This window comes from Cupressus sempervirens, chromosome 6, assembly GCF_028749045.1.
Source record: "Cupressus sempervirens isolate cs-2001-9-10 chromosome 6, ASM2874904v1, whole genome shotgun sequence".
NCBI classification, from domain to species: Eukaryota; Viridiplantae; Streptophyta; class Pinopsida; order Cupressales; family Cupressaceae; genus Cupressus; species Cupressus sempervirens.
The window spans coordinates 403,269,006-403,341,094 of NC_143123.1; the positions used below are offsets into that span (position 1 = coordinate 403,269,006).

At 34.9% G+C, this 72,089-nt stretch overlaps 1 protein-coding gene across 8 annotated transcripts; it reads right to left on the minus strand.

Moving 5' to 3' along the window:
* Window positions 1–21,432: 21,432 nt before the first annotated feature.
* On the minus strand, window positions 21,433–47,039 carry LOC149552762 (Nucleotide-diphospho-sugar transferases superfamily protein). 8 transcript variants are annotated; one of them, XM_089788307.1, is made up of 7 exons: window positions 46,878–47,017; window positions 45,938–46,655; window positions 44,471–44,731; window positions 42,450–42,621; window positions 24,856–24,982; window positions 21,717–21,798; window positions 21,433–21,615 (listed from the first exon to the last, which is right to left on the minus strand). In XM_089788307.1, exons 2-5 carry the CDS (start codon window positions 46,606–46,608, stop codon window positions 24,974–24,976), a joined length of 1,113 nt encoding a protein of 370 aa, XP_089644433.1. In that variant the 5' UTR covers window positions 46,609–46,655; window positions 46,878–47,017; the 3' UTR covers window positions 21,433–21,615; window positions 21,717–21,798; window positions 24,856–24,973. The 8 variants fall into 8 exon arrangements, with proteins under 8 accessions (XP_089644433.1, XP_089644434.1, XP_089644429.1 ...); XM_089788308.1 differs by having other exon boundaries at window positions 21,433–21,638; XM_089788303.1 differs by lacking the exons at window positions 21,433–21,615; window positions 21,717–21,798 and adding an exon at window positions 24,215–24,472 and having other exon boundaries at window positions 46,878–47,039.
* Window positions 47,040–72,089: the final 25,050 nt, after the last annotated feature.

Consider the following 72,089-nt stretch of genomic DNA (forward strand, 5'->3'; position numbering starts at 1 on the left):
GTATTTTTTATAGTATCACTTGGAGAATCTCAGATAAATCTCTTGAGGTGACATAGTTGAAGTGCATGCTTTCTATTAGGGTTTTCTAGTTTGATATTTTAATGTGCACCTTGTCATGTCCTAGATTATTTTTGTTTGCAACATTTACAATGTGTTATGCATTATGCTCTTTTATAAATCTCTTCAGTTTGTTGTATCGCATATGTGCTCGATGAATGACTTTTTTAAATTGTAATCTCAGTAGTGGTTCAAAGTGACCAACAATAGGATTTGTATCATGAAAGAGGATTGAGTATGCCTCTTCTTATATTGATTCATTGAAGTGCAGGTACTTTTTTCCTGTTCTTGTTGACCAAATGCATATTTGTATGTTTAACCACTTGGATAACCAATGACTGCAGAATATATCTCCCCATAGTCTGACTTCTCCATTGTGTATATTTTTCTTTGCAAAAAGTTGCATTCTACGCAAATATGTTTCTGGATCATGTACTTGGTGCAGTTCGTATAGAGTTTGTGGATGAAGTTTTGTACTAGACAAATGCAATGCTTCTGATTCACCTTCTTGTTTGCATTGTAAGAATTAATCAATGGTCCCATTTCTTAGCTCAAGTGATGTATATCTATAATTTAGTAGGAATTCCAAGGAGTCAAATAAGCAGTCTCCTATATTGTACTTGAATGTTGGTACTCTGCATAGTCCTTCATTCTCTAGTACAATGTCAATACTGCAAGATCTATCTTGACCTATTGGCTTGTAATGCTCTAGGTCTATGATTTCTATTTCATTTTGTATCATTTTATGTTTCAGGAAGGACTAGTACCACCTTAATTTTTTTGTCACTTGTATACTTGTGCAATGTTTCTTTTCTACATGCGGATATTTCTTTCATGCATGACAAGATAAATATTTTCAGTATACTATTTTTAGTTATCTTGAATTATTTACTTTGATTTTTCTATTCTTTAAAATTACACGTCATAAGAAACTATACTATACATTACAATATTTAGTGTCATTTATTCACAAGTATTTAGTATGACATAATTCAACTTTCATAGAATGATTTAGATTCAGACTATGGTCATCATGACAAGAAAAGTGTACTTCCACATTGATATTTTTATAGAGAAATAATTGCATACACTATTTCACAATGATAAATGTTAACCTAAAGACATGTAGGTAGTACAAAAACTTATACTTCTTATCTCTTCTACTATCGCATATTAGAAAAAGATAGATTATGATACTAGACTAAAAAACACATAACATGTCACATCATTAGAATTCATTGATGAAATATTCAAAAAACAAAATGCGAAAACACAAGTAGAAAATACAAAAATTGATACTCCTATTGTTCTTTGGTCATGTCTCCATGTTATCTTTATGTTTTTTTCACCTTTCCTCTTCACATCACCACCACAATATAAAACCATCATCGATGAAATATTCAAAAAATAAAAATGATAATACAAAACACAAGTAGTGAATACAAAAATTGCTACTATTCTTTTCTTTGATCATGTCTCCATGTTATCTTTATGCTTTTTTCACCTTCTCTTCACATCTCCACATCAAATATGATACATTGACTATGTCATCAAGCAATAGAAATAATGTTGAGAATGCTCTATGTCTGTACCATTTGAATCATAAATTCAATGGTGAAGCTCAATGACATTATTATCACTTAGAACATGAAATTTAGGGCCTATATATTCTGATCTCACATGGAAACTAGAGAAGTCAAATGTGTCATGGTTAACACCATACATGTCTATATTGTTAGGATTGGTAGCAAGAATGTTTACAAATGAAGGAATATTTTCATTGGGAACATTACTAGCATATTTTTCTATAATTGAATCCATGTTCAAAACTACAACTTTCCATTTTTCATGAGACAAGTGCATGGGGGAAACATCTTGTTGCAATAGTTGCAATGGGCATGAGTTTACCAAATTTGAGGGATGTATATTTTGATAACTCATTTTAAAAGGTAGTCTAGTTGCACTAGGATAAGTTGATTCAAATAATGGATAGTGAAATTTTGTGTCACTTTCTAAAGAATACATGTTATCTATGCTAGCAGCATATATGGAATTGATATGTTCTTTTGATGAAAGATCTTGTATTAGATTTCTATGAAAACTTGCAAGGATGTTAGGTTTCATGTGCATCATAGTTAGAAAGTGTTGGTTCTCAGTGATAGGTATTGTATAACCAAAATGATCATTTGTATAGACCATTGACAATGAACCATTTCTTTATGTTTCTATTGGACATCGGTCAACTGGAAGGATCAATCCAAGTTGATCTTTCTCTGAGTGAGAGATACTTTTTGTTTCATGTATCACTATATTTGGACACACAATATTTGTAATGGCTTTGTATCCTTTGAAGGAAATTATAGCCATATCATATGTGATAGCGACTTCCTTTTTTGTATCAAATTTTCCTAGCCATTTTTGCTTTTGTTGTATAGGATTCCACACTTGTGCAACATAACAACCACTTGAACATTTTTGAACACCGTGATATTACTTTTCTTTTGGATAGATTTTAGATCCATTACAAAGTGACATATATCCTTTGCTTTCTTCAATTTTTTCAATACGTTCTTGCAATTCAGACAACTTCATGAATTTAATTTTCTTCTTGTTTGATCTCATTACAGTTGAGATCTAAGTGCTCTGCACATTGCAAGGTTGATTATGAGGTGTACAACTGACATTGCAAAAGTTGGTGTATGCATTACTGCCTCTCATTGACATGTTGGCCATGTCATATGCAAAGGCTGTTTGTTCTACTGTGTCAAATGTTCCTAGCCATTTTTGTCTTCATAGCTTGGGGAATGTTATCTCTGCTGAAAATCAACCAGATGCTTTCTTGTGAACACCCCTATATGTCTTATCCATTTCTTCTTTTGTGTTTCCATATCATAATTAAACTTTTGTTAAGATATGTTGCTATATGCACATACTTACATTACATTACAAATGACCAATCCTCTCAAATAACAATTTCAATTATAAAGAAATGAAAACTATATGCAATTCCAGAAAATGGTAACTAAAAAATGATTGTTGTCATATTCTTCATAATCATCTTTTGTCAATAGTTACGTGTAGCTTATCTCCATTACAAACATTATTTCCATACTATGATCAATCACAACACTACTAGCCAATAAATACTAAATGTCATTACTATTGTCATGACTAGTGACACTACTATCATTGTATGTTGCTTGGTTACATACCAAATGCATACAATATGACTACCATACTCACTACAATTAATGTTACAAACCACAGAGTATTCTCCACTGTGAAGAATAGTGTATAATCTACCAATACTATCAAGATTAGTGTCATCCATGTCTTTGTTACAAGTTCATCATAGGTAGGCACATGCTTAGTTTTGTTCTCAGCCAACTTAGTCATCATGTTATGTTCTATGGATATGCTCCATTCACTGTAAGGGGGTCACCAATCCAGAGACATGGTTCAAAAAGTGGAAAACAAATTCTTAGATTGTGGGTGGTCTCAACCTACAAATGTATATATGCATTCTAACCTATTCTATGAGGTTCTGATTGTAGATTTTGTAAGCTTGTCAAGAAGACAATACAATTAGTAAGTTTGCATCTCTAAGACCTATTCAAGGACACCATTTCTTTGATTTTTTTTCTTAGCAATAATTACTTTGAACACATAAACTTATGCCAGTAGAGATCTTATGAAATGCTAACATGGATCTTAAGGAAATAATACACAAGGAAACAAGTAGATTTTGGAAACTTGTAACTTAGAAATTTCTAGATTCTAATCAAATGTATAAGTTTACTTACTATTTTGTTCATCACTCAATTGCCAAGCTTATGTATTTGATAATTGTTGAGCTTGTGTATTTGAACCTTGTTGATTTTCCTAGTTTGCAATCAAAGTATAGTATTAAGAAAAGCATAATCAAACCCTCACAACATTAGATGTAATTAATTAGGTCACTAGTTCTTATTCTGCATATGCCAAAATAATCTATTTTGTAGCATTATCATTGTGCACACATTAAACATAGTAGATCAAACTATTACTAATTCTTAGCAAACTTTGCAAAAACATGATTAGCTAAACAAAGCTATCTGCACGTTTGCAAAACTCAAAGTTAAAAAAAAATTCTAATATATTATAAAGTGAGATGGAGATTACTAGATACATATTGTAATATATTTGTTGAAGCCTAAAGGGATACTTCACTAAGAAACAAATGACATAGAAATGACCAAATAAATATTATACTATGTCATAGTGGAAAATATTATAGCTTTTACATGCAAGTTGTGAACTCTCATTCACAATAAGCATGAGCTTATACATCATCACTATATTCTTGTGGTGGTTGTGATCTTGTAATCATTAGTTCATTAGTAAAGAAGGCGCCATCTCCCAATATTCGCTACAAGATGAATGCCAAGTGGCGTGAAATTATTCTCAAATACAAACAAAAAATGACATGAGTAATGGTGATTTATGGTCTTAGCTGCTAAGGCTCATGTATCATTGCCATACCATTGCCCAAGAATCTCTATGTTGTCATGTCTTATAATCCATTCGAGTGAAAAGGTTAGATATGTTTTAGATTAAGGTAAAAAAAAGTTTTGAGGGGACCCAAAACCCCTTTACATCATAGACCCAAAAGATATTCAAAGAAAGGCCAAACATCCCAAAGGGATCGAAACAAAGGTTATACAGGGACCAGAAACCCAAAGTAAGATCTAAAAACTAGAAGCATGCTACAATAGAAAAACATTATATATCTAGCAGCACCAACAAAAAAATCCAGAAAAGAAACCAATAAGAACTCTTAACCAGCCAACCAGCAAGGGGGCTAAGAATTCCCTTTCACTCCCTTTTTGTGCGAGCGTAAATTCATGTCAAATTGAGGAAGGGCCTTTTTAGATCCTTTCATAGTTACAAGAATCCACCCCTCCTCCACCATCATAGCCTTAGACTACCAAATTTGAGAATCCAAAATAGAGGGAAACTCGTCCATCTTTTGACAAGGATCGATTGTCATCACTTCTTCCATAAGATTGGAACTAATACCAATAGTTTGATTACCAATTCCAACAGCAACAAAAGTACAATCACCAAAGCCAAAAGTGTTAATACCAGAACCAGAAGAATAAATATTACCAAAGCCAAAACATATACAATGACCAAATCCAACAATTGTAGCACAAGGTAACTTACCTTGTCCAGAATTAGCGGTCTCAACACCAAAACCACTAGATTTACCTCAACCAGAGTTTGCACCAAAACACCAGATTTAACACCTTGACCAAAAACAATAGTCTCAACCTCCTTCTGAAAGGATCCAAGACTACCAGCAAACAAAGGACCAACCCCATATGAAACTTGAGCATCCATTTTGGAATCAGAAGCACTTACCATCTCAGAAGGACCAGAAGGAATAACTTCCAATATAGAGGATGGAGCCCCCAATTCTACAGATCTAGAAACCTCATCCATCGGAGCAGATATTTTGACTACTAAATAATGTTGTTCCAATGCACCCTTCCACCAAGACGAGGGTCGTATATTTCTAGATTTTCTAATCTCACACTTATCACCATATGTCCAGTATTGAAACATATTTTACACCTAAAAGGGAGGCCCTCATAATCAAGCGTCTGAGTCCAAGAACCCTTTGAATAACTTAAAATAATCTCAGTTGGGAGACCCTTTGAAATATCAACATCCACTAGAATCCTAGCATAAGTAGAATGGAAATGCTTAAAAGATTGGGAGTCAACCATACGAAAATCCTGTAAAGCCTTGCCAATTTTCATTAAAAAAGAATTCACCCAAAAATGAAGAGGAAGATTAGGAAGCCTAACCCAAGTTGGATTTTGAGGAAAGACTCAGTTTGAGGGTTAAAATTTGGATGAAATGGTTTAACCATTAAAGCAAAGCGATTCTCCCAAGAAAAGAACTGATCACAAAGGATGGCTTTCCTATCCTTAGAATTGATGAAAGTAACAATGAAGAAACCTTTGACCAAAGGGAAGATCTCAATAGTAGCCATAATAAATGGATCCCAATGCTTTGAAATCCATGCATGGAGCTATGAGAGAGTGGACCAAAAACCCTTAAAGCGACAAATAGAATCCTTGGAAAGATCCCTAGTACGTTCCTTAATTTCTAAAAGTGACTCATTACCCAAATTAAGCGATATTGGCTTACAAGTGGGGATTGGAGGAGAGACAAAAGGTTTAGTGACCTTTTCCAAACCCTCGCCCTTGCACAAGGACTAGGCATATAAAAACCCTTTCTTAACATCTATTGCACTGGCAGCTACCATATCATTACCATAAACCTTAGCACCAACACTAGCAGCCTTGCCAGATTCAGAAGCCACAGAACCAAACCTAGTGCCCAACACATCATTACTAGAAACCTTGGCACAAACACCAACACCCTTCCTAGATTTAAAAGCCAACACACTAGTCTTGATCACACTACCAGAACTAGCAACTTCCACACCAATGCCAAAAACCCTAGCACCAGCACAAGTATCCTTGCCAAATTCTGAACCAAAATCGGCAACCACCACACCAAAACTAGTGTCAGAAGCCACCTCACCATTACCAGAAACCTTGGCACCAAAACCAATGCCCTTGACAGATACAGAAGCCACAGTACCAAAGCCAGCACCCAACACACCATTTCCAGAAACCCTAGCACCATCACCAATGCCCTTGCCAATTTCAAAAACCATCACACCAGTCCTGATTACACCACCAGAGTCAATTACCACCACACCATTGCTAGAAACCCTAACATCATTATTACTGCTTCCGCAACCAGCACCCTTACTAGATTTAGAAGCCATCACACCAGTCTTAATCACACCACCAAATCTAGCAACCAGCTCACCATTGCCACAAGCCCTAGCACCATTTTTACTTCTTTTGCAACCAATGCCCTTGCCATCTTTAGAAGCCATCACACCTCCAGAACTGAAACCACTACACCATTGCCAAAAGCCCTAGCACAAAATTTTTAAAATGAATAAAAGGTTGGATATGTTTTTGATTAAGGAAAACATGTTTTGAAGGGTGCCTAAAACCCTATACACCGCTATAGATATCCAATGATCACATAAACAAAACTATGGCTAACCAAAGAGGAACAAGTCTCCCCCCAAAAGGGTAAGACCGAGGTGACAGAGAAACCTATCACCAGCCAGAACCAAGAAAGGAAGCAAAGATCCGAAGAAAGGACCTACTTCCAAAAAGGCCAAGCCCATTAAGGGGGCTCAAGATACTCCCTTTGATTTTGAGTCTCCCTTGCTAGACCGAAGATACATATCAAAAGGCGGAATGGAGGGCTTAGTATTTTTTTCTTTTTACCTCGATCCACCCATCCTCCACCCTAGCCGCTGCACCAATCCAATCCCCAAAAAAAAGGTTGGATATGTTACCACAAGGTTTATTATGGATAGAAGTGTTTCATCTTCAACAATTGTGCTAAATGGTGATAGTTCACAAAATAATGTCTTGCATGTTGGATTGAAAATGGCTGTCAATTCTTCTGCAGTGTGATTTCCAGGAGGGAAATGTCTTATGATATCTTAACAATGAAATATGATATGAGCTTCCTTGTATTCCCGCACCAAATGTTTTAGGTAAATTAATTCACCTTTAGTCATGAATGGGGTTAGAACACAAATTTGATTGGTGTTTGGTATTCGTTGAATGTCTCCCCATCCATCATATATGAACATGACAACATACTTATCATAAAAATATCTTTCCAATATTTTTCTTTGGCATTTGTTTGGAAGTTCTAGAATTTTTTCAAGAATACTAGATTTTGGACTTTCAGAGAGGTGATCTCTATTGCAATCTAACAAAACAAATGCATCAAGAAATCCATACTTGTGTAATGTGGACATGAAAAACGTGTTTGTAATGAGGAACATTTCTTAGAATTTATTGAGCATCAATTTGTTCTAAGATATATCATCAACATAGTGTCATTCTTTCATCGATATTCTTTTTATGGCAATAATCATACAAATATCATTAATATAAATGTTCCATACATACTATTCAATAAATGCACAATGGATGACTATCATTTACAATGTTTAATTTTGCATCAATGCATTTCTGAAATGATAATGCATTCCACTATTCATTGCATGTTAATAGTATAATTAGTATTCAAGTTCTAAAGTTCTCTATAGTAATTATAGTATACTAAGTTTACAACCAATTAGATTCATAGCAAAGCTAGAAGAGGCATTACTTTCATAATCTTTTTATTCATATATCTATACAATACTCATATTACTTGTACATACTTGTTCATTGATAGCATAAAGTGTCTAGATAGAGCACCTAGTCTCCGTAGTATTCTCCATACTTTGTAGATACATGTAACAATAGGCAAAGGACAATAGTCTCTGTGCTATTTTTGACACTTCATACATACATATAATCATAGGAAAAGGACGATGTGATAATTGAACTAGGACATTAGTACTTTCAATTTATGAGCAAAAGTCAATTTATAGTACTACTAGAAAATCAAATAGTTCATGAAGAGCTTGTAGTTGAAGGAGTTGGAGCAATCAAATTTGTAGTTGGAGCAGTCAGATCTGCTTCAGTTGGGAGTTGTTTCTCGCTTGGATGCTTCTGTTCACATGGAAACACTAGTTCCCTTGGGTAGATCTGTGTACAAAAACATGAATGCATTGTACACATTTGTCACTCTTGTCACAAGACATTCACCCAAGTGAGCAGTGTGTGCATTTAATGCATGAACTAGAATAAGATCACATTCATTAGTAATAGCTAGATGCACAGCACTATAAACACATGATACAACCTCACACTCTTCAAGTGCTTTATGGGAAAAGAGGCCACCAGCAATAGATGCACGTTGAGTTCCTCGATGTGCACAAATTGCTTCACGGTCTCCTATCGGTGGCACAAAGTACTCTTGTACATAAGCATTTGCTAGTTTCTCAACGATTGTTGCTTCTTGTACCAAGTCCATACAATTCAACAAGAATCGTGAAACAATATCAGCATAGAAGATTGTTCTTAAAGCATTTTTCAGAAAGTCTTTCCCTATCAACGTCCTTAGAGATTGCTCGACACATGAACAGTCAAATATGAAGACATGTCGCATTGTACTTGATTCAATTGGTCCTATAATGGGACAGTCCCACTGTGACCTTGGAATACATACATGCTTATCCATTTTCAAGTTGTAAAGTTTGTTATCAACTTTCCAATTGACAGATTCTACAGTTTGGAATTTATAAAGCTAGTTAAATATTAGTCACTAATTTAATTCTCCTAGTAGAGGGAGTAATTTCTCAAGATTTTGAAGGAAAATAACATTTAGGATGCAATACATATCATCATTAACATGAAAATATGGGCTTGTAGGTTTACTTTTAAAAAAATAATAGTCGGCATTGAAATTTTTTTTTTTTTTTTTTTTAAAGAAATTTTGTCAAAATTTGTGTTAATAAATAAATAAATAAAAATTTACCAATGAGATATTCTAATTAATATAATCAAAAAAGTTCTTAAGGGAGAAATGTTCTTTTATTGATACGGTAGCAGAATTGATTCTTACTAAAAATGCTTGGATGTCAAATGGATACAACTTTACATGGGGTATGAATTAAAGTTTGAATGAGTATCTAAGAAAAATAATAGGAAATCAAGGGTTGAATGGGTAGTCTAAGACTAGAAGGGGGATGTAATTTGTTTGGTATTAAAAGGTTCAAAGCAAGCACTAATAAGATGTGAAGTGACTTGCTTCTAATGCTAACACTACATAAAAAAACATGGCCAATAATTAGCCACGTTGAATATAAACACAATTCTGACTTCATCGATCATCACAAGCCTCCAGTACTCTTATGCTTAAATAGGACTCCAGCTCATGACTAAACATACAAATGTAAAGATATGTGTGTGCATTCAATTTTTAATGGACAATGTATGCTTCAGTGTTTGGGTAAGATCTTAAAAAGGATTTTTCTATGGTTTTGAACTTGTGAAGCTTAACTATTACCTGGATCCATGCAACAAAACTTGAGTTTGAAGCACAAATTGGAAGAAATTCTCGACCAAATAAGACAACACCTTGTGTAAACTCAAGATTACACCATGTGTGCGGAAAATAATTACTCTAGCACTCTGGTAAAAACCCAATAGTCCCACCTCTATATCACCAAGAAGGGTTTCTCAATGACACATTGAATCGAGGCACTATGTAATGGAAGGTTGGACATCAACTCAAAATTTGGAGGAGCAAAACACTTTTCTTAATATAACAATAATGTTTTCTTAATTCTTTTTTTATGGGAAACACCTAAGTCCAGCTGTTGGGCAAAACTCTGAAATGTGAATTACACGAACAAAAACAAATGCTCAAACTTTTCCCTAGGCATTGCATAAATAATTTTTTTTGCAAGAGATCTTTAAATGGCAAGAATAATGTATAATATCATGATCCCATGGTAGTATTCTAGAGCAATATGTTGTCTCAGACAGTTGTCGATTCAATCCATTTCTTTGTAAAACAAAATATCAGCTTTATTTTTTTAGAGACGTTATAAATAAATGAAATTAGGGGAAGAGTTTGATTTTGTTTGCTCAATTAATTCATGGCAAATTAGTCCTGAATTTGTAGCTGCAACTTATGGAAGCTTTTTCTTCTCTGTGACTTCAGATTAAGAGGACTTTTTGTTCGTAACTCTGAAAATGTGTTGGACAATAATTCACAAAAGGAAAAAATTCTCCAAAGGATGTAAGTCAAGTGAAAAAGATACAAAGATAAATATCATTTTCATGTTTAATATTTCATAGTAAAAACGTTAGAATGTGATAGTCACAACAACTTGTGTCACAGTTGCATTCAAAACTATAATGTCACCGTGTGACGATTAAAATGGTCTATACATATTTAGCTCTATTTTTCACAAAATTCCTGAAAACCCATTATTGACGGCAATGTGTTGAGCCATTGATCTTTAGAATGGCTTTCAATGCTTTTCCTAAAAAAATTATTATAAATATCAAATGAGAATTTTAATACTAAGTTAAAATTTAGGACAGGCAAAACTTTTTCACGATGGATTGGATAGGACTGTAGAAAGTAGTTGTAGGCCTATTATGTCTTTGCATGAACCGTGTTCTGGAACTTGAAGAGTATTTATCATGCAAATGAATACGAAAAACTATTCAGTGAGTATGAATGATTTGAAATGTATGATAAAATCGATCTAAAGAATTGATTTGACGAGTAGAAAATATTATTGGATCGTGCCATGTTATCCCGTGGGCAGAAACTGCAACATGTTTCTTCGTTGGAGTTGGAGGCTTCATTTCACTGAATAACCCCTTGTATTGTGATGAACCTCACAAGGCAAAATTTAGTGTAATCCCAAAAGAGGATATAATCCAAATCCTCTAATTGATTCCTTACTAGTTGTAAGTTAAGAATGTTTGTTACTATACTATTTGGTTCTAGATTAATGCACTTTCATAGTCTTTGAAACAATGCTCTACGGCTTTGCTATCAATGTTTTTACATTCTAACTTTTCCTTATATGTTTGCAGAGAAAAGCATGACTGAGTTTCTCATTCATAAGTTAAATCTCAATTCTGTGGAAGGTGTGGTTAAAGTTGGAATATGGGGGATCGGTGGCATTGGAAAGACCACAGTTGCGAAGGTCGTGTTCAATAAAGTTTGTGGTGATTTCAATGCTGCCTGCTTTCTATTTCGTGTCCATGCCACTGCTGCAGATGTCCTAGGCTTTACAAAATTGCAGAGAAAAATTCTTAAAGATGTAGCTAAATATGGCGAAGAAGTGGAAAAAAAAGATCAAATTACATAAGAAAAGAAAATTGATTATAGCTAGATGCAAGAGGAGCAGATGAAGTTGCCAGTGTTTTGATTCCTTTAGAAGGTTTGACCTTCTCTTGCTAATTTTGGGTATTTGATTTCAATCTGGGCAGAAACCTATTGGAGGTCTATTACACAAACGATGGAGTTTCTGGGGAAGGCCAATATTGATGCTACTCTTGCAATCAGTAAGCGTCATCGCTAGGACGAGACACCCACATCGGGTAGGCTTGTCAATGCTATGAAACCCTATCAAATTTTGAAGCAAGAAACAAATCCACAATTATATTTTAAGAATAAAATAGATTTTGTCCTTCAGATTTGAATTTCAAACCAATTATCCATAATCTAAAATATATGCATAGATCTCAAATTTGACAGATTTTAAAAACATACTAGAAATACTACGAAACCCTATCAAATTTTGAAGTGAGAAACAAACACATAAATATATTGTAAGAATAAAATAGTTGAGAAATTTGAAAAACATAATAACAATACTATGAAACCCTATCGAATTTTGAAACAAGAACAAAATCAACAATTATATTTTCAGAATAAAATAGATTTCGACCCTCAATCTAAATTTCAAACCAATTATCCATGCACAAACTTATTTTAATCTAAAATATATGCATAGATCTAAACTTTGACAGATATGGAAAGCATAATAGAAATACTACGAAACCCTATCGAATTTTGAAACAAGAAACAAACCCACAATTATATATTCAAAATAAAATAGATTTCTCAAATATAAATTTGAAAAGAAGCTTATGATTACAAATATATATATATATATTTGATAAAAATAAAAGTATTCAATATTGACATACCTTCTAGTACTGAAGGCAGAGAGAAAGCGCTCAAGAGATTCAATTAAAAAATTGCCACACAATGCTATAAATAGAAAATAGATAATAGATGTCTACAAGAATTCATAATTAATACTTACATAGGACAAATGTTGCCTAAATTTGTGCCACAATTATATCAAAAAAATCTCACTGAATTGGATTTCATATAATAAGATATATAGTAATGAAAAACCAAGTCCCCACAGCACTCCAATAATGTGAAATGGTCTATATTTCTTTAATTGCTTGTCTTTTTCATTTGCATTATTTTTTCTTTCTTTTTTTTTTGTTATGGGAATATTTTTATATCCCTATAATTTGGGTGAAAATAAATGTCTTTTAAAAACTATATATGTATATAATTTAATTTGATTCCATGCAATATGACAAGCATACAAGACAAGCAAAGTCACCACCTGCACTCAATAATGTCTTGCTTGTTTTGCTTGTTTTGCTTGTTTTTTATGTGCTTGTTATGGAAATGTTTTTTATAGCTCTATAGTTTAGGGGAAAATAATATTTTTATTTTTTTATGTACGATACAACTTAGAGAAATAAAGTAAATGAATTCATTTTGTATACAACAAAACAAAAAATAAAACCACCAAACTCATGACTGTAGCAACCAGCCACCAATAAAATGCGAAAAATACTTTATATGAAATTGGAGAAAAATGTCATCACAAATAATGACTATAGTAGAAAAATTGTGCAAATAGATTAAAGCCTCTAATTGGACAAATAAATAAACTCATTCGCTTTTCATGAATGCGATAGTTTCCTGCCATGACAAGAACTAAAATTTGAGAGATTCAACGATAAAAATAATTTAGTTTTTCAAAATAATGAAAGATTCACCAATAATTTATATTTTTTTCTAGAGGGGGGTTTCTTAAAGTTTACCCTGCATTCTTATTTGCAGATACTTGGAAGGCAACCAAAGGTTCCATGGTTATTGCCAAAGGCAATAAAGTAAATAGTTTATATGTTTTTGAGAGTCCTATTGAAGTGGGAGCTATTATGACTATCGTGGGAAGCGATATGACGTTTGGGCATCAAAGGCTAGGCCACATGAGTAAGAAAGGACTTGAGGTTATGCTCAAACAGGAATAACTATCGGGCCTTCAATCAACAAATTTGGAGTTTTGTGAATATTATCTTTATGGCAAACAAATACGAGTCAACTTCTTGAAGGATGGGCATGACAAGAAGAGAACACCGTTGGAACTAGTACACTCAAATGTCTTTGGCCCTACAGAGGTTACTTCTCTAAGAAGTACAAGCTACTTTATTACTTTCCTTGATTATTGTACTAGGAAAGTTTGGATATATATGATTTCTAGAAAATGTGCAAAAAGAGGGGTAAAAATTTATTAAGACAGAAAGGAATACAACAAGGAGAGCTCAACAAGGAGCTCGATCCTGAGTAACAAGATCATCAAATTCTTGCACCATCTCAAAGGACAGTTGCCTCCTATCCCTAATATTCCAACCCAGATCATGACTAGATGCCCATTTGGCTAAACAATCAGCAGTTATATTCCATTCACGAGGAATATACGTGAACCTAATGAACTGAAAAGAGGAAGAGAAGAAAAGAATCTGCTTAACAACAGTGGCTAGCTGCCAACTAACATCCTCAAGCTCTTGCGAAGAAAGCATGTTCACCACCACCTGGGAATCAGACTCACAAATAATCTTACTCCATCCCCGCAAGCAACACTGTTCCACAGCATATAAAATAGCCTGAGCTTCCATGAGATTGTTAGTATAATCACCCTTATGAATTGAGAAGAAAAATTTAACATCCCCAGAACTACAATGAGCCACTCCGCCAATACCAGCCGGACCAGGATTCCCACGGGAAGAACCATCAGTGTTAATTTTCAGAACTCCACAGGGAGGAGGAGTCCAGTGCCCATCCCGGTTAACCCGACCCTTCCTCTGATGGTGAAGCTGCCTGGACATAGAAGGAAACCTATGAGTTGCAGCCCCATCCTGTAGATGAAAATTGAGGCGATTACAGATAGCAAGATCAACCGGATCCATACCCCCATCAAGTTCACACTTTACAAGAATAGTTTCCTGAAGAGAATGTGATATTTTCCACCAAAGATGCAAAACACCAAGCCGAACATCTTGGAATATGCGACGATTCCTCTCCAACCAGATATGCCAAAGCATGAAAGATGGGCCAGCAATCCAAGCAACATGGAGAAAAGAAGACTTGGAGGGAGCAGAACCCAAGCGGGCCCAGAACTCAGGCAAAGAGGAAGCATGCCGACAAGCGCAATCCCAAGCGCGCCACCAAAGGTGCCATATCTGAGTAGAATAGGAGCAATGGAAGAACAGATGGGAGACAGACTCCTGTCCATTACCACACAAAACACAATAAGAGGGGCCCTAAAATCCACGTTTACAAAGATTATCCTAGGTAAGACAACGGTTGTGAGCCACTAGCCACATGAAAAAATTGCACTTGGACCAAGAAACTTTATTCCAAACTTGCTTCTAGAAAATTTGAAGTGTTCTCAAAGTTCACAATTTTTTTAGCACTTGTTGAAGATCAAAATGGACACAAAATCAAATGTTTAAAAATGGATAATGGAGATGAATTTTGTTCCTTGGAGTTTGACAATTTTTGTGTAGATAATGGCATTCAATGGCTTAAAGTAGTTCCCTTTGCCCCTCAATAGAACGATTCTTGAGAAAGCTAGATGTATGCTTTCTAATGCTGGTTTAGGAAAGAAATTATGAGCTCAAGCATGTGATACAACAGTATATTTAATTAATCAGTCATCCATCTCATTTGGATTTTGAAATTCCATAAGAGGAATGGCTAGGAATAAGAGCTTCATATTCACACCTTTGAGTTTTTGGATGTCAAGCCTTCATATTCACACCTTTGAGTTTTTGGATGTCAAGCCTTTGTACGTGTTCCTAAGGAGAAGAGGACCAAGCTAGATGCAAATCATAGTGGGACATGTTTGTTGGGTATGGAGAGGATCAGTTTGGATTTAGAGTATGGAGTTAACTAATAAGAGGATTATTCAAAGTAGAGATGTTTTTAATGAGACAATGTTTTTAGCTTTGAAGGAGGAAACACGTCAAAGACATGTATCCTTCTAAAAGATATTGCCAACAATGGTACCAATTCTTCACATAGTTGTTCACAGAAACACAACTACAATACCTCATGTAGTAACATCTAGTTCTGCCACCTGTTTATCCTCTGTATTAGGGAGCATGGGCAATGACAATGCTAATTCACTACAAGATTTATTTTTTCCAAAAGACATTATGCTGCATTTGGATGATAATCGGATTTATGACAACACACGTGAAGAAGAATCCCATACTCACACAGTAAATAGCAGAATACTTTTATCCCCACATAATGCAAGACACAATCAATGACTTTGCTCCAACCCACATTGTTCAGCCAAGCCCTGGTGTTGGCATTGAATCTATAGAAGAATATGATTCCCCCCACCTAGGGAAAGAAAGGCTATCCTCTAGCAGACTATGCTCTCCCACGATAGATTTACTAAGGAATCGCACAATTCAATATACTTCCCCGAGGCAAGCTAACACTCTGACAACAGGAATAGGTATACAACCACATGACAATTCAGTTCCAACCGCATTTGCAGTCAAATGCACCTTTACCCACATATGATGATATTGGTGTTCTATGTGGAGCAGACTCAAATCCCATGCCAAAGCAAGATGACTTTAGGCACCAATCGTGGCCCTTTCAAGCCTATGAGACAAAACACATCGAGGGTTTGCAGACCACATTCAGGTTATGTATACAAAGGAAACCAACACACCATAGATAACCACCAATGTACCATGGATAACCACCAATGTACCATGGACAACCACCACCACTCCAATGACAGCCAACAATACACAATGGACCATTCTCTGCAAACTACGAACAACTCTTTGAATATTGATCGCACCCAAGACACAATGCGCAAATATTTGCATACTAAAACGTCTACAGGTGTAATAACAGAGCATATTGGTAATGATTCTACAGTCAAATTACCAATGTCACAATGTGAATCATCTCAATCAAAGAGGTCTTCTAGACAATGAAAAATGTCTTATAATTTTTCAAACAATGAATTATAATACTCAGAGAAAGCATAGCTTGATATATTTTTCTCTAATCAAACTAAGCCCATAAATTTTAAGGATGCCTACGAAAGCATTAATAAGGATCGATGGATGACTACAATATAAAGAAGAGATGAATTCGCTCAAAGCTAACAGAACCTAGGTTTTGGTGACCACTTCCACCTAATAACAGACCTCTTAAAAATAATTGGATGTACAAACCAAAAGAAAAAGATGGATGTAGGAAGAGACGCTACACTTGATTGGTTGTCAAAGGATACATTCAATAGAAAGGAATAGACTTTAATGAAATTTTGCTGCCAATTGTGTGAATGACTACAATTTGGGCAATTTTCAATTTGGTGGTTGTGTGAGTTCTTAAATTGGAACAACGCAACTTCAACACAACATTTACACATGGTGGTCTCAATGAGGAGCTATATATGAAATATCCTTAAGGATTTTTCCAACAAGGATAGGAACATCTTTATTGTCAGCTCAAGCATAGCTTGTATGGACTAAAGCAAGCCCTAAGGAAATGGTAAATTAAGTTTGATTGTTTCATGTCTGAACATAAATTCATTCGATGTAATGTTCGAGAATCCTTGGACCCAAGGATCAAAACAAGTACAAACATTTTTTATGTTTAAAAGCAAGGTGTTAACATCAAATTCATTAGCAATAACATACATATAACACTGCAAGCAGAAGACAAAAACAACTTTCCAAAGATTCTCAAGCCTTAACTACAACCATACAATTCAATTGCCATCTAAGTGATTAACATGCAAGGTTCATTTAAATTACTACCTTGCCATTCAAATCAATGTTCATTAAAACCTCAAGTACAATTCCTACATGGTTTATCATACAAGTTCATTCACCAATTTAACCATGGAAACTAATCATGAGTTCACATAATTTTTTGCTAGCCTAAGTGTTTCCTATCTATTTTTGAATTGGAAGCAAATATCTCCCAAAAGGGTACTCAAATATGCGACAATTGGATTTAACGCATGTGTAAAAGCACCCATTGTCCCAAAATGGCTAACCAAAAGTGACGATGCATCCTGGATGCAACTCAGAACCCCAAAAGTGACTCTCTAGATGTGACTATGCATCGCGGACGCAACCAAAGACAACCTAAATGTGACTTAGAATCCAGGAGTCACCAACAGTGACCCAAGATTCACTAGAAGGGGCTCAGGATCCCAAAAGTTGGAAACAAAGATGAAAAGTTGTAAAATTGATTAACTCCACCGCAAGGAGCATACAAAATGTACTAATCAAAGAAGTAAACACTCAAATGCATCAACACATCATATATCTGAATCTAGATCATCGTAGTCTAAATCACCTAATCTTAATCCATCACCATAAGAATAACATCATGTACATATACATATGCATCAAGTGAAGAGATATAACATCAAGTGACAGCATCAAGGGTACCACAATCAAGAGGACAAGAGAAGAGAGATGGACAAGGCAAATCCTACAACAACAAGAAGATCGTCCCTGTCCTCTAGTCCCTAGCAATGGTATAGGTAGCAATGTCTCCCAACCACATGGGACCCATAGGCCTACCCTGTCATGCTCAAGGAGATAATGACCCAACCACAAACACAAGATACAACCAATAGGTTTACAAACACACCCAACAATTGATGACTCACAAATATATATGATCATGAATGAAATGCAGTATTTCAAGTAACTACTCAAAACACTCTATAGGTTACTAGGTACGGACTCTAGTAGAGTGTAGTTGATAAGCTCGTACTAGCCCAAGTTGTATGTTGATATGGTAAATTAGCTCCATTGGGAGGACCCATACTATGTCCTCATACTAGCTTGTACGTGAGACTAACAACCACAATGATACACAACTCTCGTATCGACTCCCACAGGACACTTGGCTTCCATATAGGTGGCTATCTTATCTTACATTAAGTTCTACTGTCCAATGTTTTTATATGATTATCACTTGTTTAAGCCTCTTCACGTTACTTGGTTGACCACTTTCGAGCTCGTACATACCCTTTCTCGCCATACAACAAGTGTCACAAGGCAATACAAATTCCCAACCCAACCCCCCAAATGATCAAATACTCAGTTGGCCCATACCTAGGAGTTAGGGCCTCACAAGATCTTGTCATTGCACACTCACGTGCATATGGGTGGGCACAACCAGCTTCACGTAAAAAAATGAAACAACATGCAAGGGGTCAAATTCGAGAGATGCCACAAGATGATAAAAGCATAAACACGATGAAAAAACTGAGTGAAAACCATGAGTACAATAACACAGCTCAATCGACCACTTTGACAAGAGCACAAATTCCCATGGAATTCATAATTCATCTTGTAAGCACACAAGGATGACACTAAATTCCCAAAAGCAACCAAATATGAAATTCCGACAAAATTCAACAAAAGGTAAAAATCATCATTTTAAACTTGAAAGTGGATCATGATATAAAAATACTCGAAATATCCTCTAACCTTTCTAACTCCACAATCCCACTCTTCGTAATAAAGGCTATTAATAACATAATTCAAATCAAGCCAACAAGGTAACAAACATACTACCATGCAAAACAAGGCAACACCAAAAAAGTACCCAAAATTCAAATATCTCAAAATTTGACGAAATTAAAACTTGTTTCCAAATCTTGCCCAAACTCTCAAAAATCCAATAAAATTGAAGTTTTGGTTACACAAAATTCAACAACATAATCAAACAAAAACTTTGAAACCTGCATGGAAAGAACATAAAATGCTCACACCTGCCTAACCGAGGGGAGAAATCAAACACAAATGTGTGGGAATGTTGATTCTCGGTCCACAGTTCTATTACAATTTAATTCATTTGAAATAACTATCATTTAAAAATGGTGAGATGCCCTACTTCATACGTATGGTAAAAACCAAGATAATGAAGAAATAAATAAAGACTATCGAATTAGATGAAACTTTTGGTTAAGTAGAACAGTTCTTACATGAATCCAATGTGTCATGCACGAATCTAACAACCAGATCCAACACAATGTGGAACTAAAGGATTTTCTCCAAGAGGGTTTGGAGGGAAGTCTTCTAGATCTCCTAACATTAATTACCAGATTCACACATTTGAGCTCCAAACCGGATCCGAGTGCATATCAAGTCCGAGTTTGTGAGCCAATTTCTATCATTTTTGTGCAGGGTCCAGATTTGACCATGTGGATTCGTTCAGATTCATGCTTTGTGAATCTAGATGAACCCATAGAGCCAAATACAAACCTTGTGTGAATCTGTCACGAATCCACTTAGAACCAGGAGAATCTAGAGCGAACCTATGTGAATCCCCAAGGACCCACATGCCAAACTTGGAATAAGTACACATGAATTCATGTGTGTATGTGTGTGTGTATACACTCACGAATCCTTTATGAATCATAATGGGAAAAAATCACAATTCCACAAATCAAATTCTCAAACCCGAATCTAACCCCAAACCCAAATTAGCAACTAAGCATAAAAGCGAGAAGTTAGAATAAAGTTCACTTTTTGGCACTATAAGCACTTTCTCCAAAAGCGACTTTTAAAATAAATTATTTAAATAATTAAATAATCTGTTTGAGCTATTCCCTAAATAAAATAAAATAATTCCAATTAGTTGAAATCCAACTACAACAAATTAGCCGGTAAATATAATAAAACAATTAAAATCCCGCAAAATACATTAAATCAACATTTTAATTTAATTACTTCAATAACAACTATGGAACCCTAATACATAGACACGCACACTGGTCTAGTCACATAATACATTATTGAAGGGAATAGTAATAATAATACAAATAACACGGATAAGTCATACATGCAAGGACAACATCAATGCAGTATGAAAGAACAAAGTCACTATCTCCTAGTGCCCATTGTCAAGGAGGATATAGGTACACACTTCGATCCTATACTCTGAATGATTGTACCTAGTGCATGTTCAGAAAACAAACTAACATCAAGTGCAGATACTCAATATATAAATAGTCGAAGTGCATATAAACACAATCACATTGAAGGATAACAAGACACCGTGTAGATCTCATGACTACGGCTCCATTCCCACTTCGTACTAGCCCCAGCAGGCAACATTGCATAGCATCGGTGCACTACAACATAACAACATATAATCACATAATATAACATTTAAATAATCATTTACAATCATGAGCATATATCTACTGAAGGTAAGAGAAAGATATGCTCAGCATTAAGGCATGACAACCATGAATCCAAATGAATATCTTCTAGATATATAACTCATCATCCAAACCCGAATATTAATAAACCATTTCCTGATTGATCCAAGCATATATCCCTAGAAGTAAATAACTAATTTACTCAACTGCATATATGGCACAATATATCATAAACTCTCATAAAATCATCATGAAACTACATCCATAATCTCAAATGCCAAGTACACCAGATAACATCATAAGACATCATCCTATAGTTATGATCAAATACTACATTATTGAAGGGAATAATAATAATCATACAAATAACATAGATAAGTCATCCATGCAAGGACAACATCAGCACAGTATGAAAGAACAAAGTCACTATCTCCTAGTGCCCATTGTCAAGGGGGATATAGGTACACACTCAAATCATGTACTCTAAATGATTGTACCTGGTGCATGTTTAGAAAACAAACTGACATCAAGTGCATATTTAGAAAACAAACTAACGTCAAGTGCAGATACTCAATATATAAATAGTCGAAGCACATACAAACACAGTCACATTGAAGGAGAACAAGACACTGTGTAGATCTCGCAAGCGACTACGGCTCCATTCCCACTTTGTACTAGCACTAGCAAGCAACAATGCATAGCATCAGTGCACTACAACATAACAACATATAATCACATAATATAACATTTAAAAAATCATTTACAGTCATGAGCATATATCTACTGAAGGTAGGAGAAAGATATGCACGGCATTAAGGCACGACAACCATGAATCCAAATGAATATCTTCTAGATATATAACTCATCATCCAAACCCGAATATTAATAAACCATTTCCCGATTAATCCAAGCATATATCCTTGGAAGTAAATAACTAATTTACTCAACTGCATATACGGCACAATATATCATAAACTCTCATAAAATCATCATGAAACTACATCCATAATCTCAAATCCCAAGTACACCAGATAACATCATAAGACATCATCCTATAGTTATGATCAAATACTACGCACAACATACTCTAACATATAAGACAACAGTACTTCAGGAACTAAAATCAGGTGCAGTAGTCAAATGCATCACACAATGCAACCAACGCTCACATCTCAAGGGGTACTCTAGGAATAACATAAAGCATAACAAGTCTATTGACACAACAACATAAGTCAAATCACCCCAAGGATGTAGACGATTCATGTGTCCCAACATGATAATTCGATATAAAAGAACATCAATGTCACATCCATCAAGATGGTATGCATAACACAAACGAGAGGCACTACAATCAATGTGAGTCAAACCCATGTGTCTACTACAAACATCTTCCAAATGGTGAGTTTATTATTCTTTTTCTCTATGTTAATGATATGTTGGTACTCGGTTCTTCTACAAGAATTGTTGGCAAATTAAACAAATAATTAGCTAGTTGGTTTGCAGTGAACGACTTAGGAGCTACAAAGGAAATTCTAGGGATGACCATTACTTGGGATAAGACGAAAAAAAACAAATCAAATTAACTCAAAGCAATACATTGACTAAGTTGTGGAAAGATTTGGTATGGTTGGTTGTTAGCAACTTAGCACTCCTCTTGTTGATCAGTTTTGTTTGACCTTTGATGTGTCCCAAGACACATGATGATTGACAATTTAGGAAAAGCATTCTTTACTGTTCAGTGATTGGCAGTATTACGTACTGCTGTGGTTTTTACTCATCCTGACATTAGTCATGCAGTGGGAGTTGAGAAAATTCATTAGAAATCCCAGCAAACCACATTGGAAGGCAATTAAATGGATATTGAGGTATCTTAAAGGTACTTAGAATTATGAGTTGTGTTTTGGGGAGAATAATGTTCAGTAACAAGGTTTTACTGAGTCAGATTTAGACAGACGCAGATCTACTACTGGTTATGTCTTTGTTTTTTGCTAGAGCTGCCATTAGTTGGGTCTCAATGTTGCAACATTTAGTTGCTCTTTCTACCACAGAAGCTAATTGCATGGCCCTTTCTGAAGGTGCCAAGGAAATGATTTGGTTGCAATGGTTGTTCAGCGATTTGAAGCATCAACAAAGTAACTGTGTAACGTTTTGTGATAGTTGCAGCGTTATTTTCATGGCTCAATCATTCATCTCAACAGCATTTGAAGTACATTGATATTCTCTTTCATTTCACTCATCATGTGGTTAAAGAGGGCATGTTACAGGTGAAAATTTACACAAAGGTCAATCCAACTGATATCTTAACCGAGGTTGTTCCCTCAGAGAAGTTAGACTTTTGTAAGACTTCTCTTGGTTTGCTTAAGTAGTGACAGTAAAGAACTAAATAAACGGAATTTCTTTTGAGAAGCATTCAGTCGGACTTCAAGTGGGAGATTTGTTAAGTGAAGTCCAATCGTTTTCCCTCCAACAGAAGATCATTGACCTTCCCTGAGAAGGCTTGCTCACAATTAGTATGATATCAATAAAGGATTCCCCTGCTCTTTGAAAGTGGATGTAGGCATATATATGTGTGTGTGTGTGTGTGTGTGTGTGTGTTGAAACACTATAAATTCACTGTCTTTGTCTGATCTGGTTTATCATCTTCCTTGTGTATCTGTCACTTTTTGAATGCTCTTCAATAGTGGGTTCCATCTGAGGTTTTATTTATTTATTTATTTGTATTAATTTGTTTATAGTGCCTTTTTCACTTCTTGTGCTTAATTGAGATAGGTCATGATGTTTAGTTTCAAAGAAATCGTATTTGTAGTTGTTAATTTTCTTGTTGATTGATTATGAATGTTAACTGTTTTCAAATTCAATATCTTTTGACATATTCTTATCTGTATTTTTAAAATATTTCATTAAAAATGTTGTTTACATGGAGAACACCTCAATCTAAATGCACGCTCCTTATAATAACTTCATCATATATCGTACAAAGGTGATTCAAGAACATATCGAAGTGGACTGAAATGACTTATAAATAAAAATAGTCTACCACAGATTTTTGGACATCTATTTTATGTGAATACAAAATGGAAAAAATTGATTACAATGTTTGTCTCCACTAGAAACATTTTGCAAAGCTTTCATTTCATGCCAAAATGGCTAAACATCATACATATTTGTAGCATTTTGTTGTAGACCAAATAACTGTTTGGGTATAACTCTCGATTTTCATCAAAATTGTGCAAACTCTGCTTGCATTGTAAGCAGGCTCAAAGATCTATTTCCACTATAAACAGTTTTTTTAACTTTAAAAGTTTAGTCCTTCAAACTGTAATAAATGAGCTGTTGTTCTTGTACTTTTGACAACTGTAAAAGACAATACAAAAAAAATAGTGTCAATTTTATATAATCTCAGATTTGAATGATACTAGAACATGATAATGCGTTCTTTCATATCCCATGATAATGCATTCATATCCATTTCAAGTTTGATCCTCAAGATTAAAAATTTATATAATTTATAGTCATCAAATTAAATCTCAACCTATCAATAGAATTTTATACATCAAAATCATTGCATGTAGATCAAATTGATTTGTAAGAAATATCATATTAAGTGAATTTTCTTTTTCCTTTTAATTACTCAATACAATCTCCCACCCATGAATACTCGAAAGTAATCTCTTCCTAAATTATAATCATAAATCTAAAATTATTTAATTTAAACAATACGAACTAGGAATACTTACCAAGTCAAAGTCGATCATTGATTGATATCAACCTTGAAGTTCTCGGTCTAGCTTGATCCAAATAATCTACAAGTATGTGACATCATGCCTTACAATAGGGGCAAAATAATTGGTTGAATTATGGCCTCTGTCAATTGAAGGAACATAAACCTTGTCACTAACATGGCAAAAATATGTAATCAAGCCACAAGTTTAAATTGAGTGAAGTTACAATACTGGCAAACCAATTTGAAGAGTAGAGTTAACCTAAACTAGCTAAAATGAAATCAAACCAAACCACAAGAGTAGAGTTAAATTGTACTTGCTAGGATGAAATCAAACCAAACCAACCCTGACAATTCTACAAGTAAAAATTTGATATTAAATTATTCAATACAAAGAACTATTTTATTACACTATTTACGTCATATTTATTTTATTTTCATATGCATATTTTAATTTTTCTTTTGAAAAAACTGTATTCATTGTTTCATTAGTTATATGTTGCTTTATAAAATTATGTTTACTATCTAATATGAATTACAGTTAATTAAGTTTTATATATAACATCATTTAGCAAAATTAAAACACAGATAACAAAACTAAATATAAAGAAATAACCAAAAAAATGCATACACAAACTAAAGATTCACATGTTATTGAAAGAAAATCACCCACCTGTATCTTTCAAAGTGTATTAACTTCTTGACTTAATAAGGTGAATTATCCTCTCTTATTCCTTTCTTCGCCCTCCTTTACCATGTGTATTCTTGAGAAGAGTGCTCAAAATGGGTTAAGAGGGACTTCGAAAACAGGTGCAAGGTGAGCCGTCTAGAAGGGCAGTCCAGGGGTCCACCACTGTGTTTCAAAGGTGTTGTGAAAGGGCCACTATAAGCAGGATGATGAGAGAAACAGTTTCGCTTTTCCAAAACATGTGCCACGCCAAGCCAAACTGTTATAATGGATTTAACTGAGCTGGTTGAAAATGAAGTAATTTACAGTGAGAATTAATTTGCAGGGTTTGGCCTGATTGGTAGATTTAGATTTAGCTGAGGAGGTCAAAAAAGAAGTGATTTACAATGAAAAAATTTTGCAGGACTTGAACTGATTGGTAGATTTAGAGGTCTCTAGCCAATTTTATGTGAACTTCACAAGTGGATCTTGATTCACAAGGTACCCATCTTGGATGGATGTGTTCAAATTTACCCAAATATCCGAGGGCTGTTTATTGTTGTTTTTTAAAATGTGAAGGATAGGAATAAGATCCTCTATGAATACCACTGCAGCTGGAAGGACAAACATACAATAATGTTGAAACCATGGCACCTGACTTTCAATCCAGCCACTGAAGCCTTCCATTGAATTCCCCCATAGGTGAGACTTCCTAACCTTCCTTTACAATCTTGGTTTAAGTCCTGTTTTGAGGTTGTAGGTAACTTTTTAAGTAGCTTTTCATGGTGGATGAGGACTACCAAAAATTTCTGCATACAACTTATGGTCGGACTTTGGTGCAGATGGATGTGCCTAAAGAGCTCCCTGAAAAGATTTCAATTAAGACTTCCAAAGGAAGTTGGATGCAGTCCTTGGACTACGAGGGGATCCCCTTCAGGTGTAGACTATGCTTCCTAACAGTGCACATTGCTGCCCAATGAGTCAACACAGATTGGAAAGATTGGCAATTTGGTGGAAAGATGTCATCACTCTATGGAGAAAGTGGATGAGACTCAAAAAAGCTGCCATCAGGATACTCAACTATCACCTGGGGCCTCGACACAATTCTGAGTTCATACTTGAACAATGCTATTGCTGGATCTAAATGGAGTTATAGTATATAAGGAAAAATCACTAAATATGGAGTGCTTGGAGGAAAGGGACAATTGAGATTGCGGGACAATGAGGGTCAGAATGCAAGCGGCCAGGCTCAGCAACTTACATGAAAGTGGTCAAGACTCGAAAAAGCTGCCATCAGGATACTCAACTATGACCTGGGGCCTCGACACAATTCTGAGTTCATACTTGAACAATACTATTGCTGGATCTAAATGGAGTTATAGTATATAAGGATAAATCACTAAATATGGAGTGCTTGGAGGAAAGGGACAATTGAGATTGCGGGGCAATGAGAGTCAGAATGCAGGCGGCCAGGCTCAGCAACTTACATGTAGTTTAGCTAGAGAGGCGAAGATCTCTTTTAATGAGGCAATGGTGGGCAGAAAGAGGCTTCAAGGCTAGAGAATGACTGGCAAGTTAAAAAGGGTAACAGGGATAAGAAAGCCAAAAAAAATGCTGAACCTTTGACAGCCTCCTCCGGTCATACATAGACAGAAGGAGCAAAAAGAGTGAAGAAATATCATGATTTATTTGCATGTTAATGGGTCTATGCATTTGGGTGAATTAAATTGATTCTACAGGGAGGTGGCTTCTTGTTTGTAGTCATTCCTGGTTCAGACCAGGATTGAAATCCAAGCTAAATTAATTTAAGAACTAAGAACCATTTACCTACCAAAAGGCAAAATCATTTCAACAAATTTAAATATATGAGACTTTACCAAATATAATCACTCTTTAATCATATTCTCTCCCTCCAAAAGACTGAATTCATCATTTAATATTACAAAGTTGTTAGTGATAAAAATAGAAAAACATCCTTGAACTAATTAGATAGAAATGTGTATGAAGTAGGTAGAGATGCAAGTTGGTATACATAAGATATTTCATATATTGACTAAGAGGTTGGATAAGTTAGGCAAGTAACATATGCTACATGTGTTGCAACATCCTTAACATAATTAAATAGAAATGTGGATGAGATAGGTGGAGATACAAGTTAGCATATGAGGTTGGTTGACTTGAACATGTAAGACAGGTTCTGTCTTTATTGTCATGTCCCTTTTTCTGGTTATTTCCAACATTGTTGGGAGGTTCCAAAAGCCTTGAAAAATTACAATACCTTTATAAAGGACTTGAGGTAAAGATAAGTGGCCCAATCTGATGTTTCCGTATAAAAATAGAGAGAGAGAGATTATCAATATTTAATCAATGAACCAATAAATATGTGTTCTTTCCAAATGATAAGGATAAATGAACTAGAAATTAATTATTCTAGCATCACATGTGACACTAGAATCCTTACACTCAATGTTGTAACTTCAAAGGTGTCACTCTTAGCTAGAAAGGAGTTATATGAATGGGATAAATTAATATAAGGCAAAATATGCACCCAAGTTTGGATGCCCAAGTGTGGTTAGTGGTAGTTATAGATAATTATAACACGTGTTAGAATCATTCTGTAAGATAGATTCTAATGAAGGAAGAACATGTTAAAAGAGCCAACAAAGATAGCATGTTATTATTTAGTCATATTTATGGTCCCAAGATGCCATGATTTTAACCCCCAAGATGTTGGGGAATCATATATTTTGTTGAAAATGCCATGAAGACATCCATTATCATTTTGATTATGTCCATACCCCATGAAGGCAAAATCAAGAAGGGCCAACTGAGTATATTACCTTTGCTAGCCGACCTGTTTGGTGTTTGAGTTAAATTAAATATATTTTTCCTTAGGGCGGGCTTCCTTGAAATAAAGACAAGGGGCATGTATTTAAGTAGAAAGGTGTGATTGCATCTAAGGAGGATCATAGAACAAAGGGTAACAAGCAATTATGGCTAGGGAGCAGCAATCTAATATAAGCAGCAATTTTGTACAGCCAGCAGCGGTAATTAGGGAAATACTCCAATTATGCTTTAAAGTTTTATACAGCAGCTAATATACACCAGAGAATATAGAGTAGAATATTCGAAGGTGCTCAATAAATAAACAATGACAGCAATTGAAGTGTCATTAAGAGGTTTCGCTGGCCGACCTGTTTGGTGTTTGAGATAAATTAAATAGAATTTTCCTTAGAGGCCGGCTTCTATGACATAAAGACAAAGGGCAAGTATTTAAGTAGAAAGGTGTGATCAGCTCTAAGGAGGATCACAGAACAAAGGGTAAGCAGCAATTAAGGTATAGGAAGCAGCAATCTACTATAAGCAGCATTTTTTTACAGCCAGCAGCAATAATTACACAAATACTCTAATTATGCTTTAAAGTCTTGAACAGCAGTTAATATACACCAGAGATTAGAGATTAAAATTTCAAAGGTGCTCAATAAATAAACAATGACAGCAACTCAAGTATCATTAAGAGGTTTCGCTGGCCGACCTGTTTGGTGTTTGAGATAAATTAAATATGCTTTTCCTTAGGGCCAGCTTCCATGAAATAAAGACAGATGGCATGTATTTAAGTAGAAAGGTGTGATCACCTCTAAGGAGGATCATAAAACAAAGGGGAAGCAGCAATTAACGCTAGGAAGTAATAATCTAATAAAAGCAGCAATTTATTACAGCCAGCAGCGATAATTAATCAAATACTCCAATTATGCTTTAAAGTCCTAAACAGCAGTTAATATACACCAGAGATTAGAGATTGAAATTTCAAAGGTGCTCAATAAATAAACAATGACAGCAATTGAAGTGTCATTAAGAGGTGCAATTAAGTGAATAAACAATGATAGAGACTGGTTATCAAAAAGGTGGTGGTTCTGAAGGGATATAACCATTGCTAAAAGGGCAGTAACTTACCTAGGGTTGTCTCTCTTCGTTGAGACATCAAGGCAAGAAGACCATGTTAGTTGAAGCCATAAAAATGATCAAGCAATCATTCCAAATGAAGCATATACATTGATCCAATCAGCATAAGCACTTGTTCAAAGAGCAGTGACCAGCATCCAAAGAGGGAATTAGCATCAAGTCAGATCTGTATAAAATTCAACAGCAGACTTAAAAGTATATAACAAGTTAAATACAGGAAGGTGACTCCCCCAAAACCTTCAAGTTTCAAAAATGGGGACGTCCAAAGATCAGGGAAATGGGGACAGGGCACCCTCCCACCAACTCCATTTTGCCACCTGTCAGCCATCAGGGCTCAAGGAAGTTCTAAGGACCACTCGGGGACATCCCTTGACCGTCTCAGGGAATTTTGTGTCCCTGCCCCCGCCCCATCCGCAATAACTTTTAAATGCAATATTACTAAATGACGCATCCATGACCTGAAAACCCGTCCCCATAAGGGGAATGTTTCTGGGACAAGGGGGCAGCTAAGGGGCATCCCCACCCGATCCCCAATTTTCAAAAAATGACAACGGACATCTTGGAAACTCGGGGATGTCGTCCAGAATTGGGAGGACGACTATACATCATGGGGACACCTTGAAGTCCCCTAGGATGAATAGGCATCCCCAATGAGATATGCTGCATATGCGCTTGAAAAAACACATTTTTCTTTTATTAAACTCTTCTTTTTTAATATTAAAGTGGGTCCCTCCTTCCAAGTTTTCCCTTTTACTATTATCCTTATTACTATTTGGTAGTTATATCCTGCTATTTGGGGTCCTCTGATTAGTATCTGGAAACATTGCATTAAGAATCATGAAATTGAAAATGCTGTTATATTCATGCTAAATGTCCAAAATCATATAGAAAACTATTTGCAAGGTTTTGGAAAAGTATGGAAAGTGCACTACAGACCTGGAACATGCATCTTTATAACATTTAGCGGAAATAGATCCGTGTTATCTAATTGTCTTGATTTGGATTCTTTTTGGAAGATTCAATGAATATTGGAGGTTGCATCAAGGTGCCATCTTGTTGTAACAGACCTATATCATGATCAGAACTGTATAGCATACCTGTTTGTAATAATATCAGTCCATTTACAATGAACTAGAGTTGTAGTTTTAGGTGTGTAATGTGGTAACCCCAATTTAGATCATTGGTAAATGTAGTCTAGAGTGAGAAGAGCATTGGGAGATATATTCTTGACCCACTATCTGTAAAAGCCCTTTCTAGAGTCAATGCCAAACTTGCAACAGTCAAGTCCAACGCAGTTTCCAAGGTTTTCATGTTAGTATTTTATAAGAATGTTATTTCATGTGCAAGCACTAAAGTGCAAATGATTATCTTCAAAAGCAATTGTAATGCTATGCCTATAATGTGTACACCGATAATTTACATAAAACTCAATTGATAATAGTGTGCTTCAATTTGGAAGGTGGTTTATTGTTTTGTTGCTCCTGATAATGAATTCCAAATTATGTTCTTGGGTGTATTTCAAATTTATATGTTATTATTTTGATATTGCGTACATATTGACTAATGTTACCGGGAGACTCATCTCCTCCCTAGGAAACGCGTCTCGGAGACAGAAACGTGTCTTGGGAGACCTAAAAAAAGGTTGCAGATTTCCTGACGAAGTCTCATGGAGTCTCTCCGTCTCCAAATCCAAAAACTGAAGTCTCCATAGAGTCTCCCGAAAAAAAAATGTGTAGTATAATATAAAATTATTTTAAGTATTTTGCCCCTCATTTTAATGTTTTTTAATGCAAAAATTAAAACCAGTGACAATTTGAATGGTTTTTATTTTTTTTCATTTTATAAAAATTCAACCCTTTCCAAAATGGCAGGAATGCTCTGGTCTAGGTATCTATGCAATATGGAACAGTCTTAAAACTAAACTTAAAGATTCTTTACTAGCGGAACGCTAGAGCAATGGTTTTCAGAGAGGGTTTACAGAGAGTAACAGGAATTTTGAGAGGTTTGGGGTGTTTGGAAAGGGCAAGGAGTCATTCAGAAGACATGAAGGAAGGTTTTACTGGGGGAATAGGAATGGGAGATGGCAAAATGGGAACAGAAACTACCAAGAAAGCTCTAGAAAAAGTGGGACAGAACAATGGGGATAAATGGCAAAATGGAAGAGAGAGGCAGAATGAAAATGGCTGGAGAAGACATCTGATGCAAAGATTCACATCAATAAATCTTGGTGGGAATGTGGTTTTTGAAAATATAGCAAAACGAATGAGAAAACCACAGGTAGTGGAAAACTAGGAGAAGCAAATGATAAAAGATCAGCAGTTGACTTGATGCACAATTGAAAAGGTGGTGCTGAAAAGTGGCTTGGTAAAGGAGAAGATGGACTTTCTGAAGAGTAATGCATTATTTCTCAAGTGGGGAGGTCCAAGGACAGCAATAGGCAAGATTAAAACCTGGTGTGATGAGAAATGGGGTGCGGTGAAAGACTTTAATACATTAAAAAATGGTTTCTTTTTTTATGGTTACAGTGGATATGGTGCAAGATAGGGATTGGATCTTGAATAGTGGCCCTTATTTTATGGAAGGATATGGGTTTTATATGAAGAAATGGATCCTGAACTCTAATCCAACAAAAGAGTTAATAAAGGAACTTCCTATATGGGTAGGATTGAGAAATCTATACAGGAATACTGGGAGGAACAATGTTATTAAGCGATTGGGAACAAGCTAGGAACATTCATTAAGGCAGTGGAAATGGTGGACAAAGGAACTCTGCAAATGTTTCCAAGAATATGTATAATGTGGAATGATTGTCATCCAATCCCTGAAATGATTGAGATCTTCAATGAAGGGATAGTATGGAGACAATTAGTGTCTTTGGAGGAAGGGTTGAAGGTGTGCGAGTTTTTCCTTTGGGAGGAACATGACTCAGAAAGTTGTAAACAAGAAGGACGTCATAAGGGTAAAGAAGAGGAAAGGTTACTCCAAAAGGTTATAGAGATGGCTAGGATAAAAGAAGTCGAGAAGGATGAGACTGAAAATCTAATGAAAAGGGAGAATGCAGAGGTGGAGAATGATATGATGTTGAAAACAAGAGCAAATAACTGTCAAGAAAAAGGGTATGGGGTATTTGAGAATCTGAAAATGGTTCAAGAAAAAGTTTTTGATGATGAAATTTACAAAGGCTCAAAAGAGAGACCACAAAGTGGAAAAAATTGGGGGTGAAGGTCTACAAAGGAGGTTGGTGAGTGAGAATGTTGAAATAAGGATGGAACAAAGGCAAGGGCCAGTTAGTGAGGATGGGTTGAATATAGAACTTTGGATGGAAGTGAAAAAAGGGGATGTAAGGACCTAGAAGGAGCTCAAATGTCTCAAGAGGTAGGGTGTCAGGTGGTGGTGTTGTCAAAAAGACCAGAAGAAACACAAAGGGAGTGGGAGAAAAATGAAGGGTATATGACTGGGTTGAAAGGAGAAATGAAGGGGGGGATTGGAGAGTGTTTTAAGGATATTGAAATTTCTCCAATAAGAAACTTGAAAGGAAGATCAGGAAAGTCAAGCTCGGAGGAAAGGTTGAATGAGAATGATGAGGAAAGGGATGTTGATGGAGAAGAAGATTTCTTTGGGGTGGAGGAAACTATGATCTTTAAAGAAAAACAAACTATAGAGAAAACAAAAAGTAAAAAACATAAAGCACATATTAGGGAGAGTCAAAAAAGGGGAAGAACCATTAATGCATTGATCCAAATTGCAGGAAGTGCAAGAGGTCAAAGTAAATTGAGAACGGGAAGGGGGAAGAACCCCTCCTGGTAGGGATGAAGATCTTCTCGTGGAATGTCAGAGGGATAAAATGCCCCTGACAAAATGCACTTGATCAGGAAAGACCTTGATCAAGCAAAACCAAATGTGGTTTTAGTGCAAGAAACAAAGATAAAGATGGATGGTTTGGTGGGGATGAGGTGAAAGTTTAATAGATGGAAAAGTGAGTGGGTGGCAGCAGAGGGAGCCTCAGGGGGAATGTGTGTTTTATGGAATCAGGAGAGAGTAACTGGAACTGTAATGCAGATGGGCAAGAAATGGTAGTGGATAAAAGTTTCTTTAAAACAATTAGGATATGAGTTTATTGTTCTTAATGTTTATGGCCCAATTCAAAGCAGAGAGAAGAGAACTATGGAAGACACTAACAGAGGTTCTGGAATCTTACAAGATGAAATCAATATTTTAGGGGGAGATTTCAATGCTATACTCTACCCAGAAGAAAAAGGAGGTAAAGGCTGGAGGTTAACTACACAGGAGGACTTCTCGACCTTTGTTCTGGAAAATGGCCTAATTAATATTCCCTTTAAACATGGGGATTTCACATGGAACAATAGGATGCAAGGGTTTGTAAATACTGCTGAAAAATTGGATAGGTTCCTTTTAAGGGGGATTGGACAAGAGTTGACTGATCTGTTGAAGCTGAAACTCTGCCTATTCATGGCTCAAATCACTTCCCTATCAGTCTAAAAATTCAAGAAGAATATACTCCTGACCGATGCCCTTTCAAATTTAAAGCTATGTGGTTGAGAACGGAAGGGTTTAAGGAGATGGTGGAAAAATGGTGAACTGACACACCTACGTGGGAAGGAAATAAGGTGTTCAAAAATTTTAAGAAGCTTCAACATATAAAGGGAAAGTTGAAAGTGTGGAATAGAGAATCTTTCGAAAACATATTTAAAAGAAAAGGTGTACTGGAAGAAGCAATTAAAACTTTGAATGAAAGAATAATTTAGTAGGGGATGAACAAGGAGGATTTCCTAGAAGAAAAGAGACTAAAAAAACAATATGATGAAATATTGCTAAGAGAAGAAGTATTCTGGAGACAGAAGTCTAGAGAAACGTGGTTGAAAGAAGGAGATAGAAATACAAAGTTTTTCCACAATTCAGTTAAAATAAGAAGAGCTCATAATAAAATTTTCTCTATAAAGAATGGGGAGGGTGAGGTGATTAGTGATCCAAAGATGATAAAGAAAGCGGCAGTAGATTTTTTCAAAGACAGAAGAAGAATATAAGATGGGGAGGAGGCTTTAGTTGAGGATGTTTTGGAATGCATTCAAGGATGTGTTACAAAAAGGCAAAATGAAATGTTAAGTGTTGAAGTCTCAAAAGCAGAGGTGAAAAAAGCTTTATGGGGTTTAGGTAAAATCAAGAGCATAAGGCCAAATGGTTTTACAGGTAGTTTTTTTAGACTCATCTAGGAGTGTATAGAAGAGGAAATTTGGAGGATGGTGGAGGAATCCAAAAGAAGGGGTTTCGTTCTAAAATATTTGAATAATACTTTTATTGCGTTAGTTCAAAAAAGGGATGAGTGTAGATCTTTTGATGATTTTAAACCAATTTCTTTATGCAATACTATGTATAAAATCATTTCGAAGGTAGTTGCCACTAGGCTTAAAGGTGTTGAATGATGTAATATCAGAGTAACAAAGTGGATTTGCTCCTGGAAGATCCGTTTTTGAAGGGGTGATTATTGCCCATGAAATGATCCACTCGATCAGAACAAACAAGCTTAGCAAAATGATGGTAAAGTTGGATATTAAACGAGCTTATGATGAGGTAAATAGAGATTTTCTGTTCAAAGTTATGAAGAAATTTGGTTTTATTGAGGATTGGATTAGATGGGTAAAGGGTCATTTAACCTCTGTAAGGTTCTCTATGTTGGTTAATGGTAGTCCCTAAGGTTTTTTTGAGTTAGAAAAAGGGATTAGGCAAGGGGACCCTTTATCTCCTTTCCTATTTATAATTTTGGCTAAAGTGTTAGGGAGGTTGATTAAGGAAAAAAGGATTAGAGGTCTATGGAAAAAGGCAAAGGTGGCAAGGGGAGTGGACCCAATTTCACATTTGCAGTTTGTAGATGACACTTTTTTTACTGGTGAAGCTTCGGAGCAGGAAGCTGGGTTGATTAAAAAGACATTGGAAATCTATGGAAAAGTGTCAGGACAAAAGATAAATTGGGCAAAGTCCAAAATTCCTTTTTTAACACCCCTCTTAATCAGAGAAGAGCTATTGGAAGAATTCTGAATATAAACCAAGGAAATCTTCCAAGTAGGTATTTGGGAATTCCTTTATTCCAAGGGCAAAATAGAAGTGAAGTATGGAAGGGATTGCCAGAAAAATGTTTGAGAAAGATGGATGGACGAAAAGGTAAATGGTTGACTTTTGCAGGAAGGATTCTGATGCTAAAATCAGTGGTCTCGGCAGTGCCTATTTTCTCAATGATGTGTTTAAAAATCTCGTAGAAGGTCATTAACTTAGTGGAAAGGCAAATGAGGAAATTCTTTTGGAGTGGGGCGGGGGAAGAGAAAAAATGGCCATTACTTAAATGGGAAAAAATTTGCAGACCTAAGAAGTTTGGAGGTGCTGGAATTAGAGACTGGAACAAAATGAACATTACTCTGGGGGCAAAGTTCGTGCGGCAGATGGCAAATGATGAAGAGCAAATGTGGATTAAGATTTTCAAAGCCAAATATTTAGACTCTAATGAGAATATAAGGATTTTAACTATTCAAAATCCGATTAGATGTTCAGCAAAATGGAACTTTATTCTTTCGTGTAGGCATGTCATAATAGACCATATTTCATGGGTCATTGGTAATGGTAATAGGGCAAAGTTTTGGGAGAACTTGTGAAATGGAAACAAATCTTTAGATGCGGAAATAGGGGATAGAGAAATGAAACAGATATTGTGTGATTTGTGGGGTAGGAATATGGTAGAATGTGAGGAGTTTTTGGGAAAAAGTGGATGTGGAAAGATTGGAGAGTGGAAGATCTATCTGAAGGACAGCAACAATCCCTAAGGGAGATATTTAATAGAAGAAAGGTCTGCATAATAAATAGAGAAGATAGGATTAGTTGGTGTGCAGCAGCTTGTGGTAAGTTTTCAATTAAACTTGGATATGAAATTTTAGACCATAAGGAGGACGAATATTTTGAAGAAGGGGATTTGTGTTGGAGTAAAGAAATACTTCCAAAGGCGAGATCTTTCTCATGGCTAGCGATACAAGGCAGAATCCTAACAAGGGATAGGAGAAGAAAATTGGGTTTCCAAAGCCCTACAAAATGTGTTATCTATGGAAAAGGAAGAGGAAGTGGAAAAGGAAGAGGAAGTGCTGATCATTTGTTATTAAATTGTGACATTGCAGCACAACGTTGGAGGTGTCTTCAAGGGAAATTGGGTTGGTCTGAACCTTGGAGCCCCTCTCTTAAGGCCTTCTTTATTTCATGGCCAGGAATAGGAAAAAGAAACTTATTTGAATGCATATGGAGAGTGAGTTCCTAAATTGTTATATGGGAGGTTTGGAAGGAAAGGAATAGAAGGATTTTTCAGAAACTATTAGAGACAATTGATCAGCTTTTAGAAATGATTGATCAGTCTATTGAAGAAGTCATTAGTGTTGCAGTATGTCAAAATATGTGTTTATGAATTATGATAGAGCTATTCAAAAAATGTGGCCAAGGATTAAAATAGGAAAGGCAGAGGCAAAGGGAAAATCTACTTCTAAAACCAATAAAAGGGAAGATGTGAAGTAGGAAGCTCTCGAAGGAGGTTGGTTAAAAGTAAATTTTGATGGAGCATCTAAAGGAAACCTTGGAAATCAAGGAGCAGGATGCATTATTAGAGATTATTTAGGGGAGACTTTGGCCTTCGGAGCTTTAAGGTTATAGGATGGAACAAATAATGAAGCAGAGTTCGAAGCAGCATTGCTAGCATTAAAATGTGCAAAAAGATGTGAAGGAAATAAAATTATTTTAGAAGGTGGTTCAATGGTGGTTGTGCAAGCTATTAGCAACAATTCGATCTCTGCATGGCACTTAGAAAATTTGTTAGTGTGTATAGTTGAAGAGTTAAATGAATTTGAGGAATTTCAAATTCGCCATGTCTTTAGAGAGGCAAACAGAGATGCGGATGCTCTTTCAAAATGGCCAGTTGGCTTAAGGGAGGAGGGAAGGTCAGTTTTTGAAAACTGTAGCCATTGGGAAGGAATTGACGAAGATGTTTCATGCATTTATTAGTTGGTGGTTTTTTTTGAGATTGGTTGAGTGTTTTATAAAAATAGGTGATGGAAAGATGACTGACATCATAAAGGACTGTCAAAAAAGCCGGAGGAACAAATTTGGAGAATTTGCAACAAATGTGTTTATCATGACAAGATGCGATAGCAGGGAAGGCGTGATCTTTTAGGAAGGTTGATGTAACGTTTCCATTAATGTGTAAACTATCCAGGGGCATTATATAGTAATGGTGGAAAGGCTTTTTCTAAAAATCAAAACAGCGAATTTGCAGAATTGATAGTGACTGAGTTGAAAGGCAGAATGGAAGCAACATTTACCTTTAAAACAAAAAAATAGCAGAAGGCATTGTTTGGACCAGTGCAGGACAAGAGGTTGAAATTGTTGCTCAAATGCCCAACGCCAGGTGTAATAGAAGCCGTTAAGGAGACAATGGGGGAGCTATTTCAAAACTCCTCCCATCATTGGAAGATAAATGCAGATATAGCGGCGATAACAATGGCATGGGGTTTGGAGATAGCATGCTCGGTGGAAGAAGTGGAATGGGTTATGAAAAATCTATTTCCAGAGGACTTAATTGTGGGAATCGATTCCTTGTTAGAGTGAGCATAGCCAGGGAAAGGTTTCAATTATAGTGAATGTTATGAGAACTATGAAGAGAGCAGGAAACTTGGACGGGTCGGTTTTCTGTGGTGGCCAACAGGGGTGGAAAAGGAAGGTTATAAAGCCAAGATAAATATGGCTTAAGCAAAACTGGTGGCGGAAATTAAAGTTTTTGTGGAGAGGATGGGCAAAAAGGTTATGGGCATTTTCTTTGCCCACCCAAGGAAGCCGAGAAGTGCAGGAGGAAGGATTGGGAGGGTGGTCAGGGTAAATTTTCCAATCAGGGTCCAGGAGTGAAGAAGGAAGAGAAAAGCAGAAGGGACCATTTTTTGTCTAGATTAATATGGGTTCCGAAGCACGTAATTGCCAATGGAGATCACGAGGAAGGGTAGAGGAAACTATAGCAATGTTGCAGCTCAATGCAGTGATATAGAAGTTTTTAGCAATTTTTTGAGGGCCAAGGAGGAACATGCAGAAAGGTCACGATGTAGAAGAAAGGCCGCATAATGGTAAAGGCCAAGCACTGGAGTTGCAGATGGAAGACTGGGAAAGAGAACAGCAGGACAGATGGAGGACAATCTGTTCATTTTGGATGTTTTTTGTTGATGCCCAATTAAGAAATGCCAAGATGTATGTGATTTTTGTATAAAGGTTTAGGGCTTAGGGGGGGAATGATGTAAGATTAAGAATGTTTAGAAAGGTGGTTTTTTGAGATGAAACATGTATATGTAAAGGAAAGGCTATAATATTTAAAAGCCTAGAGGCAATGTCGTAAAAATTATATTTAGATAATAATAAAACTATTACCGACCAAAAAAAAAATCATTTTAATATTTCATTTAATAACATAAAAAAACATTAGAAACACTTCTAACTTTTTTAAAATTCCAGAATCCAACCTGACCAGCAATAATTAGAAATATTTAAAATTTTAGGTGGATGATAACATGGACTCCAACATGGAGAGTGATGATTTTTTGAAGAGCATGATAGCTGAAGACATTGAGATTGATGATCACAACCTCATGGAGTAGATGATAGTATTATAATCATACTAGATACTAGATGAATTTCAGATTTTTGTTTACTAAATAGTAGATACTAGAAAGATTTCTGATTTTTGTTTACAGTACTAAGTTTTTTCATTTTTGTTTGCATATCAGCGATTTAGCATCAAACTAATTTTTTTGAATTTAAAATATGACTATTTAATAGTCTCAGCGATTATTAATCTGATATGATGATGATCATATGCAATATTCAGAAGTCAGATATGACTACGAGATGCAGTAATGTGATTATGTGAGTTTTGAACTATTGACCCTATATTAATGTGAAATTACTAGTAGTATTTACTTTAGTCCTTTAGTTTTACAGTTTTATTATTTTATATTTAGTATTAGGCTCTTTAAACTATTAAAAAACAATTGCCGTCTCCATAAAAATAGTCATACTGGTACTAGTACCAGTACCAAAGACCTCCATGTCTCCCCCCTCTCCCAATAACCTTGATATTGACAATGAATTTGGAATTATGAATGCAAATTGAGCATTGAAATTGATTATTAAATTATTGTATATTAAGGTTCCATCCAGAGTTGCCAAAAACTCCTTTCTCCCTCCTTGGGCATGCGTATTCCCATATCCAATTTGGAAAGGTATCCGATATTGCCTGGATATGCGTCGAATATTGTACCCATGTCTGCCTAAAAAAACTTAATTTCCCAACTGTGCCAAATACTATGGGATTTGAATTTTTAAAAGATTTGACGTAAATCTTCCCAAATTTAATTTTAAAAAAAAACTTTATTAAAGGCAATAAAAAAAATGGTATAAACAAAAACAGCACCAAATGAGAAAGCCAACTAAAATGTTTTTATATTTCAGCAACCCATTGTTTGGGTTATCTTCTAATGCAACTCTACCATGTTTACATATTGCAAAGTGTTAAATTAACTTATAGATACTTATCATTTATGTGTCAATATTGTTTTTTAAGTAATGAAAATCTCCTATAATAACTAAGAAAACTGTGCAAAATATGTGTATGTGTCATTTATTAATGTCGTGTCCAGCCAGTTCATAGTGGGGGTGTTAAAAAATGGCAGTATCCGCACCCAATACCGGATCTATATTTGTGTCCGTATCCATGTCCATGCAACTCTGGTTCTATCACTATGATGTTTAAATGGCATGCTTTATCCATGCTTTCATTTGAATGTACTGTATATATGCAAATTTCCCTCTATGTTTGAGTTTCCCTATATTTATATAGTCATCTCTTTTGTTGTCCCCAAAATTGGCATAAAAAATTGCCATCCCAAAAACTCATCCCCTGCCCCCTGATGTCCCCGTTCTGAGATTTTGGGGGTAACAATAACACTGTTAAAAAATCAAATTCAAAAAAAATATGTTTTTTAATTGCTATTTGGGTTCCATTCAAACCCTAAATAGAGATGGGAACCATCTTGGCCACTCCGAACCTACACAAACCCCTCCAAGCTTCATTTTTTCTCACAATGGCAGTTCTCGTTGTTTGCTACAGCAGATAGATAAGAGAGAAAAGAGTGATTGAAGAGAAAGGAGTGAGCTTAAGTGAAGAGGAACAACGCCAAGAATAGGAGGAAGATTCTACACCTTCCTTGAAGAGATTCATCAACCACAAGTTATGGTCTTTTAATTTTTTTATTTGATTTTTTTATTTTTATTTCTAAATTTCAAATGTTCATTGTTTTTACAGTTTTGTTGTACCAATATTGAATGTTTTAAACTTTTGTTTTTTCATTTTTGTTGTTCAAATGTTGAATGTTTAAAGTTTTCTTTTTTCTTTTATGTTGTTTAATGTTCTAACTCAGAATTTACGATGAATCTTAAGGGCAAAGTAAAGACTTTATAATGATTCTTCATTTTACCCTCACAGTTTGTAAATTTAAAATTTTGATACGAACTTTAAAATTTACTAATATCGGCAATTAAAATAATAGTTATAGTAAACTTGTTATTTTTTATTTTAAAATTAGGTTAAAACTAGTTGCTTATTGAACTTATTTTCAGTTTGTAAAATGCAATCTCACAATGAGTTCTCCTAAAGTTAAGGCCGCCTAGCTTAGAAGACAGTGTTAGCTGCCAACTGTGAAATTCCATCTCCTTTCACAAAAATCAAGAAAAGATCAGATTTCAGAATTTTATAGATATTTTCTCTCCTGAATATCACAAGTTTAGTCAATTTATCTGGACTCGTGAGAGGCCCATAAGCCCCCAATTCGCACAACTAAAGATATGATAGGGACAGAATGTTGATATTGACAGTAGCTTGGTGACTTACGCTTTCTGGGGTATTTTTCTGCATATAGTTCATGTATCTGAAAGAGTTTAAGAAAATTTACAGAATGTCTACTGATGTAACATTGAAGTCTGAGGGAAGTAGACTGGGAGAAGGTGAGAAGACAGAAGGAAGTCGAATAGGGTAAGGTAAATTCAGAAACTAGAGTGAAATAAGAAGAGGAAAGCTCACAAGGCAGAAAACCCACTAGCCCTCTCTACATAACTTGTATATGAGCCTGCTGCTAGGAAAATCTCATAATTAGAAAAACTTTAATGTGTTTTAATATTTTACATTTTTTTCCAAAAGCAATGTTTATTCCCCTAATTTTTGCCTCACTATTTTCTTTTTCTGTTTTTTTTTCCTTCCTATAATACCATTTTATATGGCATGAATTCAGTTTTTCTGTTCTTTGAATACTGTGCAGATCACATAAAAAATGGACCTGAATGACAATATATCAGGCTGACATTCACTGGTTAAGAATGGCCTTTGCCAAGATTCAAACCCCAATGCTTATCGGTCTTTTAAATTTAGAAGTCAGGATCAAGCCTTAGCAGCATAAGCCCTTGCATGTGTGAGTGTTCAAATTCAGAAGGCAGAATCAAGTATCAGCAGGCATAGTGCCATACTGTGTGTGGGTGTTTGGGTTCAGAAGCCAGGGTCAAGCCTTGTTGAGGTTAAAGCCCTTGTGCCTGCAGTGGTTTAATTTTAGAGGTCAGGATCAAGCATCACTTGGGAAGAAGCCCTTAAGTATGTCTGTGCGGTGAATTTGGTTGTTTGACCTCAGGAATTTTAAAGAAAAAAGAAAACTGAGGTCTCTTCCTTATAGAGATTGAAATAATAAGGATAGTGTTTTCAATGTTTGAAACTAAAAAAATGTAAACATATAGAAAATAACTCAGTCATGCAAATTCTAGGACATCGGCCAACCAATATAAACAGTAGCTGCTTTCAAAATTGAAAGAATTGGACAAATGGAAATAATAGTTCAGAGGTTTTCAAAACTTACTTGGTGCCTGCTGGTATTTAAATTTGCATCCAGATCGCAAGGAACAAGAGCTCCAAGCTTCTCACAGAGCCCCTGCTCATGAACCCTATTACCTACAACACCATGACTGTACCTTAGTGGCATACGACCCCAAAGCTTGTGAAACTCTGCAATGCAACCCCCACGGCGCTTCCTGTGACCAGGGAAAAATTTTAAGAATGCCTTGAAATTTTGGCAAGCTTTCCAATATTGAATTCTCAATTTATTGTGTAACCTACAATTTTTCTGGAAATTGATTAGACATGTTATAAAAAAAATTGGCAAATATCCAAATGAATTGATCATATTAATTAAAATAATACTTCAAGAATAAATGCATACAAAAAGGTAATTTGATTGACTTATATTCTATGGTATTTGGGGCAGGGACGGTAGGGGGAGAGGGAAAATATTCTTGTATGTCATTTTTTCCCCAAATTTTAAAAAACGGGAGGGAAAATATAATGTAATACATATGCATGAGTCAGATGCATGTAAGTATGATCATTTCAGTATGATATTTTAATGCCACAGTTTCACCCCAAATTCTTCAACAGGAGTTCGGGGGCAGCGCCCCACGAAGCCAAAAACAACTTTCATTATTGTACAAAGTCAGCACGAGTTATTTTTCTATTTGCTGACATATCCTGACTGTAACAGTGGATGTCAAAAAATAATTAATTTGAAAATTAAAACCAGCTTGGTTGCTTACTTTGACTATCTGTGGGACCAAGTCCGCTGGTGGTTTGATGCTTTCAAGCCTGGTGAGCCTGGGTCCAAACTGAGCGTGGTCTAGTTCAAACAACCTGCCTATGTGCCAGACCCTGTGTAGACCCACATGCAGACCGGACCAGATCATAACGTGGCTGATCCACAGGCCCTTAGGGGCGAACTGGACATCCTAGTAAAAGCCTAACATTCTATTTAACTAAGAGCCTGGCCATTTGAAATTACAACATGGACATTTGGAAAATAAAATGGAAACAAACATTGAACATAAACATTAAATCTGAAACCAATAAATACTGAACATGGCTAGAGGTTTCTGAAAAGGTAGGTCACGGTGGAATTTCAGAGACCTATACGAAACGAGTACTGGTTTCTTATTTTCACAGGAAACTTTAAGGATGCTTCCAAATAGTAAATACAAGACACAGCCAGGGATTTCTTAAAAAGTAGGACACAGCTAGGAATTTCAGAAACTTATACGAAACGAGTACTGGTTTCTTATTTTCACAGGAAACTTTAAGGACGTTTCCAAATAGTACCCCTACTTAGTTGGCATACTGAAAATGCTCATATTAAAAATGTTTATGAAGAATTGCATGGAGTGTTTCTCAGCCAACCTAACCAATAGAAATGGGGAAAGGCAGGATAAGAGGGGGTTAAGAACGAAAAGTGTTTCTGGGTAACTCTGCTATTAACAAGATTAACACTTCACATCAGCATGTAAGAAGGCAATAATTACTCTTCCATTGTGAAGATAAGGCCTAATGAGTGCTGAAGTGTCACTAAATTCTTGTCTCCCTACAATATTTCCTTTCACATTTTACTAAAGGAAATAATGTTCTGTAGAAATACAGGTCAGTATTAATTTTCAAATGATTAATTATTATAGGAGAAAACTTGATAATAAAAATGTAAATTACAACGTTTCTGGTTTAGATTTTGTATAATTTTTGAATCAACATTTCAGACCACGCTCCTTTTCCTGATGATGGATCACAAGGTGTGATCTGAAACATTGATTCAAAAATTACACACAATCTAAACCAGAAACATTGTAATTAGCTACCATGAATTGTGAAAAAATGATATTCTTGAATAAAAAAGTAAATGAATTTCTTATCTCCAAACATATTTCTTAAACTAAGTTTCTATAATGAATATTGTTTTGTAAAAATTGAGGACGACTATCATTTTCAAGTAGTGAACGTTACTGGAGGAAAAAATAACAAGAGAAGGCAATTAGTGCACATTTTTAACACAAAATTCACTCCTACCTGTGATCTTCCAAACTACTCAACGCAGCATCAACCACCAACCCACCTTCCGAATTTCTCGTATCTCCCCAATCCCTAGGATTTCCTTCCACCAACACCGGCCCAGCCCTAGTGCGATCCGCCACAACAAAATTCATGGCAATGTCCTCACAGTTCCTGGCATTATCCACAAATTCTCTGACCCCTTTAGGTGAATGGCATGTGTACAGGTACAAAAACTCAGTTCCGACTATCATGAGCTTTGTAAGAATAATAGAGTACCTGCATTAAATAAATTCAATTGAACATGGTCGCTTCCAAATACAAGTTTCAAAAATATGAATATGACAAAACAATCTATTAGGCTTTTCAAAACTCCAGCTTCTACAATTCATAATTACTATAAAACAATATTTTCAGGAATATATGCATACTGCTCCAATTATGCTTCTGGATTCGATTGAAAATGTTGACTTAGATGCAAAAAAAAACTCATACAATTGAATCCAGAAGCATAATTGGAGCAGTTTCATATGGATTGTGGAAACTTCTTGTTCTTAACAAACGCATAGATAATTCTTAATCAACATTTTCAATTACTCAGCCTGCCGATGGTCCAAATCGGCAGGCCAGAAACCTTGATTTAGTCATCCATCAAAAAAAGAGATTGCACTTACAAATATATGTTCTCTAAATGGACTTATCCATCAATGCAAATCTACACATATATGCTTCAGTAGTGAAAAATGGACTTAACCATAAATGCACTATTCTTCGGTAATGAAAAATTGACTTAACCATAAATGCAGTATTATATATACACAATTTGTCAATTACCGTTGAAATAATGTCAAAATCATAGCATCGACTTCAAGTATAAAACAATGGCCTATATTTCACAAGCAAACTGATCCGGATAATTAGCCATAAACCCTTTGATCTCTAGACAGTTATAAGAAAGTCTTGTTCTCTTAAATATATTAAATATGTTGGTAGGTGATGCCGAAATATGATTTAAAACTTCGATGTTAAAAAATAAACTCAATTCCATAAAGCATGCTGACAAACCTTAAAAATAGTATAAATTTCTAATGGGATGTGGACTGAGATCTGAATTGTTGATTCATGGAGCTTACAGGCTAATTCAATTTGCATAGTGACTGACCTAAAAGGAATACCTGTCCAGTAAGACTGCTGTCGAATAAACTGAACATCTAAAAGAATCTTACTAATCTTTTAAAGGCTTTTAATAATCTTAAATTTAAATAGAGATACAGAATATGCTCAAAAACGTTAATGTGTAAAACTTAACACAGTGACTTCCATTAACACAAACCTAGAAAGAATACCTGTCCGGGAAGGACTGTTCTCTACTAATCTGAAAACTTACAAGAATAATAGACACGCTAACAGATAACCCGAAATTTCGATTCAAAAAAACATAGACTGAAAATTCCATAAGCATACTAACTAACCTATAAAAAATACCTGTCCGGGAAGACGGTGTACATCCATGAGCGCGTTTCAAGATCAAAGCCATGAGAGCGGGCGAAGAAGCCGACGATCCGTTTTCCTCCATGCTGAGACCAGACGCGCAGAGCAAAGCTGAGGGAAGCAGAATCCCGTATTTCCACGTCGTCGTCACAGACGAGCACTGCGCGTGTAGAAATGAAATCCCGCGGGAGAAAGCGGTGGTTGAGGCTCGACGACGGATTTTTCAGGACAAAAATTGGGGCACCTAAAGACTCCAGTTTTAGGGTTTGTAGAACACTTGAGGCCGTCGAATGATTGCCCCAGAGAATAAAAACCGAGTGCACGCAGGAGAAGGAGGAGTAACTGCGGGTGATGTTTTGTAGCAGGGCAAGTCGAGATTCTGAAAAGCCGCTTATGAGGACTGTCAGTTGGTCTGAGCGAAGTTGCCACTGAGGAGGGTAGCTGTTGCGGTTGCAGATGGAGGAGAGCGAGGAGTCGATCGCGGGACTTACCCGAAAATTTGGGGAGGGTATCCGAAGGAAGCGAAGGGAGAGAAGGAGGAGGAGAGGAACCAAGAGGAGCTTCCAATTCATTATTTTGCTTCTCCGATCTGGCGATTTACAGGGAGCGAAAATGTAATTTGTGAATGAATGGATTGGATCGCTCTTTTTCTTTCTCACTCTCATTGTGCCTCTGATGTGTCACTGGAAAGAAGTTGGCGTCAGAAACGATGCTGCAAATAAAATTAAATAAAAAATAAGCAGCATTTCGATCAAAAAAGCAATTTCTCAAAGCGGAAACGAAAAAAGAGGGATGGATTTTTCCTAAATCGATCAGATGGATTTTTTTTCTAAATCGATCTGATGTATTCACAATTCATGGCAAAGTAAAATGTCAACTTGCAACTGTACAATACAATACAATGGTAGGTGAAGAAGCAACGATCTTGGCTGACCTGTCACAATGCATTTTGTGAAATGGAATTTTGAGTAATTGCAGTGGCAAACATCAAGGAGGAGCTCCTGCATTTGTCATGATCTAGATAGTAAAAGAGAGTGGTGTAAATATTTGAAGAAAATGTGTGGAGGATAGTATTGTTCACTTTATTGATTGATTAAGTGTTCAAAGAATATGAAAACAAGAGGCGCACGTGATATTATATTATGGCTGATTGAAGTAAGTTTTGGTTAAAATATAATGTATTTAATTTAATAAAATAACTAATGAAAAATATAATATTATAGTGCTAAACTAAATTAAATTATAGAGTATAGTTAGTGTATTATTAAATTATATAATTGCAATAATATATATTAATTAAAATAGTAAAAGAATATATAAATAATAAACATTATAGTATCATGCTAAATTAAAATTAGATGACATTTTAAAGAACATTTATCATATCAAAAATATTTATCAACTAATTATATATAAGATATAGATAAAATTATATTTATTTTTTAAAAGAGTTAAATCAATTAATTTTAATTATTATTAAATTGTTTGATATATCTTGTTTAAGTGATAAATTCATCGCTGGACAATATTCTTAAGCTTAAATCTAATGCATAAAAATAAATAAACATAAATTAATTTTAAAATAACATTTATGCTTTAAAAAAACCAAACACACATATAATAAATAAATTGGTAATATGCCAAGCTAAACAATTTGAACTTTATTAAAATTGATACAAAATTAATATTATGTATTTTAAAGTATAAATTAAAAATATCAATATAATAAAAATTATATATGTTAAATAAATGTATAATCTAATAAAATTATATATAAAAATGAAAAAAATAAAAAAATCTATTAAGAGCATTCATTTAGATAGGTAAAAATAAAAATAATTAAATTCTAATTTAAACTTATATAAATTAAAATTAAAATAAATATGAAATTAAACTATATAAAAAATATTTTTTGAAAATTGACAATTTAAAAGAGTTAAAATGTCTATATTTGATTAAAATATCTATATTTGAATAACATTTTACAAATTACAAAAATAAACATCAATTAAAATTAACAATGATTGTCTTTTTATTTTAAGTTTATCCACTTGTCACAAATGTGGAAAAGATAAAATTGAAATTAATGCATTCATTAATAGAGGTGTTAGAAAAATGATTTTTTTTTAACACGTTTATCCACTTGTCACAAAAGATAAAGTTGCAATTAATGCTTGCATTAATAGAGGTGTTGGAAAAAATTGTTGTATTTTTGTTGAAGAAAATTGAATTTTTTCATTGCCTTTTTCATCATGAGCCAATAAAGTTTTTTTTAAATTGTATTTTTCAATTCCAAAAAAACATGCAAATTAATAAACCTTTTGCAAACATTAGTATATCAATGAAATTTTTTAATTATGGAATTAATATGGAACTTGGTGATTCCATTAGTTTCCTGCCAAAGGCAGGAACTAATAAGATGGGATTGTGATTTTTATTTTGTTTTTGCTTTTGTTTTTTTGAGGTATCCTCACAGCTTAATCTAAATAGCTATTATTTTGGGTTCTGTGCAAACTAGAGTGAGACTAATTTTCTTATGGATGATATCATATTCTTGGAAGTTGTCTCATCTCTTAAATCCAAGAGCATATTCAAACCCGAGCCCATGGGGAACTACTCACAATCTCAAGCCAACTCTACTAACTATATAGGTTGGGATTGTGATGTTGTTATCAACATTTAGGTGTATAGTTCTTAAGACAAACTTATTGACTTGTGTTTAATGAGTAGTAATTCACAAGAACTTGTCTAAAATGAGAATGAATAGAACTCGTTAATTCATGTTTCATGAGTAATGATTCACAAGAACCCATCTTTAATGAGAATGAATGGAGTTGCCTCATTAGAATAAATGAAGTGATGTTTGTTATCATGAGAGATGGGTTATTATGAACCACTATTCGTGAGACACGAGTGAGTTTTACTCAAAAACTACATAGTAGAATCTTGACAATAATACATCACAAGTGCACTTGCTCTAGAAAATATCCCCTACTCATAAGTTAGGATTGGTTGAAGGAGTGATATTTCTATTAATAAATGATTTAGCATTTTGTTGAATTTTTCTTTTGTATAAGATCTACTTATGATTTAGAATTTTGCAATGGAATTCACTTAATAGATCTTCTTTTGTTATATTTTTAGTATCTTAAGGCTAGAGATATTTAGAGATAGCTTGCAAGGAGATGTACCCAAGTCAAACTTTAAAAATGTGTAGAAAACCTTGAAGACACCATTTAAGGACCCCAAAATCATTTAGGTAGATTTCAAACTCCTTGTGCGCCAAATTGAAATGTGTGATTGTTAATTGCCTCTTCCAAAAATGGAGACGGTAAATGTAAAATGAATGCTAATGAATGTCTTTATATACTACCACATAGCATCAAAATTTCTAAAACATATGTTTAGTTTTCTCGTGGCAAGAAAGTGGGGGATGCCAATTAATCAAGTTTGGATTATGAAATAAGAAAGCAAAGGGTTAAATCCACGATTGCAAGGTTAACCCTACAACTACACAGATTACCTTGGGCAAATAAATTGTTAGATATGGTTGGATAACAAGTATATGTAGGTAAGTGTTGGAAATATTCTAGACTATGCTAAGTTACTAAGAGGGGAGGGGTAAATCAGTAAGTTCTAAAACTTTTACAATTTTAACTCTTAATCCAACAATCCAATTAGCATTTAATCCTTTGTATATAATCTGATCTAATTGCATGCATAAGACACTAGTACATTTGGGTTCATTTTTTGACCTTTATTGGTCAAATTTTCGACCCAAATTTTGACCAAATTCAACCAACCCATTGGTCGATATTTTTTCGGTCAAAATTTCGACCAACTCACTGGTTGGTCGAAAACCTTCCAAATCCATTGTCTAGATTCAATCAGGAATTGGTCAAAATTTAGACCAATGAAGGTCGAAATTTCGACCAACAAAGGTAGAAAAAAATTTAGACATTGGTAGAAATTTCGACCAATGAAGGTGGAAATTTTGACCAACAAAGGTAGAAAAAAATTTAGGCGTTGGTGGAAAGTTCAACCAATGAAAGTGGAAATTTCAACCAACAAAGGTAGAAAAAAATTTAGTTGTTGGTAGAAATTTTGACCAATAAAGGTAGAAAAAAATTTAGGCATTGGTGGAAATTTCCACCAACAAAGGTAGAAAAAACCCAGGCATTGGTGGAAATTTCGACCAATGAAGGTGGAAATTTCCACCAACAGCTAGGTGTAAATTTTTTTCAGGCATTCTATAAAACAATTCACATGCCTTGCCTATGATATGACATTTTGCATGCATCCTACACTCTCTCATCTGGCTAATGATGGATTACGCAGAGTGATCTAAAACCATGATTCTAAAAAACACACAAAATCAAATCCAAAATGAACTTGCACTACAAATGGATTGTGGAAATATGATATTGTTAATTTTGCATGCATGTCTACCAGGACAAATATATATTTAAGTTGTGATTGTCCTGGTAGACATGCATGCAATTTTACCAATATCAGATTTCCACAATCCATTTGTAGTGCAAGTTCATTTTGGATTTGATTATGTGTTTTTTAGCATCATGGTTTCAGATCACTTTGTGTAATCCATCATCAGCCGGATGAGAGAGAGTGCAGGATGCATGCAAAATGTCATATCATACGCAAGGCATGTGAACTGTTATATAGAATGCCTGAAAAACATCGACAATAACTAATATGAAGAATATATAATTAGTTATATGATTGAGACAAATCATGTACATTGTATGAAGACAGTCCCTGGCTGACAGGGCCCACCAAAAGATAAAACATATGATAAAAAGAATTATTTTCATGTTTTTAACATATGGGGTACACATAACATGACTTATTATTGCACAATTCAACTAAGTTCAGTTAATTTCCACAGGGATTGTTCCCATTTAATGGTGAACATTTTGACACATTTCAAGCCTTTTGATTATATAAAGAAATGGATAGCATGAAAAGTTTAAGTAATGTCAAGCCATTTATTTACTTGATATATAACGTGAATAGAACTATTATGTTGCTCAACAACCACCAAATAAAATTATCATCATGTACCCAAAAAGGGATGGATGGAATGTCGGAACTGACCTCCAACTAACTAGTATCACCATCCCTCTATATTATAAGTTATAGTGGTGCTCTAGATTTGCTCTATTCCATCATACACTTACATATCATACACTTTACCATAGTCCATATCAACAAGGTCATAGAGATTAGTTTCATTTGACTGGTATGTGGAAGACCTTGATGTTGAGAAGTTGTGTGATTCACGTGGAGTGGAAGGTGTTTTGGCCCCTTGGAAGGAAGCTTCATCTCTTTTACCGGCTTCTTTATTTTTACTTGGAGAAGCATATTGCTTTGAATTGTCCCCATGGCTCCTTGTAGATGATGCCAAGAGTGTCCTTGCTATTTTCTTCTTCCATAACATAATGTTCACAAAGTGTTAGAATTGTCTCTAGATGAAAAGAAACTGTAGAGGCTTAATTGACATGTGATCTTAGTTAATGTACTATCTCACAATCAACTCGACGATGAGCTTCCTCGGAGCACTGAAGAGGTTTCAGTCAAAATTTTAAACTATTTAAGTTTCAATACAACATATTAAAATCAAGAACAATCTGTTGGAAAACAAAAGCACCTGTCAGAAGGACTATTACTAAGCACAATATAACAGAACTTGCATTATAGAAAAAGTTGTGTGAACATTTGCAAGTGATATCATAGCACCCACTTTCAATTACGAAGTCAACACCATACTCACAGCCAGGAGCTGGACACCATTTGGTCTACAAGTACATCCAAACAACAGTTTTAAGCAAATTACTTATTTCATACTCTCTACTAACCCCAAAAAATACTTTGGAGATGGGATAAAGATAAATCTATTAATAAAAAGCACAAGACCACAACGCGGAGAAAGATCTAAATTGATAAACAATAAAACATTTAGCACAAAAGGAACAGATACTCTAAAACATTTGTAGGCATTTGAGTCTCAAGCGTCACCAACTCAAAATCAAACTGAAAAGGAAAATTGGCGAATAAAACTAAATAAAAATAGTCTTCTTGAGTAAACCTCGACATTGTATGAACAATACCATTACAATGCACTATACTTGGTACAAATATATTATTGGCTAAGTATAAAGAACATTGGTGGTGAATTCAAGTCCAAGCTGCAAAAGCAAAGACATTTACATAAAAACTAAGCAACCCTGTCTAGCAAGAAAAGATATATAGAGATTTTCGACTGAAATTACAAATTGATGCTAAAAAACTTAAACCATAAGAATTTTTCTATAGAATAATAAAGAAGAAAGATGAAGAATCAAACACCTGAAGGATACAATGTTGATGCAACTTCAAAAAGATCATCCGAAGGACATGATATGCTCGGGTTGAAGGAGCTTTGAGATTCATTACTACACTCAAGAATGGGCTCATCTTCAATATTTTGAAGATTGAATATGAGCCCATTCCCAAGTGTAGTAATGAATCTCATATAATGCAATCTCATCGATGAAGTGTATTAAAAGCTAACAGAGCATCTTCGCTAGCTGATCTCCCTTAAAAACCATAGGAGAATGCCAAAGATAGTCATGATGCTAATAGGCACATCATGACTATCTTCGACATTCTCCTATGGCTCTTGTGGCTCTACTCTTATAACATGAGGCTTCCTCTTCTTTTTTCAAGCATAAGGCTGATGCGGCCCTGTAATAAGAAATAAATGGGTTTAATTTGGATTATGTAAAACACAAAGAAAACCAAAATGTAATAGCAATTTTTAACAGAGAAATGAACTATATAAACTTATAAAGCTCATAATAATAATAGGCCATAAACAAGAGCTAAATTCAGAGTAGACAAAGTCTGGACACATGAAGCGTACCTGATTGATCAAAATCAAATCACTGCCAAGCCTTTTAACCACTCCTTAATAGCACTTTCTCTATCACCAAGTTTGTAGCAGGGTTTTTGTTTATTTTTGGATCTAACATTAATATAGCATCTCCATCCAAAAAAATTCTTCAGAGCCTGAAAGATTTATACATAAGCTGATAAAAAACTCAAAATATGTCATGAGAAATAGAGCTCCAACACTGATATTTTATACATCTGCTAAAATCATAACAACCCTGTTCAAGGAAAAGCATCCTTTAATTCAATATGGTTCACAAGAAAAGACTTATACAAGTTTATATAATTAGGATGAAAAACATTAGTAAGGGACATTGATTGCGAGCACAAAAAATATATTGGTCACAGAAATGGTAGTGAAACTGACATTTGTATTTGTGCCAAGTACAATTAATTATGTTATGTATCACCACATGGGTACCATATGCAAAAGAAACATTAAAAGCCATCATAAAATACTACCTTTGATTAGTCTGTGAAACATAACAATCTTAGATGATGGAACTTCAACATCCCTGGAAAATAATTCACATAAGATGTTAGCCAGCTCTAAACTTCAGTTCAGGCAATTCCTAGACAGCATTTAATATTTCTTGCAAAGCATTCAAAATTCAAAACTATTATATTACAACATGTGACAATTACAATTAATATGTTTCATGCAAACTAAAAGTCAAACCTGTAGCCAGTGCGACAACTGAGCTTAAAATCATATACAAGAATTTTTACAGGTTTCCCATCTTTTAAATCCCTTATGTTCTGAAGAAGAGTACCATAATCGGTCAGTGCTGGATCTACCAATAAAAATACAAGGAGAAATCTTAACAATATGATTGAGACTGCATTTGTTTCTCTCTGTAAAAGATGCAAACATCCATCTTTACCCACCAATAAAATAGACTCATGCATGAAGAATTGGTAGCATTTAGAGAAAGGTCAATGGAATCCAAAAGTACATAGGAGGAAAAATATAACAATATAGCCAGTCAAATTTTTCTCATTAAATTTGGATGTGCAAAAAGATAAGAATGTACTATATCTACGCATGTTCTATATCCAAAATCATCTGAGAATTGATCAGAACATTCATATTGAGATCTGAATCTTAATTCCCAACAACAGAAAGTAGAGAAAGAATTAAAAAATTTCCAAATAAAAAATTTAGTGTCTTTCATGTCTATTTGGGGAATGAGAATAGGATATTAGCTTCAGCTAGATAACAATAAAGCAAAGAAAAAGCATGCTGTAATGAAATAACTGGACAATTGAATTTAGATAATATCACCCATGATTATGGATGCATTGTTGTTAGCTCTTTTCAAACTGCAAAGCACATTACTCAAAGAGATGTATAGCAAAGAATTTGCAACAAATTAAGAGAATGATTCTGACCATCCGATCAGTATAGAAATTCCTCTACAGTTTTCAGGTCTTATCTTCAAAAATTGACATATTTAATAAAGAACAAATAACTCTCGTAGTAAGAAGCAGAAAGTAATCTGCGTGATACTTCAACATAACAGTTCCCACTATACATTAATGACAAATAAATATGCCAAATTTGTGTTTCTTCTATAGAGGAATATGTCATAGCCTACATCATAATTCAGCATTTGTTACCTATTACTACTAAGCAGTAACAACTGAAACAATTTACTGCCATCTTCATGGTAGCTTGAGATTGAAGTAGATATAATAACCTTAAAAAGGCACTAACATATAAACTATTTCACAACATTAATAAATCATACAGTGTTAGTGAATAATTTAAGCCAAATGTTCAGAGGAGCATAAAGACATACTTTGCTGGCAAATACAATATATAAAATAACATAATCACCAGTCAAAGTTCTACAAGAACATCGATTGAAAGTGCCATCTATAGACCAAAAAAATAGATCGCCTTGTATCATGGACTCTATAAGGATTCATTTCCATTTCTTCTTTGAGAAATATACAATAGTGCAAAAAACAAGATACACTAATAACAAATGTTTAACCAATTATGTATGGAGCAAACTACCCAACATGCCTACTCCTTGCAGAACTCTAATAGAATGTTGTAGAAAGTGGACAAATGCAATCTATAATCTTCCAAGTACTACTCCCCTTCAACTGTAGTAGATCATCACATTCCCAGCATTAGTTATCTACCTAAGGAGACCTGTAGAATTGCAGAAGGAAGGTATTTCTACAATCACCATGTAGACCAATCTTCTCGTCTGATAATCAAAATCATAATAGTTGAATCAAGATACAAGATATTTAGGTGGTCTGTGTTGTGGGAATAATTTTAGAAGTAGCATTGAAGCTGCTCCCTAGTAGCACAATCTAATATAAATACAAACTATTTGGATATTCTCAAATTTGTTTGCAACACATTAAGAATATAGTAATTACTAATAAATGAAGCAATGATGTCAGTGTTGTTAACACTTACATCTAACATGCTGCTTTTTAACCTCTATATCTACAAACCCACAGATTAAGACTACTTTTGTAACCTCAGAAATGATTTGTACCAGAAAGTGCTAGAGATTTCTCAACTCTAGTAGGCACTTGATTCTTACATTACTGCAAAAAGATGCATTTTTGCGATATCCAAGTCTAGTTTAAATAGAGCCTATCTAGAAGGGGAGAAAGACCTAGCAAACAGGAAATTAGCAAGGAAGGTAAAGCTTAGAGAGCAATGAAAACTAGTAAAAGTAAGTTGTCTTTGATCCATATGTATGCTAAATCTAGAAAACTCAAAGGTGCCTCTGAAAAAGATTTTTGCTGGGTTGTTTAAAAAGAACATTATGGTTTTTGAGGATTTAGAATCTAAAGTACGACATTGTAAGCAGAGGTAAAGTAGGTGCATTTGAAGTTTTTCTAAAGCATGTATAATGGAGTACTTAATGGTGCATCCATAAATCAAGTATATGTTAAAAATATCAAGTTTAACAACTCTTATTTTGCAATGAACATTCCCTCAAGTATAACTATGGATCAATTCATATTAAGAGACTTCATACTAATTTATAGCATAAAGGATAGCAAATGATTTGATGTATTAATATTCTCTAATCTATTTTATCATGGCATTCTAATACAACTAGGATTTAAAAAGAAAAAAATGTATGCTAACCTCATCATCTTCATCTCTTCATTTTCTTTCTTTGATCTCTTCTTTTAGTTTCTTCATTTTATGGCCATCACACTGATTTCTTCAGCATAAAAAATCTTCTGGTGATGGGAGCAATATTTTTCAAGGTTCATTTTTCTTTTTCACTTCAACCCAATCTTGCTCATGACATAGAAAATCCTCTTCCATAAAGCCCGGATGCTCTTAACCCATCAAGATTGCATCCAACTTAGCCTTCACCAACTTGAAAATAGGCAACTCAATCAATAATCTCTAATAGAGGGCATCATCAATAATCCCTTAATCCTGTGTGGAAAACGTGCCCATAACACTCTATTCAATTTTCTAAGTAGCACTAAAATGGTGATGAGATTCTACCCCATCCTATGATGTGGGTTTTCTTTGACAATGGGAGGTAGGATGTCCACACACAAAACATCTTCTGCATAGTCCCTTGGTCGCCTCTAAATTGTAAAACTAACTTTCAGAGCACCCATGTTAACACCTAAAATTGACAACCTATCTTGGTATTATACCAACAGACATGATCTCAAGCTGCCAGTACTTACCATTGAGATCGAACCTCCATAGAAAACGGGCTCCTTTCTAAGCCTAGAGTTAATGTATTGATCAAACTCAACACAGATTCAAACTAAAGCCTACTCCTACAGAAAAATTCATGAGGAAATGGAGAGAGAAGAAAGCTGTGAGGTAAAGGCAATGATGTACTAAGACTTAGTGGGGTTTCCTCCTTGCTGCTAACAACACAAAAACCAAGCAAAAACTGACTAAACTAGCACAAATTTCTATTTATTAGCTCCTATGGATAGATAAGGAGGTAAAGAATCTACAAATACCAAGAGAAACAGAAAACCATAGAAATTTCTTGCAAATAGTTTATAGACAACATACATATCCAGAATAGCAATCAACTCATTCATATGTGAAGGTAAAAATAATTAAACAAGACAGAGAGAGTGAGGAGATGAGAACAAGGCAATTTCATTGATTCTGAGGCATTGAACCAGTTTCACTAGATCAAAAATAGCAACAAGAATCAAAGGAATTTCTCCTCTGAATTTAACTTTCAAAATGAGAAGGAACCTCTTGAAAATGAGGAATATGGAGCTTTTATTCCTCTTGAGAGAGATCAAATCTCTTGCCACCACTCCAATCCAACAGTTTGCAGTCATCATTCCTAATAGACATTATAGATAGGTGGGAGAAATAATACTATATGATAAAAATCATGTCTTGTATTTGAACACCTAGAGGCTTGTCAATATTTAGACAAGTTCACAAAACCTTCTCAAAAGCCAACATAGGTGTCAAAACCATCATAGACCTCCAACATACATAACTCTTGCTTCTTTTAACTCTTCTTCCTTGACATTAGTAAACCTTGCCTACCTTTGGACCTATTTTGAGAACCATGTCAATCTCCAAAAAAGGTTGAGAGAATCTTATAAAGAGCCAACACATGTTTCCAAACCTATTTAAATTTCTTACACGTCTTTGCTTTTCTCTTTCCTTTGGATACCACTTCTCACCAAATATTTGTTTCTTTTGATTGTCCACACTTGATGTCAACCAAGCCAATTTTGGAAACCTTATCATAGGTGAACACCATCAGCTTACAAGCCAATCTCAACAACTCAGTCAAGAGCCAAATAAGGTTTCAAAACCTTTCTTAACCTCAAACATACAGCAAGTCACAAGCCTTTTATTTAATTTCAAAGGAGATGGAAAAATTATATTAAGTTCCAACATGTTCTGAGATCCTTGTCAAGAGTTGACAGGGTTTCGAAAAGTTTGTCAGAAGCCAACACTAGTTACAAAATGTATGCAGACATTTAGCCAATTTTATTCTTCTGCAACTACGACAATCAACTGAAGCATTAAAGGGAACAAACTCACAACAACAAGAGGCATATTTTGAGCATACAGGCGCATTTAGAATTTCTAAGATTGATTATGATCAATGGGCAAAAGATAAGGCATGAAATAAAAACACCTTTGAGAGATCAATCTCCACTCAAAAGAAAATATAGGTTGCCTAGATCTTGTCTTTTATCTCATTTTCCAAGCACATAACCTTTCCAAAAGATTTAGCAATTTTCGTCATGGAAATTCATGATCCAATATACATACGATTAGCCTTCAAATGCCAAATACTAGACCTCAAAATATTCTCTTCATATGATTAGCCTTCAAATCCCAAATCCCAAGCATCTAGACCACATGTTGAGAATTTCTGCAAGAAAATTCTTTGGGAATAACAATTGTGTGATCCACAACTCCTTTAATGAGATTCATGAAAGATACACCACTTAGAAAAAATGTAGGCAAAATAAGAAAGGGTCCTCACAACTTGCTCTTTTTCATTATGAAAGTTTACAAGAGCCTCCAAGTAGTGGTTAAAACCAACAATCCTCTATTTATTACCCCAGGCAACTTCCATAGTTTGTCCTCAATGCATACTCCCACTTCATAGTAGCTATCATATTATGACATGACACTAATTTATGATTACAAGCATAGAGGAAACAAGGATCCAACATTACTCAATTTGGTGTGCAAACGTAGATTGATAAGAGATAACAACAGCCAAGTTTAGGGAATCTTAAGCAAGACCCATAGTTTGACCCCTTTATAGTAGCAACTGTCTACTCCCGGTTAACCCAAAGGTGGGTGGGGGATAGGGGCATTAAGAGGAACCTCCCTCTAATTGTCTATCCTTTATATGGATGATACCAATCATCAACAATATTAATATGATCAAGGGCCCCTACCTATATATCTTTGGCAACCCAAAAAGGGAAAGAGGAATTGAGTGGCCCTCACTCCATATTGCACATTGCATCATCTGGCTATCTATCCTTTATATATATAATAACAATCATCGACAATATAACTATAACCAAGGGGGGCTATCTATATATCTTTGGTCACTCAATAAAGACAGTGGGTCCTAGCTATACATTCATATAATCTATAAAATGAAGGGGAGACAACTTTCTTACAAAATCTAAAGTGGGTCAAATAGACCCACTCCCATAACCCCTTCTCTATCTAAGGACATGGGTCAAATATTCTTGTACCATTAACTATAATAATTTAACCCAATCTCCCAATAAATCCAAAACACATTAAGGACTCCAAAACATCCAATACAGGAAACTTCCCAGTTCAGGGCTTTGCTTGCATTTGGGCCTTTTCTAGCCTTCAAGGTGAGGAATTAGAATAGGAAGACTTTAGGGGCCTTTCCCAAGATGACCACCACAACCCCTTTGAACAATAATGAATAATCAGTCTCTCCTAAAGATTAACAAGAAAGATGGTATCTAGAATCCATCTTATTGCCATCACTGCAGTGGAAGTAAATTTACAACAATAGCAATCAACACTGAGGTATAATTATGGCATTTGAGGATCTTTTCCCTCAGCAAGCTTGAAGTGAGAAGAAGATTTGTAGGCAAAATTAATTCCACCTGTAACAAAAAAACTACTGTCAAGGTCCAAACTTAAGGGAAAGACAAACAATGGCAGAAAATATCAAAAAATCAACATTCGTTCTTCACAGCCATAATTAGTTCTACACATTCCCCTCTCCATAAATCTTTTTGTGCAACTTTTCCACCACACATATATTTTCTTAAAGGTCTCAATTTGTTTAGTCTTGATTGGTCATTGAATTGGCAAAGTTTTTTATTCAACATAACTATTTGATGAACTTTATATTAATTTGAATTTGTTGTCGAGCCAGTCACTGTAACCAGTCATTTTGTGTTTACATTTGTTGTTGCAGTAAGGGTTTAGGAATGATTAGAATCATTCCATTAATATTCAGGCCTAATTCATGGAGTGACAATTTTTGACTTGTAATATATAAATCTAACAATGCATATGCAGAACAATGCGGATCTAAGTGATCATAGTGAAGAACAGTGAGGGAATACACTAAAATTGGGTACCCAAATACAAGAGTGGCTAATCTAGCCAACCAACAGAGGTCTTTTGTGTTTGGGAACATTATGTGATGTTCATTAGATGGTGAATCCATCTTCAATTTGTTGCAGGAGGGTCTAGAACCAGGAGATTGTGGAAGCCTTAGATAACAAGGGTTTTAAGGCACAAATTGGGGGTTTTGATGTTGTAGCCCCTTTAGAGTTAATTCCTTTTGCATACGGCCATTTTAAGGCATAACTAGTCATTGTCTAGAAGTTGGGTTTGATAAGAGGTCACCAGGGGGTACTTCCTTTGTTAATTTGAGAATTTTTGTGCATTAAAACAGGGTACTTGTTGGGTTTAGCAGTGTTTGTCCAAAGTAGTCACATAAATTTTTTTGATATTTTATGGAACTCTATAAAGGGTGTTTGTAAATGACAATGTCTGATCAAGTGTTTTGAGAAAAGCCAAGGTTATTTTCACTCCAAGTCTACTGCAGGGCTTTTAGACAGCCTTTTAGGCCTTTTAGGTCCATTTGTGAGAATTTCTTGAACTGGGAAGTGGAAATTGAAGTCAAAGCCCTAGAATCCCTTTAGTCCAAGTAATTGGGAGTTTGTAAGATCACAATCATCAATTAGGAGTATTGTAGAAGGCTTTAGCAAGTCAAGTTCCTGAAGCATTTGAGGATTTTGGATAGGCCATGTGCCTAAACCTTTGAAACTTGTAAACTCTTATTGGTGTTTTGAATAGCTTCCACTCTTTCACTGCATCAACAATAGAATGGAGTGATCAAACACATCAATAGGAAAATTGTTGAAATGAATAAGTGTATAATGCATATTCAAAATGTAGCATATCGTTACTGGGCAGAAGTAGTACAAACTACTATACACATTCTCAATTGATGTCCTAGTGAGTGTGCTATACACATGATATTACTAAAATAGAGTGTGCTATATTGCCTTGACCGAAGTTAAGTGAGATTGAGACACATTGAGGAATCTCCTGATAGAAAACCTTGATCATCTTATGTCTATGCTCCACCAAGTTTGCATGATAGGGACATTATGGAGCAGCAGGACATATTTTTAGTTACATAGTACTTTTGGGCCTTTTTTTAGGGGACAGTAGGGGGCAGTTATTAAAAAGAAAGGGATTTTTTTTAATATACAGAAATTGTTAAGCATTCATCATAAACATTGTAGAAGCTTGATAAATTACATTAAACTTCAATTGAGATAATATAGGAGCATCAACAAACAAATTAACAACACTTAAATGCTTTCATTGGCCATGCATACACATATTATACAAGAATTACAAAAAAATTCCCAAAGGCTCCAAGTTTCAACAATAAACTGACTAACAAACATAGAAACTATATGGCTGCCCATAATCAGCAGAGGTGCAATTGGTAGGTTTATATCAAAATTGGAGTTCAAGTTTGAGTCACTGCTAATCTTAAGCAATGGTGTTAATGTTTTTAGTGTCAGAAGAAATCAAATATAATATACTGATAGCACTGTCATAGCACTGTTATATGTGTATACAATACAGAGGTCTATGCACACATATATGTGTATATATTCTCAATCTACATACACACATATGTGTGCATACATCCTTGTATTTGTATATCTGCTATCGATATCTCAGAAATCACTATGTTATACTTGCTCACTGTATCAACAGTGAATATGTTATTAATGTTATCTCAAATCATTCCTGTTATCGACATCACCAACTATATTGTTGGCATCTCAGATTTAATATGATTTGATACTGATGTTAGTACCTTGATTATACTATCAACACCGATAATTGTTATTGTGCCTTGATTATATTATTGGCACTGGCAGTTACTACCGTGCCTTGATTATGTTATCAACACCGGCAGTAATTATCGTGCCTTGGTTATACATTTGCATTTGTTTGTATTAAACAAATATGCCTCCAAAGAGGCATGTCTCTACGTGGCCTTTGGCCACGTAGAGACATAACTCTTCAGAGTCATGTCCTTTTCTCACCCTATACAAAGGGAGTCACTGCTATAGGGAAAACATCACATACATACATCTGAGTACCTGCAATCTATGTCTATCAAATACATTGCTCCATATTATCATTTGCATGTTAGCAATTATTGTTACATAAAACTTTGATATTATTGTTCCTGTTGAAGAAGATATACATTCAGATATCATAGAGGTTGCTACCAAAAAGAATTCAAAGATATTCTACATCATTCAAGTAAGGTACTTTCTACATATATTTTAATTGTAATAGTTTATCTTTCAAAGATCCTTATCTTTAACAAATGGAACCCAAAGTCCCCAATCCCCCAAAATATTTGAAAGACAGGGACAACACTACCAAGGGAAGGGGCAGGTACCCTGAGAATAAAATATTTACCCATGGAGAAGGCCATCAAAATATCTCTTTTACAAGAATGTTGTTATGGTGATCCCCACTAGGTATTACTCTTCCTTCAAATATTTACTTTGCAAAATTTAATAATTGTGTTAATAAAATATTGATTTTTCTAACAATGTAATAGACTAAGTTTTAATAACTTAATAGGCATTATATATGTGAGTGTATGGGTATGTAAGCACAACTGTGCACAGCTTACCAAACTGGGGAAAAATGTTAAAACCTATCATATACCAAACAAACCCTGGACTGATGAGTTACAAAGATAGACAAGGGTTGCCATAATGAGACCAACCACATGAATAACACTTCCACAAATGAATAGTTGTGTTACATAATTGACAAGTGCAAATAATAAGTGTAACTCAAATATACAGTTAAGTCAAATGCATGATAAAATTGTGGTCTAGGTGGTGGAATGAATAGGTTCTACAAAGCATTTTAGTTTAATGGATGTGTTACATCATATTTATTGTTATCACATATGGATCTTAGAGATATTAACCTTATGATTAAACATTTGACTTCTTGGATTTCATTTAAAGCTTTACTCAATATTTTATGATTTCAAAAATTAGGCTTCTTTCAAAAGCAAATTTAGAGCAGATAAATTTGAGAAAACCATACTAGAAGCCCAAGATAAATGTGAGACTCGACCATAACCATAAATTGCAATCAAATAAGAAGAAAGGCATACCCATGGTAACCAGACTGTAGAGAAAGTTCTAGGACAAAATCATCAGTGAAATCTAATTTGTCCAAATTTCAAAGAAGACATAGAATTTAGAAATAGAAACCTAGATTAATTGTTGTGTCATTTCCACTTGAGTTGCAATTCCATGTATTTCAACTATCATTTCACCTTGCACTCCTCTGGTTTCTTGTACAGTTATTATTGCTCCATTGGCTCTACAATAGTAGATGATGTTTGACCCAGCTATTCCAATCACAACATCTGCATAGGATAGGGGTATTTGCATTTGTTGGGTAACCTACAAAAGGAGCAAGAAAAGATTAAATGATTTTAACAAAAGTTATTTTGTATATGATAGGGATATTTGCACTTGCCATGTAAACTATAAAAGAAAGCAAGAAAAATTTATATGATTCTGAGCAAAATCTATATGTGGAGACCACATGATATAATCTTTTCAAAATTACAACATACAATAATACCTATATGATAACAGGTGTTGGCTGAGGATTTGCAGCTAAATGACTGCTAAGTGTTGGATCTTTGCCATACATATTTAAGCCATGCTCTGAACGAGTATCTGCAGGTGGGAGGTCCGATAAAGGATAGTAACTATCACTTTGAGGGGCAATAAGTGCGTAATGAGAGTTTTTTCCAAGACCACCAACACCACTAGGTAATACCTCCAAAGAAATATTTTATTAGGTATTGTCTTCTCAACTAGTAATCATCTGCACGTTATTGTCTGTCGCTGCCATTGAAAGTTCAACCGAAATCCCCACCAAAGTTTAGCTCGTGAATTGAAAATTTTATTAAACTCAAATTCTTTATCCAAAGTTCAGCCAAAATCCCACCAAAGTTCAGCCTGCTAAATCATGGGTAATGAAAAATTTATTAAATTCAAACGAGCTGGCTCAACTTTCTTTATCAAATTTTTTGGTCAAAATTCTATTGGGCAAACTGATGTTGGTCAAAATTTTGACGAAAGCGGGAAAATAAAAAAAAATTGCGACCAATGTGGGAATGAAATTTTTTTTAAATGGAGGATTTATAGTTTTGGTCGAAAATTTTGGTAGAAAAATAGGTGCAAATGTACTAGTGAGAAGTTGAAAACATGAAAGCATTCATAACACTGTGACAAAAAGATTTGGTGATCTAAAAACCTTCCAAATAGAAAGTAAAATTGGGGTGGGGATGATACCCATAAGCTTTAGTATTGTAGCATAAAGTTGGCCTATTAAGGCTTACATTGACCACTTCTAATGATCTACCCTGTTAGGAGCAATAAGGACTGCTAGGTCCACCTTGTGAAAGGATTTACAAACATACAATGAAGTATGCACTCGATAAAGAGATTTACAAAATACTATTAGGTCTACCTTGTTAAAGGATTTGTGTGATCCACCTGTTAAGATGAATCAGTAGTTGATCTCTGATATGCAACTTGGTTTGCTAAATGAGATTCCTTTGTGTACTAATCACCTTGCTATGATAGATATGTCTTTGCTACTCCTTATACTGCGATAGCCTTTGTGATTTACTCTTTCTGCTCTTCTCTAAATATATTCGATTTCATTGCATTTACATTCACATTCCTTATATTTAGATATGATAGAATAAATTACATATATATACCAATCCAATTATACAAATTACAAAGTCAACCACAATACAAGTTTACACAAATATTACAAAGTCGGCCCAAATGAAGACACTCGAGTTCTGAAGATTGACTTGATGAGGTTCTGATACTCGACATCCACTGTCAATGCTCGGCATCATCATGCATTCGGTAGATGTAGAAGCTCGGTCCATACTGATCACTTCCAAGTAGTCTTGAACTTGGTCTACACTGGTGACTCAACGAATACTATGAAACTCATCATATAAACTGAATCACTTATTTACGATTGCATAGCTCGGTAAACACTATCACCTCGAGCTCGGTATAAACGAGTCACCTAGTTAACATTGAGTAGCTCGGTTAACACTGGACTTGCATCACATAAACTGTGAACTCAGTGAACACTGCATAACTTGGTTTGCACTAGTAAACTTGACATACACTAAGATGCATAGTTTACACTGTTGATCTTCACTATAATTGCAACTACTCGGTAACCACTAGGATTTGTCCAAAGGACTCAGTAGCAACTGTAAAACTCAGCAACAACTGAAATGCTTGGTAAATACTATTAACTATATAATAATCTTGATAGCTATTTACAAAATGAATAAGTGTATGTCATTAATAACAAACTTGACTGATATGTCAACAATCTCCCCCTTTGACATTAGTGACAAAAATACTTATCAGCCAAAATTGAATTCAAAAAGTTTTCCACATACCTTTTATTCATCACCTTGTGATACTATCTCAATAGAGTATACTATTTTTGAGAATTTAAAAAAAAAAAATATTTTGTAAGATGTATAGCTGTACATGGTAAGGTTCTTTCTTACAGTATACTATACATCTTCTTGCTATATACCACATATCTTTCTCTCCCATTGTTTTTACTACTTATTAAATTTTATCCCCCTTTTTGACATTAATGCCAAAGATTTATTCTATTTATTTACATAGTAATTCCAAAATGAGAGAAAAATTATGAATGTACCTTGAGAATTATTGCCAAAGTTTTATCCCAATTGTCTTGCAGGAGCTTACATGTGTGAAGTAAAATCTGCACTTCTGCTGACAATTCTATCGTATGGTCTACTATGGAGAAGTTATTGTCATGGATGAGAGTTTTAGAATGTGCAATATGCTTCTACAGTGCATTCGTGTTGGGAAGAGACATATTTTGTATATCTACCAATGTGGATATAATCCTTGCTTCTTCTCTAAGCAATTTTGCTTGCATATGTGTCAAAAATCTTATCTTATTGAAATGTGCAGAGCTTGAACTAGGATCAAGATGCAACTACTAAGCGCTTAACTTAAGATCTTCATCTATTTTGGACAATTTGTCCTTTATTCCTTGGTAAAATCAGAAACATTACACAACTTACCAAAAAGTGATCATACATTTGTACAAGATGCTTCCAAAGAACCCAAAATTGTAGAAAGTTCTACTTGATAGATAGCAATCTGCTGAGAAATATGCTCCAACACTTTATTATCAAACTTCTTTTCTGCCTTCTGCACTAGCTTATCATATCCATTAGTATCTTCATTATACTTTTGAAATACCTATGTTAGCTTAAACAAAAATGGTTGTGAAGAATTAGCCTTAATGCCTATGGCCTCTACCAAAATGTTCTTTGCATCCTCAATAATTTTGAATTCCTTATCTCTTTCCTCTCTTAATCTTTGTTGTTTAGCCTTCTTCTAGAGGAGTTCACCAAATGACTACATTTGATCTAGAGTAAGCTTGGAAATGTCCCAATTAGGGATTACAATTTCCTCATCAAGGTCAATTTCTTGTTGCATCTCTTTTCCTTTACCCAAAAAAATTGTGCTTGGTTGAGCCTTGGTCTCAACTATCCTTACACTTATTGCTAGTGTGCTCGAAATAGAAATAATTGTAGACATACAAGGACTGGCTGTAAAAAATGATACTGCACTTATTGAAGGAATATTAACAAAAATACCTGAAGAATCCAAAATTGATGTATTCAAAATTGATGTGCTCAAAACTAAAGTAGCCAACTCGGTAGAAGAGGGAAGAGTCTATAGCTTGGTAGATGAAGTGGAGGTCACTTCAGTCAGTGATATGCTAAGCTGAATAGGAGCAAAGAGTGATTGGACGTTTGAGTTGTTATTGGTGGTCACAATCAATCCTACTGGGGTTGTCTCCATGCTTGATGTTGTCATTGGTTTACTTGGAGAGTGAGGAAGTGAGGCAATAACTATTGTAGCTATCTTAACTGGATTAGTTTCTTTATCATCTTGCTTTGCTTCCTCAGTAGCCTCTTGCCCTTGTTCCTCTTCATCATCAATGTTGTCAAAATGAGTTGCTTCTTCAACATTTTCTTCTTCATCTTTTTCTTTTCATCATCATCATCTTTTACATCAACTGGAAAATCACTTGGTTTATGTAAAAGATAGATATTTTTCCAAGTGTTTGTTGCATTCCTTACAACATGTTCAATATCTTTCATCAAAATCAAGCAAGTGTTGAATTTTAGAGTCAATTTTTCTTCATTTTTCTTCAATGAGTCTTTTACCTTTGTATTTGATATGCTTTGTATAAGCTACCTCGGGGTTTGCCCATATATGTCTTTGATAGTTTGCATCGAAAATTCCCATCTTGGCTTAATTTTCTCCAACAAATCATTAGGAATCTGAGAAGCAAGCTGGTCTGGTGAGTATTTCCATTTTCCCATTTTGTCCATCACTAGATCCTCAATCTACTTCTGCTCTTCAGCTGTCTTGATTTCATACTTTAATGATTTTAAGTTTGTTATACCTACTCCTACTTCCAAATCTTTCAATTTGTCTTGGAAGGTGGGTGGAGGTTTTCTGAATATAATGTCTCCTCCTTCCTTGTCAAATTTCTTCCTGGAGGATCTTCTTGTAAATACTGCAGTAGATGGCTTTGGTGGCTTGGTGATAATTACCTTGCCCTTATTCCTTAATGGCTCTTCTTCCTCAAATTCTTCCACATCCTCACCTTTTCCCTTGGTCAATAGAAGGGTAGAACTTTTTTTCAGTTTTGCAATTCTTTTCTTTCCTTTGTTAACCACTTGAGGGAGCTTTATTTCTAATTCAATCCTGGCTTTTGCTTCATCATATGTTTTGAAATATGCAGCCTTAGGATCAATTGATTCATTGACAAGTGCTTCAATGATATCTTTAGTTTCATCAATATTAACCTCATATCCAAGAGGTTTTACCCATGTTATTCTAGGCTTAACTACCTAAATGTATATTTTGTCACTATCTACCATGAAACATACATCATCCTTACAATCTTCAACAAGTTTCTTAGGGATGTGGTATCTATTGTTCATTTTCTCCTTGAATGCATCAAAATAGTTATCCATAATACTATTGTAGTTTTCACCCATTTCAGCAATATACTCATTTATTTGATATAGCACGGGCACATCTTTTCTCCAAACAACAGTGCATTTTGAAGGAAAGAATTTTTGAACATAAAAGAATAAACTAGTTAATAGGGAACCAAACTTACATGGGTTATTCTTTGAAGTTTTGATGTTTTCCATATTCTTATTGAATCGCTTCAACAATAGCTTGGCAAGGTTGAAAGACAGATAATTCTTTACTACCTTGTATGCAAGGTCAACTACTTCACATGACACATTGTTTAACTTGCTTGAGCTATAGATCTTGTGTGCAATAATGTGAATTCTAAATTTCAACTCCATGTCCATGACACTACTAATCTTCATTCCTCTATCATCCCATTCTGCTAGGGTTTTCTTTTCAAGTTCTGCCTGACCTAGGGTTTTGGTTGTCTTGGCTTTGGCTAGCATTGGGAGACTAGTGATTCAATGAATCATCTTCTTTGTGATCAACACTGGTTGTTCCAACCACAACTGTCCATTATGCACTTGACTAAGGATAAACCTAATCCATTTTACTTGAAATTCATGGGGCATGTGAGGGATGTGAGTCAACCCTTTAGTTTCTAGGTGTTGGTGCTCGAGTTTCAAAACTCCATTCACACATAACTTATCTAGGGCATCATCCATTTCCAAAGTGCCAATATCTTGAATAACACATTTAAAATGAGTGTGAATGTCATTGATCAGAAGTACCTTTGGAGGGATTTGTGACTGTGCTCCACTAGGATCTAGGGTTTTTTGCGGTTGCAGGGGTGAGCTTGAAATCCAGTGCCTTCCATTCACCATGAACCAACATATCTGATCCTTGCTTTACCTGGTTATTGTTGGATCCATCTTCACTCAGTAGGGTTTGAGAGAATTCAAAAACTTTCACTTACAATTCGCTCAAAACACTTGGATGCTTTGAAGATCTCACTTTGCAATAGCTCTCAAAATTTTCACAGTAAGAATGACTTTGATTCCATTATTTTTATCAAATTTTGCCATAAATGCTCAGTATGAAAGGTAGATCAATTGACATCATGTTGACAGTGTGTCATCCACTTCTTTGCATTGAACACGTGACGAAGTCTTCGTGACTCGATAACCATATGCATCTTCATTACTCTCGACCTCGCTCGGTAAAGTCTGTGATCCAACCTCACTCGGTAGAGAAGGTAACTCGGTCGACACTAGTACTTGGTGATCCCTATGTATCCTAAATACATTATTGGATCATTATGTTCTTCTAATATCGAACTATTTTAAATGTCTTCTTTGATAGCCTAGTTCCAGTTCTCTCCTGAGAAATTAAGTGGAAATGGTAGAGTCACCCAATTCTTGAGTGACTTGATCATCATTACTTGGACTTGTATCCTTAGTAGACTTTGGAACCCATTGTTGTCTCATATGTTTTCGGATGTGATCAGCTTTTTCCTTCTTCTAATCTTCAATTCTACCAGTATTCATACAATTTTTGGCAAGATGACCAACTTATGTATAAATGAAACATCTTTTAGTAGTATCTCTTTTTCTCAAATGATACTTTACACAATTCATTCCAATGTGTCCAAATTCTCCATAATAATGATATTTGCACCAAGTGTTGTAGTCCCAACCAAATATGGCTTTCACAATCTACTCTGTTGGATTCAATATCTTGGTTTTGCATTCTGATGACTTGTGTCCATGTTTCTTACATTTGTGACATTTGCCTTCAAATTTTGGTTTCTCTTTGCATTCTTTGGCCTTATGATCATGTTGATTGCAATTGTAGCACTTTCCATTGAATTTTGATTTTCCATTGCTCCAACATTTGTTTGATGTATGAACTATCTTACCACAATGATTGCAAGTAGGTTTTTGATTCTTTTGAGCTCCTTGCTTGGATGATTCTCCTTCTTTTGTATATCCAATTCTTGCTTTTCCTTTTTTTCTATAGAGATTTTGCTCATTTAATTGATTCATGTCTGCTTGGGATTTCATCATTCTTTCATTGATTTGCCTTTTGGAGTTACGATTATTTCATAATCTTTCATTGATTTTCCTTTCAAAGTTTAGATCATTTCGTAATCTTTCATTTTCAAATCTTAGACTCATGATTTCCTCATTTGCATTGGAGAGCTGATCAATAAGGTCTACTTGCTGAAGGGATTGGTTCTAGATTTCATTGTTCCTTCCATCTATCTCTTCTTTTATCTTGTTCTTCTACTCCATGACTTCACATAGCCTTACTAACTGGATTTCTTATTCTCTTCTTAGTTTTCTTACTTCTTCTTGCAGTTAACCATTCTTTTTTAGGAGTTCTTTGATTGCTTCATTGGCTTCATCTGAATTGCTTGAATGAAGGTCTTCAATTCTTTCTTCAATGTAGAGATGAACATTCATTTGAATTGTAAGTTCTTTTTTTTTTCTTAGGTATTGAAAGACTTGCTCCTTTGCTTTCTTGAGTTAGGCAATGGCCATTTCCAAATCTATCTTTTCATTGCCAATAGCTTTGTCAAGTCTAAATATCTCCATGGTCTTGATCTTTGCTTAAGACGTTAAACTTTCTCCTGAGAACCACAAAGCTCTGATACCAATTGTTTGAAATATTCTAGACTATGCTAAGTTATTGAGAGGGGAGGGGTGAATCAGTAACTTCATAAACTTTTACAATTTCAACTCTTAATCCAATCCAATTAGCATTTAATCCTTTACATATAATCTGATCTAATTGCATGCATAAGAAACTGAAAACATGAAAGCATTCATAACACTGTGACAAAAAGATTTGGTGACCCATAAACCTTCCAAATAGAAAGTAAAACTAGGGTGGGGATGATACCCACAAGCTTTAGTACTACAGTAAAAAGTTGGCCTGTTAAGGCGCACATTGATCACTTCTGATGATTTTCCCTGTTAGGAGCAATAAGGACTGCTAGGTCCACCTTGTGAAAGGATTTACAAACATATAATGAAGTATGCACTTAGTAAAGAGATTTACAAAAGACTGTTAGGTCTACCTTGTTAAAGGATTTGACTGATCTGCTTGTTAAGATGAAACAATAGATGATCTACAACTTGGTTTGTTGAATGAGATTCCTTTGTGTACTAATTGCCTTGCTATGATAGGTATGTCTTTGATGCTCTTTATACTACTGTAGCCTTTGTAATTTATGCTTTTCTTTGAATATATTCGATTACATTTCATTCACATTCACATTCCTTACACTTAGATATGATACAATACATTACATATATATACCAATCCGATTATACAAATTACAAAATTGGCCACAATACAAGTTTACACAAATATTACAAAGTCGGCCCAAATGAAGACACTCAGGTTCTGAAGACTGACTTGGTGAGGTTCTAATACTCAACATCCACTATCAATGCTCGGCATCATCATGCACTTGGTAGACATTGAAGCTTGGTCCATTATGATCACTTCCAAGTAGTCTTAAACTCAGTCTGCATTAGTGACTCGGTAGATACTATGAAACTCGTCATATAAACTGAATCACTTGTTTACCATTGCATAGCTTGGTAAACACAATCACCTCGAGCTCGGTATAAGCTGAGTCACTTGGTTACCATTGAGTAGCTCGGTTAACACTGGACTCACGTTACATAAACTGCAAACTCAGTGAACACTGCATAGCTCGGTTTGCACTGGTAAACTCGGCATACACTGAGATGCACAGTTTACACTATTGATCTTCACTATAACTGCAACTACTCAATAAACACTAGGATTTGTCCAAAGGACTCAATAGAAACTGTAGAACTCAGCAACAAATGTAATGCTTGTTAAACATTTTTAAATGTATAATAAGCTTGGTAGCTATTTACAATTTGAATAAGTGTATGTCACTAATAACAAACTTGATTGATATGTCAACAAGTAAGTACATGAATTGGTGTGATGAATATATGAATAAGATTAATGTAATGGAGTGTGTGTATTTGAGGATAAGATAGGATCTAAGTGC

What these genes read in the sequence shown, in the direction of transcription:
- LOC149552762 (XM_089788307.1), bottom strand. Translation starts at nt 46,608, where the DNA reads ATGAGAGTGAGAAAGAAAAAGAGCGATCCAATCCATTCATTCACAAAT. An exon ending in TACACCGTCTTCCCGGACAG is followed by an intron (nt 44,732 to 45,937) that starts GTATTTTTTATA and finishes TATTTAATGCAG; the next exon opens with GTACTCTATTATTCTTACAA. An exon ending in AGTAGTTTGGAAGATCACAG is followed by an intron (nt 42,622 to 44,470) that starts GTAGGAGTGAAT and finishes CCCTGGTCACAG; the next exon opens with GAAGCGCCGTGGGGGTTGCA.